Below are 72,089 nucleotides of genomic sequence, written 5' to 3' on the forward strand. Positions count from 1 at the left end.
GTGTTGGGTGGCACGACAACCAGAGGTCATGGGTAAGTGACTTCCCCATTTATACAACAAATACAATACAGCACAATACAGGCCCTTCGGCCCACAATGCTGTGCCGAACGCTACTTACTTTAGAAATTTCCTGGAGTTCCCCATAGCCCTGTATTTTTCTACACGCCGTGTACCTATCCAGGAGCCTCTTAAAAGACCCTATTGTATCCGGCTTCATCACAGTCGCCGGCAGCCCATTCCACGCACTCACCACTCTGTGTAAAAAAACTCATCCCTTGAGGTGATATCACGTGTCAGGACGTGACTGGAGCATAAGCAGAAATGAAGAATGATCGAGAAGCATGGCAATGTAAAACGTGGTTTTGTTGCTGTTAAATTAAAGTTCAATTCTGCAGAATATGGTTTGTTATTAGTAACCCACGGTAAGTATAAAGAACACAACACCCCTGACATCTCCTTCGTACCTGCTTCCAAGCACCTTAAAACTGTGCCCTCTCTGTAGATTTTCTCTTCTTTGTGACTGGAGGCAGAACAAAGGTGATTTTCTCAACAGCTGATGTAAAAGATTTTGTTCCCTTTCTCCGGGTTCCCGATCCTTGCATTTAGACAGCTGGAGCTCAGCTCTGTCTGAGAGACCCATCGGTTCCCATTCCCTCATCAGCCGGAAGCTCCCCGGGGCCCGTGTACGGATGGTGGGGCTGAGAGAGAGGGAAGAGAGCAGGACTGTCCCGAGATTGTGGCTCACGGTGTCCCGACTCACAGCAATAGTCCCGAAGTCGGTGTTGAACACCACCCAACCCCCCTTCTCCCCGCCTCACCCTCTCTCCCTTCTCCCCCCTCACCCTCTCTCCCTTCTCCCGCCTCACCCTCTCTCCCTTCTCCCCTACCCCCGGAAACTCACTCCTACCTGCCGCCGCTCTGCTAAAGCCTTTGTGTACTGCGCGCATGCGTGATATTCGGGAACGTCACAACGCTGACGCTTGCGCATTTGATCGGTGCTTCGGCGACGGCGAAATTTGTAACGCAAGGATTTATGGGCAATCACGGTGCCATTAAAAGTTTCTGGAAGCACCAGTTCCATGTCCGCAGCTCAGCGTTTTTTGGTGCGCATAGAAAATGCAGCGGCTGTTTTAACGCAGAAAGCGGTTCCCGTAAAGAATATAGTCAATATCAACGTGTATCTAATGCCAAAGTACAATCCTCTTACAAATGTAGATATAAAACTCAAGAGATTCTACAGTTGCTGGAAATACAGTACAAAGACGCACACGCACAAAATGCTGGAGGAACTCTGCAGTTCAGGCAGCAACTAAGCAGAGGAATACACAGTCTAGACATGCTGAAGGGGCTCAGCATAAACGTCTATTTATTCCTCTCCGCATTTGCAGCCTGATCTGTTGATTTCCTCCAGTATTTTGCAGAAATTAACCACCTTTTTTTTCAAACTGTTTCAAAATGTTTCTGATCTCTCATTTGCATCCACATCCTACTGGTCTGATTCCTCTTCCTTCTCCTCCTGGTAAACTCTAGGTTCCATCTCTTTCAGGAGCCCTAAAGCCCTGACTCAGGCGGATTACTCTTTGGTTTCTGACTCTGCTCCATCAAAGATTCACTCGCTAGCCTGCTGTCAGACTTTAGAGGCACATTGCAACAACCCAGCTGTTTGAGACACAGTCCTTTGAAATGAGTGAAAATGATACAAAACGTTGAAAAGAGCGGGGAAGAAGGAATTTAACCAACTTCATCCAGAGCCCTGAAGGACGTCAAAACCACAGTGAGCTCATTGTCTTATTCAGCCTGGAGAGAAACATGCAGGAAATTCATGCAGGTGTACAGGATGATGAGAGACATTGGTCGTGTGGATAGCCACAGGCTTGACCCTAGGGCTTTAGTTTTAGATTATGAAGACACGCAGTCCTCTTTTATTGTCATTTAGTAATGCATGCATTAAGAAATGATACAATATTTCTTCCGGTGTGATATCACAAAACACAGGACAGAATAAGACTGAAAAATCTAACAAAATCACATAATTATAACATATAGTTACAACAGTGCAACAATAACATAACTTGATGAAGAACAGTCCATGAGCACAGTAAAAAGTTCAAAGTCTCTCAAATGTCCCACATCTCAGGCAGACGGGAGAAGGAAGAAAAACTTCACCATGCCATGCCCGACCACTATCCGACTCCGAGGCGTCCGAAAATTTCGAGCCTCCCATCGGCTTTCCGACACCGAGTTCCGAGTACTGTATCTATCCGAGCGATTCGACCTCAATCTCGTTCGCCAACAGCAGGCAAAGCCGGGGATTTTGAGGCCTTCCCTCCGGAAGATTCACGATCGCGCAGTAACGACAGCAGCGAACGGGCGTTTCAGAATTTTCTCCAGATGTTCCTGTGTACTTTCACGTCCCTCTCCATCAAATCAGAATTGTCCACGGCCCCTATTTAACGGATACGATATCATTTTTCACCGAAGGGCTGCGCACGCGCGGAGATCTGCACTCGCTCCTCCCGCCGAACCGGCTGAACACGAGGGGGCAAAGTTTTAACTTGTTTGGAAGTAGGTACAGAGCAGATGTCAGAGCTAAGTGGTGTGTGTGTGGAATGCACTGCCGGCAACAGTGGTAGAGGTGGATACAATAGGGTCTTTTAAGAGACTCTTCGATATCACATAGATGTTAGATAGTACATGGAGCCTAGAAAAATAGAGGGCTGCATCTAGAGTACAGCACTGCCATTCCGTGTGTCAGTGTGCTGTCTATCGCACAGAAAATGTTGACCAGCTATTTCTGAGACAGATCGGCTCTCCCTCATCACCTCATATACTATAGTCACCGTTGTGCTTTCGTTGCTAACGAGGTTTTGCTGACGGGCCGAGAGAGCTCCTCGGTGATATTCATCCCCAAAAACCTGAACCTCTCAACACTCCCCATTACTTCACCGTTTAGGGATAGTGGGGCTTGTTCGAGACGTCATGCATTTTTGAAGTCGATTACCATTTCTATTGTCTTCTTAGTGCTGGTCGAATATTGAGGTTCACCCTCTCTATATGCAGATTCATCAGTGTTTGTGATGAGGCCAGTCACTGTTGTGACCTCTGCGACTATGATGACTGAGTTTGTAGCAGGAGCGGGAGTGCAGTCATGGGCGAAGAGAGAGAGTAGAGACGTGTCTCTGTACACGCCACTGCGGGGCGCCTGTGCTGGAGTTTTGGGGGTTTGATGCGCACTTGCTTAGTTTCACCGTTCGGGTACGGTGACTGAGGAGGTCTGAGTTCCAATTACAGGTAACTTAAGCAAGATAAACAAAAGTTAACAGTGTTATGTGTATTCATGTGGGTAAATATAACTCCCAAACTATTGAGCTCAGGGGAAACAAGGCTTGGAGTCTTGAGATGGTAAAGTATGAAAGTTCAGTACAACCACAGAATAGTTGAGGAGAGAGAGATATTTGTAATCCAGAGTAAATGTCGAGAGAAGGCAATAACGTTGAATTCCACAGTTTCCACCGTGGTAAAACGAGAGAACAGTCGCTGTAGGTTTTATCCGTCGTTGTTCCAAGTCCACATACAAATTATCACCGAAAGTGACTTGTCACAAGGGGTATCGTCTTCAAGTGAATTACCACACCACACCCAGGCAAGGGTTAACACATAAGTGGTCTTCACAGGATACCCCAAATCCGATCCACTCCTATAGATCAAACGAGGTGACAACCACACATTCGATATACACTGAATTGATAATTAACCCACACTTGTGGGCATAGGAAAGTTCTAAACAGTGACCCTTGGCCACTAATTCCCTTGTTTCAATCCTTCCATTTTTCCTCCTTCATCTCCGTCTGACTCTGAGTGTCTGTGTCCTTGATTAAAACTAAACAAGCTGTGAGCGATGTAAACAAGATGCAAGTCAGACTGATTCACCTTCTTAATCTCTCTCTTTCTCTCTCAGAATGACAGTCCACAGCAAACAAACCCTAGGGATTCATAACAATGGCCACTCCCCATTGTGAACTGACTGGTGTGCTAGTAGCTTGGATGACTGAGTGAATCTCTTCCCACAGACTGAGCAGGTGAACGGCTTCTCCCCAGTGTGAACTCGCTGATGACTCTGTAGGTTGGATGACTGAGTGAATCCTTTCCCACATTCTGAGCAGGTGAACGGCTTCTCCCCAGTGTGAACTCGCTGGTGTCTCTGTAGGGTGGATGATCGAGCGAATCTCTTCCCACATTCTGAGCAGGTGAATGGCTTCTCCCCAGTGTGAACTCGCTGATGACTCTGTAGGTCGGAAGACCAAGTGAATCTCTTCTCACAGACTGAGCAGGTGAACGGCTTCTCCCCAGTGTGAACTCGCTGATGACTCTGTAGGTGAGATGACTCAGTGAATCTCTTCCCACATTCCGAGCAGGTGAACGGCTTCTCTCCAGTGTGGACTCGCTGGTGTCTCTGTAGGATGGAAGAGTGAGTGAATCTCTTCTCACAGACTGAGCAGGTGAATGGCCACTCCCCAGTGTGAACTGACTGGTGTGCCAGTAGTTGGGATGACTGAGTGAATCTCTTCCCACAGACTGAGCAGGTGAATGGCCACTCCCCAGTGTGAACTTGCTGATGACTCTGTAGGTGGGATGACCGAGTGAATCCCTTCCCGCAGTCTGAGCAGGTGAACGGCTTCTCCCCAGTGTGAACTCGCTGATGACTCTGCAGGGTGGATGACAGTGTGAATCCCTTCCCACAGACTGAGCAGGTGAACGGCTTCTCCCCAGTGTGAACTCGCTGATGACTCTGCAGGTTGGATGACTGAGTGAATCCCTTCCCGCAGACTGAGCAGGTAAATGGCTTCTCTCCAGTGTGAACTCGCTGATGTACCAGTAGGTTGGATGACTCAGTGAATCTCTTCCCACAGTCTGAGCAAGCGAACGGCCTCTCCCCAGTGTGAACTCGATGGTGCCTCTGTAGGTCAGATGACTGAGTGAATCTCTTCCCACACTCTGAGCAGGTGAATGGCTTCTTCCCAGTGTGAACTTGCTGGTGTGTCAGTAGGTGAGATGACAAAGTGAATCCTTTCCCACAGACTGAACAGGTGAACGGCCGCTCCCTGGTGTGAACTTGCTGGTGTGCCATTTGTTCAGATGACCGAGTAAATCCTTCCCCACAAATTCAGCAGATGACCGGCCTCTGCCCGGTGTGAACTGACTGGTGTGTCCACAGGTGGGAAGACCGACAGAATCCTTTCTCACACACTGAATGGATGAGTGACCTTGCCCAGTGTGAACTTGCTGATGTACCTTCAATTGAGATGACCGAGTGAATCCCTCCCCACAGTCTGAGCAGGAAGGATGGTCGAATGAATCCCTTGCTCCACTTCTTAAATATCCAGACAGAGACAGCAAAACTGGCGTGTTGTGTTTGCGATTCCTTGAGACAAATTCCTTCTTATTTTTAACCTGTGAAAAGATCATCAAAATCCATCAGTGGGTGTAGGACATTTCAGATGAGATTACTTGAGTTGCCAAGATTTGATCTGGTATCACACTGTTACAGTGAGGTTCAACCCAAGTTCGACAGAGAAATCATCTTCTGACTGGTCACAGTGCTGGTATCTGGAATGACCATCAATTCCCTAATGCTCTTCCTGTCTCTATCAGAATGGGGCATTTCTGCCGTCTGCAATCTGTGACTTGGCTCAGTTTGACTCTCTCCATTGGTATTATTCCCTGTTCCTGCTGAGCAGCATGGGTGCCTGGCCCCACAGTAACTGAAACAGTCTCACGCAAATTGTGTTTCTTGACGAGATGAATGGTTGGTCCGCACAGCTGTTTAAAGGATGCACTTGTGCTGGCTGCTCATTCCACACCTGGATGACCGTCTGTGTGAAGAAGTTTCCCCTCATGTTCCCCTTAACGTTTCACCTTTCACCCTTAACCCATGTCCTCTAGTTGTAGTCCCACCCAATCCCAGTGGAGTAAGTCAGCTTGCTTTTACCCTGTCTATGCCCCTCTATCACAAACAAATCGCCCCTCAGTATTCCACATTCCAAGGAATAAATTCCTGACCTAAGTTGCAGGCCTGTAACAGGTAATGATGGATTTTCTTGCCAGAGCTTTTGCACACAGTCCATGTGTCATTTGCTTGCTAAATGACGCTTAAAAGTCAGATTTCCAAATATCACTCCACTTCTTCCCACTTTCAAATTCTCTAGCAACTTTTGCGTCATCACAATACACACAGGTAACACCAGTTTCTGTATTGTACATAAATATTTCCCCTGAACCCTCCCCCAGGTGACTGACGGTGGTGAACTCAGTGATGGCAATGCCAATGAATATGAAGGGAAGGGCAGTAGTCTGTCTCATTGGAGTCTGGCACATTTGTGATGTGAAGCTACTTGTTGCCCAGGACAAAGGTGTTTGATATCATTATGTACCCAGAGAGAGTGGGTCAAAACATGTTCTCACGGGTAGAAAGTCCAGAACAAGAGGGGGTGGAACAAGCAACAGACACAAAATGCTGGAGGAACTCAGCAGGCCAGGCAGCATCTATGGAAAAGAGTACTAATGCTGAGTTCCTCCAGCAATTTGTGTGTGTTGCTCGGATTTCCAGCATCTGCAGATTTTCTCTTGTTTGTGACTGGAGGCAGAACAAAGGTGATTTTCACAACAGCTGATGTAAAAGATTTTGTTCCCTTTCTCCGAGTTCCCGATCCTTGCATTTAGACAGCTGGAGCTCAGCTCTGTCTGAGAGACCCATCGGTTCCCATTCCCTCATCAGCCGGAAGCTCCCCGGGGCCCGTGTACGGATGGTGGGGCTGAGAGAGAGGGAAGAGAGCAGGACTGTCCCGGGATTGCGGGTCACGGAGTCCGGAGTCACAGCAACTACCCGAAGTCGGTGTTGAAAACGCCGCCCGGTGAGACCCCCAACCCGGAGACCCCTTCTCACCTCAACCGATCATCCGGGGCCTTTTGTGCCCCGCGCGCTGGTGAGCTCGAGCTTGGTCGGTTTAACGGCTGGGCTACTGATCACGTGACCAGCCCCTCCCCCACCGCTGTCAACAGAGCATTCATGCGCTGCTCTATTCTCATTGGTGCGAAGCGATGTCAATCACAGCTTCCAACCAATAGCGGAGGCGGACCAGCCGAGAGGGCGTTACCCCCGCTGACACCGTCTCCCGAACTTTCCGTCACGGCGGGACAACCGTCAAAGTAAATGTCCGCTTTCTGATTTATTTCCATTTCCCTCCGAGGGAAGTTGGGGCGTTTGTGAAGCGTCTCCTGCGGCCGGAGTCTGATGTGTCGCTGAGAGGTAGGAGGAGACCGCTCGGCCCGTCGGTTTGATGCCGGTTCCCCGGGGAGGGAGAGGATGAAGACGGTGAGAGAGGGGGCGGACAGGATGTTTGTCCCGGTGGGGACAGGAGGGGCTCATCTGTGGAAATGTCTGAGCCCACGGTGGTGGCGATTCACCACATTGGGGGGCAAACACCGGCAGACTGTTGCCCTGCAAGCGGGGCCGATGGTCCGGGCAAAGTGACAATTATTTGTGTTTTGTTGAGACTGTACCGGGAATATGGTGTAAAATCCCGCTCCCCACACTAACACGGGTCACACAGACCAAAGAACAAACTGCCGGAGGAACTCAGTGGGTCGGGCAGCATCTGTGGAGGGAAATGGACCGTCAACATTTCGGGCCGAGACCCTCCCTCTGGACTGAGAGTGGACGGGAAATAGTCCGAGAAAAGAGGTGAGGGGTGGGGATGGGGCAAGAGCTGGGGAGTGAGAGGTGGATCCAGGTGAGGGGGAGGTGGGAAGGTGGAAATAGTGACGGGGTGGGAGGTGAGTGGTTGGGGCAACACGGGGCTGCAGGAGATGGAAATTAATTCCATAGAGGATTAACAAAGAGGTTAGAGAGTATTTGTTATAGAGAGTGCAATGAAGATTCACCAGACTGATCCCCGGAGTGGTGGGTCATCATATGAAGAAAGATCAAATGTGATAACCCTTTCATTTAGAGAATCGAGGACTGAGAGGTGAACACATTGAAATGCACAACATCATTACCGACTGAACCAGGGATCCCAGTCTCTGAAAAAGGGGATGGACTGTCCGGGACTGAGATGAGGGGAAATGTCTCCACTCCGAGGGTGGTGAATGTCTGTAAATCCCCACCACAGAGGGTGGTGAAGACTCAGTGATCGTCTTCACATAAAATAGAGGCCGGCAGATGTCTGGAGACCAAAGGGATCGAGGAAATGAGGATCGGGCAGAAACATGTGGCTGAGATGGGAGAGCAGCCACCATCTTGTTGATGGTTAGAGGGGCTGAATGGCCACCTCCTGCTGTTTCTCACTTGATGTTTCAGTGTTCCTGTCCAGTGAAGCTGGAGGAATGTGAATAGAAATTAATGTAAATACACATGGACGGATTTAAATAAAACCTGCACATTTCTGTTTTGGGTCTGAATTGTGTGTTGGAGCCTGTGACTCTGTGACCTGGGGGTGGAGGGAAAGAGACAGGGAAGATATGGAGGAAAAAGTGAAAATGTATCTGGTGTAAATATGGAATAATGTGGGAAATGCAGCGGATGGGTCGGACAGCGTGTGAGGGGCAAGGAGCAGAGTCACCGGTTCAGGTGGGAGACCCTCCACCAGTCACCTGATCCCATTTCCTGTTCACGTTTTTCCACAGATCTGCATCATCTGCCGGTCACTGCTCTACATGTACGTGTAGCTTCATCTTTCACCCGTTCAGACAAGTCAGTGAGATCCGGATCTATCACGTCCTCTCGTTGTGGGTGGACAATGATTTACTCTGCAATATTTTCAGCATGTTTCCATATAACCACATAACAATTACAGCACAGAAACAGGCCATCTCGGCCCTTCTAGTCCATGCCGGTGTAAATATGGAATGATGTGGGAAACGCGGCAGATGGGTCGGGCAGCGTGTGAGGGGCGAGGAGCAGAGCCACCGGTTCAGATGGGAGACCCTCCACCAGTCATGTGATCCCATTTCCTGTTCACGTTTTTCCTGCTCAGAATGTGGGAAGAGATTCACTGATTCATTCACCCTACTGGTACATCAGCGAGTTCACACTGGGGAGAAGCCGTTCACCTGCTCAGTCTGTGGGAAGGGATTCACTCAGTCATCCAACCTACAGAGTCATCAGCGAGTTCACACTGGGGAGAAGCCGTTCACCTGCTCAGAATGTGGTAAGCGATTCACTAGGTTATCCGGACTACTGGCACACCAGTCAGTTCACACAGAGGAGAGGCCATTCACCTGCTCAGTCTGTGGGAAGAGATTCACTCATCCATCCACCCTACAGAATCATCAGCGAGTTCACACTGGGGAGAAACCATTCACCTGCTCAGTCTGTGGGAAGAGATTCACCCAATCATCCACCCTACAGAATCATCATCGAGTTCACACTGGGGAGAAGCCGTTCACCTGCACAGTCTGTGGGAAGGGATTCACTCGGTCATCGCACCTACAGAGTCATCAGCGAGTTCACACTGGGGAGAAGCCGTTCACCTGCTCAGAATGTGGTAAGCGATTCACTAGGTTATCCGGACTACTGGCACACCAGTCAGTTCACACAGAGGAGAGGCCATTCACCTGCACAGTCTGTGGGAAGAGATTCACTCGGTCATCCAACCTACAGAGTCATCAGCGAGTTCACACTGGGGAGAAGCCGTTCACCTGCTCGGAATGTGGGAAAGGATTCACTCAGTCATCCCACCTACTGGCACACCAGTCAGTTCACAATGGGGAGTGGCCATTGTTGTGAATCCCTAGGTTTCGTTTGCTGTGGACTGTCATTTTAAGAGAGAGAGAGAGATTAAGAATGGAAATCAGTCTGACTTGCAGCTTGTCATGGCTCGCAGCTTGTTTAGTTTTCACTGAGGACACAGACACTCAGAGTCAGACAGAGATGAAGGAGGATAAATGGAAGGATCGAAACAAAGGAACTGGTGGCCAAGGGTCACTGATGAGAACTTTCCTGTGCCCACAAGGGTGGGTTAATTATCGATTCAGCGAACATCGAATGTGTGGTTGTCACCTCGTTTGATCCATAGAAGTGGATCGGATTTGGGGTATCCTGTGAAGACCACTTATGTGTTAACCCTTTCCTGGGTGTGGTGTGGTAATTCAATTGAAGACAATACCCCTTGTGACAAGTCACTTTCGGTGATAATTTGTATGTGGATTTGGAACAACGATGGATAAAATCTACAGCGACTGTTCTTTCATTTTACCACCGTGCAAACTGTGGAATTCACGTTATTGCCTTCTCTCGACATTTACCCTGGATTACAAATATCTCTCTCTCTCTCCTCAACTACTCTGTGGTTGAACTGAACTTTCATAGTTCACCATCTCAAAACTCCAAGCCTTGTTTCCCCCGGGCTCAATAGTTTGGGAGTTATATTTACACAGACGTACACATACCACTGCTAACTATTGTTTATCTTGCTTAAGTTTCTATATTATAAGTAGATACTAATAAAGATAGTGGCTTTAACATCAAAACCAGACTCCAGGTGTAGTCTATTGCTGCTGGTTCATTTCTAAAGTGTTATGGTTGGTAACAAAATTGGGGCCTGCATCCTGGATAGGAACAGACTTGGGGGCGTATTGATTAATTATTAATTTCATTGGGGAAATCCCTTTTGATTTATTTGTGTCTGGAAAATCAGCAGCAATGGATGTTGATAGATTTCTGGATATGCCAACCTCTGAGGCACTAAAGGACACCAGGAGGATTGAGTTGTTGAGTATTGCTAAAAGGTTAAAAATTGCTAAGGTGAAATTGACAACCAGGAGGTCACAGATGCAGAGGATAATAGCTGAACATTATGTATCTGAGGATGTGTTTAAAGTGGAGGAGTAAGAGGTGTTTCCTGGAAGTAAACATAGTGAGCTTGAGCTCCTGTACAAGTTAGAAAAATTAAAAATGGAGGCTGTGGAAAGGCAGAGGCAGTTTGAGGCTAGAGAGGCAGAAAAACAGAGAGAAGAGGCAGAACAGGGAGGAAGCAGAAAGACAAAGGATGTTCGAGCTGAAAAAGTTAGAGAGATTGCAGCAAAGGGGTCTAGCGTTAGACTCTGGTGATAAGTTTGAGGCTAGTTGGGAATTTAAATTGGTACCTCCATTTGATGAAGCAGAGGTTGATAAGTACTTCCAGCATTTTGAGAAGGTTGCTCAGAGTTTAATGTGGCCAAAAGAGGGTTGGCCTATTCTCTTACAAAGTGTAATTAAGGGGAAGGCTCAGCAAGCCTATTTTGCTTTTACAGTTGATGAAGCAGCTGATTATGACACAGTGAAACAGGCTGTGCCCAAAGCTTACGAGTTGGTCCCAGAAGCATACAGGCAAAAGTCTAGACATTTGAGGAAATCTGTGAACCAGACTTGTATGGAATTTGCTTATGAGAAGTTTGTGTGTTTTGACCGCTGGTGCACATATAAAAGTATAAATGAAGATGTAAACAACTTCAAAGAGTTGGTTTTACTTGAAGTATTCAAAAGGTGCGTCCCTGATGACAAAAGACGTATTTAGATGAAAAGGATGCTGCCACTTTGCAGGAGTCTGCTAGATTAGCAGATAAGTTTGCTTTAACTCATCAGGTTAAGTTTACCCCGAATAAGAACTTCCAAAAGAGTAGCAGGGATAACCAGGGTAAACCAGAAATTAAAGCTGGGACTCGTGACAAGAGTGAGGATGAAGGGAAGCAGTTGAAGGAGAAATATTCTGGTCTTTACTTGTTACTATTGTAAGAAAGCTGGTCATATGATGGCTAATTGTTCCATCCTGAAGGAGAAAAAGGAAAAGGAGGCAGTCCCAAGTGCCTGTAATCAGTATGTTGAAGCACCTATAAACCACAGGTTTTGTTGAGGCTCAGTTAAGGACTGAGAGGTCTGACCGAGTTAAGAAGGGAGTTGATCCTTTTATGTCAGATGGGTTTGTATTAGTAAAGGAAGGGTCAACCCTGGTACCAGTGAAAATTCTTTGAGATACTGGGGCTTCTCAGTCACTTATATTAGACAGTGTTCTAAAGTTTGGTGATGAGACTGACATTGGTGAGGTAAATCTTATTAAAGGCATTGGGGGTGGCATGGTTTCTGTGCCATTGCACAAGGTCACTTTACAGTCAGGGTTGGTTTCGGGACCTGTTAGGATCGGATTATGCTCCAGTTTACCAGTGGAAGATGTTACTTTGCTGTCAGGGAATGACCTGGCAGATGGTAAAGTTGTTCCTGCAGTGCAGTTGACAACTAAGCCAACCACTGACGACCCACAGATGGATTTTAACATTTATCGCAATAACTCAAAGTATGGCTAAAAAGCCTGCCAATGCAGACCGTTCTGCGCAGCATGATTCTGATACCCATGATAGCCAAAGTTGGGATTCAGGTTATGATGACTTAAAACAGAGATCATCTTCCTCTTTCCGTTCTGCTCCACGGAACCAGACCCAGTGCTAGAGACCGGATCGCCGTGGTCGTCCTGTGTCAGGTCATCCCCCTCAACAGCATCCAAAACAAGATAACGATTACTGAGGAGGATGGCCACAGGGGTGCTCTCTACTATCTGAGCTCTTCCCATCCCTTCCCTGACAGTCACCCACTTATCGATCTCCTGCTCATGTTCCATTATAAGCTGTAGGTCATCAAGCTGCAGCTCCAGATCCCTAACACGTTCTCTCATCAGCTGCATCTCGCACACCGGGCGCAGATATGGCCGTCTGGGAGACGGGTAGATTCCCGGGATTCCCACATCTTACACCCAGAGCAAAGTACTAACCCTGCAGACATGCTCTTGTACATGCCTATATGCTCAGTAAACATGTTCACTGCTTAATCCCCAGAGGAGAGAATGAGATGGGAAATGTCCAAATATGCTGATAACACAGAAGCAAAGGAAGGAAATTTAATGATAACATTCTGGTTTTGCATCAAGTAATTCAAAAGGCAGATTGTATTTTGGCCTTCACTGCACAGGGAGTGGAGATTATGTAATGGGCCGGTGTAGCTACCATTGTACAGGGTATTAGTGAGGCCACACCTGGAATTCTATGCACAGTTTTAATCCCCAAGCAGAAAGAAATCTTAAGAGTAGCTATGGAGCCAGCAGTGCAGTTTGACCAGTGTAATACATGGGATGCTTTACCAGCAGAGGTGAGATGATTTGGCCCTGAATTTAGAACATATTCACAAATGATAGGGTATTTGTGGAGCATCTTGATAGAGTATCTCTTCTCATCAGTCAGAGAGCGTTCAATAAGGGATGCTCATTTCAAATGGAAATGTGTGAAAATTCCTGGAAATTTATATTTTCTATTTAATTTCGCATTGTGATCAATGAGGTATCTATGTATTTGAATGTACAATCTTTGGGTTTCACTGCCCCGAAGGTGGGAAGGCCGGTTGGCTGAGTTATTCTGAGTTGCAGATAGATAATTAATTAAGGGGAGCGAGGGGAATGGACACAGGAACTTAGATCATGCACGGTCGTCCGATCATAAGACACAGTAGGAAAAATTTTTCCTCTTCTCCGTTGTAATTGATAAGTCCCACTATTCTGAGGACGTGTTCCCCTGGTCCCCGACTGCAGGAAAAATCCTCTCCACATACTCTCTTTCTCGGCTTTTCGGTGTTCGAGAGCCTCCCTCATTTTTTTCTAAACACTACAGGATACAGGCCCAGAGACATCAAATGCTCCTCATGTGTTTAACCTGTCAGCCTTGAATCATTTTTATGAACCTCCACTGGACTCTGTCCAATTCCAGAACATTTTTCCTACACTGCTCATAATTGTCCGTGTGGTTTAACCATTGCCTTATAACATCTCAACAATATATCCTTATGGATAGACCTCTCGTAATGAATGGTAGCATCATATTTACATAACTGTAAGGTGAATGGCCAGGGTGAAGAGTAGAAGGAAAGGCTATGGGCAGTGTTTTTTTTTAACTGGAAGGAGAAATTGATATTCATGCCTTCAGGTTGGAGCTGTGCAGGTGGAGTATGATGTGTTTCTCTTCAACCCTGAGGCTGTCAAGTTGAGCAACTCCAGCCATTACTATTCTGCCATCATCCATGCTAGTGTCCCCTTTCAATCAACTTTGGTGAGCTCTTCTCGCATGCCTCCGTAGTTCCCCTCACTGCACTAATAATGATGCATCGTGTTGTACCTTTCCCCTCTCAAAGTGCAGGGTGAATTCTAACATGTTATGATCACTGGGTCCACATGGTTCCTTTACCATAAGCTCCCTAATCAAATTTGGTTCATTACACAACACCCAATCCAGAATTAACTTTTCCTAGTGGGCACAATTGCAAGCTGTTCTAAAAGGCATCTCATTGGTATTTTCCAAATTCCCTCTTTTGAGATCAAACACCAGCCTGATTTTCATAATCTCCCTCCACCCATCCCACTCGTGGACTGTTTGTTCCACTCCCATTTGGGTAGACTGCGCAGCATCCTCACCAGGACTGCCAGCCACTGGGACAGCTACTTTCCCCAAGCAGTTAGGCTGATAAATATCTCTACCCAACTAACCCACCCTTCCACACACCAAACACCTCTATTTTATAATTTCCTGTCTGTCATCTTATGTGCAGGCACTTTATGGACATACAATCAATCCGTGCACAGTTTATAAGCTGTGGATATATGTTTTTACTGTTGTGTTTTCCTGCTGCATTGGAGCCGGAGTAATAACTATTTCGATCTCAGTTACACTTGTCTGCTGGAAATGGAATTAAACAACCTTGAATAAACATTTCAGCAGACTGCAGCGTCACATTTCTGTCTCTCAGTGTTCCTGCGGCAGAGCGCCACCTAGTGACAATGGAATCCACAAATCAGGGGCTCCTGTTATTATGGCAAATCACCACCAAGTGGCAGTGTTGTCCACAAAAGGGAGAGGTTTGCAGCGATATGGAGGGGTGTAGGGGGCTGGAAGCCAACTCTGCAAGTGGATGAAGTGCCAGTCCTGCCCCAAACCACCCTCCCCACCACTAGTCAGGGTCCCAAACAGTCCTTCCACATGAGGCAACTTTTCAACATCGTGCCTGTTGGGGTCATCTGCAGTTTCCAGTTTTCCAGGTGTGGCCTCCTCGACATTAGTGAGACTCGATGTAGTCTCTGCATTCTGCACTCTGTCCTGATGAGATTCTGCAGATATTGGAGATGCAGAGTAACATACACAAAATGTTGGAGGAAGTCAGGAGGTCAGGTAGCTTCTACAGAGGGGGATAAATCAAAACAGAGATTTCCTGCCGAGACCCTTCATCGGGACTGGAACTGGGAGAAGCTGGAACAAGATGGTGTGAGGAGTGGAGAGTCCAAGCTGGTAGATGACATGTGAAGCCAGGTAAGAGTGAAGGTGAGTGGGTGGGGGAGGTGGGAGGTGGAAAATGCAAAGGAATGAAAAGAAGGAATCTGATAGGATAGAAGAACGGACCATGGGGAAAAAAGGAAGTAAAAGAGGAACCAGAGGGAGACGATCCACAGTGGAGAAGAGAGAAGTGGGGAGACAGAATGGAGGAGACAGGCGTGTGGGTTTGATGAAAAGGAAGAGGTAGAAGTTAAAGATGTCGATGTTCATGCCATCGGGTTGTAAACTAACCGGATGTAATATGAGGTGTTGCTCCTTTAACCTGAGAGTGGACTCATCGAGTTAGTTAAACAATAAACCGTAAGGGAGAGTGGATTAATAATTTTCCCTTGGCATCCCTATTAAATCAATCCTCTCTCACCTTGAACCGGTGCCGTCTGGTTGTTGGTTCCACAAAAGTGGGGCAAAGGACTGCGCACGTTCCCCAGTTCTGTACACTCAGGGTTTGGGACACCTGCATCATATCAGCCTCAATCTCCTGCAGTTCAAGGTGTGAAGTCCCAACCTGCCCAGCCTCTCTCCAGAACTCAGTCCCTCGAGTACCGGCACCATTCTCGTAAATCTCTCCTGCACTCATTCCAGATTGACGTCCTCTCTCCTACAGCAGAACGACCAAAACTGGATACAATAATCCAGGTGCGGATACCCTAACAATACCCTAACCCTAATGCAACCTCACTAGACTCTTCTTGAGCCATGAGATATGAGACAGAGGCTGCTCAGCCAATCGAGTCTGTTCCACCATTCCTTCGTGTCCAATTGATTCTCTCTCTCAACTCCATTCTCCTGCCTTCTCCCCATAATCCTTGAACATCCTTTTTAAATATACTCAATGACTTGGCATCTACTCCATCCATGGCAATGAATTCCAAAGATTTACCACTCCCTGACTCAAGAAATTCCTCCTCATCTCTGCTGTCAGTGGATGCTCTATACATTGAGGCCGTGGCCTCTGGTCCCAGACCCACACAGCGTAGGGTGCATCTTCTTCATAGCCACTCTGCCGAGGCCTTTCAATATTTGATAGGTTTCAATGAGATCCCCTCTCTTTCCTCTGGACCAGTGAGTACAGGGTCAAAGATCTTAAGTTAACGCTTTCATTCCTGGAATCATTCTCGTGAACCTTCTCCGAACCCGCTCCGATATGAGCATATCTTTTTCTCAGATGGGAGGTCGGAAACTGCGTGATCTGACCAATGTGTTATAAAGCTCCAGTACCACATCCTTGCTCCTATATGCTAACGTTACAGTTGTCATCCTTAACTCAATCTGCAAGCAAACCTTTAGAGACTCCTGTTCATGGAGTCCCAAGTACCTATTTCTGATTTTTGTATTTTCTCCCATTTATTTTTTTCTCTCCGTCTTTATTCTTTCTACCAATTGTACATGACTGGACACTTGCATACACTGTATTTCATCTGCTACTTCGTTGTCTGTTCTCCAAACCTATCAAAGTCCTTCTGCAGACTCCAGCTTTGCTCTAAACTACCTGTCCCGTACCTATCTTTGTATCAACTGCAAAGTTCATCACCCAGGTATCAATTCCGTCATCCATATCATTCAGATTTAATGTGAAAAGATGTGGTCTCAATACTGACCCCTACGGAACACCATTAGTTAGCGACAGCAAAACAGAATTCTCCACATTATTCTGACTCTTTCTGCCTTGTCAGTCAATCTTCGACCCATACAAGCATCTTTCCTGTAATTCCATGAGCTGTGATCTTGTTCAGCAGCCTCACATGCAGCGACTTAGAGACATAGAAAACCTACAACACAGTATACAGGCCCTTCGGCCCACAAAGCTGTGCTGAACATGTCCTTGCCCTAGAATTACCTAGGCTTACCCATACTCCTCTATTTTTCTAAGCACCATGTACCTGTCCAGGAGACTCTTAAAAGACCCTATCAATTCCACCTCAACCACCGCCACTGGCAGCCCATTCCACGCATTTACTACTCTCTGCATAAATTTACCCTTGATATCTCTTCTATACCTACATCCACGCACCTTAAAACAATGCCCTCTTGTGTTAGCCATTTCAGCCCTGGGGGAAAAACCTGTCTGTCCACATGATCAATGCCTCTCCTCATCTTATACACCTCTATCAGGTCACCTCTCATCCTCTGTCACTCCAAGGAGAAAAGGCCGACTATTTACACTCAACTCCACTTAGATTAACACTACCTTGGATGGAAGGAGGAAGAGAAATAACACACATGAAAAAAAAATCACAACCTGTCAGATAAAACTTACAAGTATATATTTTCATCAAAAATGAACAGGATTGAGCACTCCATGTGTGTATCTGCAATCATGGTAAGAAATACAGACCAGAAAACTTAAATGAGAGGCAAACTGAGAAAAATGAATCATCACTATGGAAGAAAAGATTAACCAGTGGAATGAGTATGACCCTCCATGGGAGAAATCCCAACGATCTGAGCAGACCAGATGGTGACAAGGAAGCATCGAGCACCTGACAGAGAGTTGGAGACCTCTTCCCTGAAACAGAGGGGTTCCTTGCAGAAATACAGGACAAGGTGGTTCACAGAAAGAAAAAAAAAATCAGAAACACATACAATACAAACAAACGAGGCAATAAATGCAGCAAATGCCGAGAAACCAGACACAATCCAACACATTCCAGGATCCTCTAGCAGTTTGAATCAATCTGGTTACTTATGAAGGTACAATCAAGAGGCGAACATCATTCACCAAAATCTTGCTTTAAAATACAAACTCATGAATGAGCACCATAACTTCATTAAGGCACCATAAATTCAAGCCTGATCCAGTTAGGGACAGAATCTCACTATTTATAAGATAATCAATACATTATTACAGATAGGATAATCTAAAATAAACATCCCGATATAATATTACAGGATAAACACACAGGAACAACTCCCTCAATAGATAAAACCATTCCCAACACACACATGTTCCTCGACCAGTGGAGCACCTCACCACAGGTATTGTTTGTATCATCAGTCAGACAACCGAATTATTTTCTCTGTCAATCAGCTTCCAACGTTTCCACTCTGTCATTCGCTGCCACACCCCACTGCTGATTCCCTTCTCATCACACGTTCTTACCCCGACCATCGTCCAGAGTCCCAAACTCTGCCCTGTGCAGACCCGCCTCTGGTTTCTGACCCTGCTCCGTTGAACATCCAACTAATGGTTTCCCATTCTGCTTTCAGTCTTTAGAGGACAGTGGTGTTTTCTAACAACCCTTTAGAAGCAGGAAAATGACCCATAATGTGGAAATGAGCCCTGAATAAGGAGGTTAACACAGTCCAGAGATTTCAGGGGTGAAGAACATCTCAGACAAAACTGCAGTCAGCTCGACTTCTTCAGTCTGCAGAAAATTCAACGGAAACCTCCTCACCCACAGAGTGGTGACTGTTTGGAACTCATCACCCTAGGGAGAGCGAGAGATGAACAACAGGGGAGGATTTAAAAGGACTGTCATGGGACAGAATCACTGGCCGGGTCCAGCCAGCCGGAGTTAACTCTCTACTGTACACTAGGTGTGTTATAAATTCACAAGGTACCGGAGACAGAGTTAAAATAGAACTGATTTATTTGTCACAGATCCAGAATATTAAACTCCAGTCCCACTAAAGGTGAATATGTAGAAGAAACTCCTCCCATGCCCAGTGACCAGGGTGCAGAACTGGGTGTGGTGAGCAACAGCAATAATTGCAGAGTTCAGCACCTACAGTCACTCTCGAAATTGCATTCAGCAACAGTGATGGACAAATATCCAGCATTCAGCTTATTGAAACTTTCTCCCCATTGTGAACCCGGTCATGTGTCAAAAGGTTAGATAACGGAGTGAATCCCTTCCCACATTCACAGCAGGTGAACGGCCTCTCCCCAGTGTGAACTCAATGATGCACATTTGTTGGAGATGGCTGAGAGAATCTCTTCCCAATGCCTGAGCAGGTGATCAGCCTCTACCCAGTGTGAACTCGCTGGTGTCTCAGTAGATTAGATGACTGAGTGAATCCCGTCCCACAGTCTGAGCAGATGAATGGCCTCTCCCCAGTGTGAACTGTCTGGTGTGCCAGTAGTTTGGATGACTCTGTGAATCCCTTCCCACATTCCGAGCAGGTGAACGGCTTCTCCCCAGTGTGAACTCGCTGATGTACCTTCAGACTGGATGAGCAAGTGAATCCCTTCCCACAGTCTGTGCAGGTGAATGGCCTCTCCCCGGTGTGAATTCGCTGGTGTCTCTGTAGGTCAGATGACCGAGTGAATCCCTTCCCACAGTCTGAGCAGGTGAACGGCCTCTCCCCCGTGTGAACTGACTGGTGTGTCAGTAGTTGAGATGCCTGAGTGAATCCCTTCCCACAGTCCAAGCAGGTGAATGGTCTCTCTCCAGTGTGAACCCTCTGATGTACCTTCAATTGGGATGACAAAGTGAATCCCTTCCCACAGTCTGAGCAGGTGAACGGCCTCTCCCCAGTGTGAACTCGTTGGTGACTCTGTAGATGGGATGACTGAGTGAATCCCTTCCCACAGTCTGGGCAGGTGAATGGCCTCTCCCCAGTGTGAAATGACCGGTGTGTCAGTAGGTGAGATGCCTGAGTGAATCCCTTCCCACAGTCTGAGCAGGTGAATGGCCTTTCTCCGGTGTGAACTCTCTGATGTACCTTCAGCTTGGATGCCTGAGAGAATCCCCTCCCACAGTCTGAGCAGGTGAATGGCCTCCCCCCAGTGTAAACTGATTGGTGTCTCAGTAGGTGAGATGCCTGAGTGAATCCCTTCCCACAGTCTGAGCAGGTGAACGGCCTCTCCCCAGTGTGAACCCTCTGATGTACCTTCAGATTGGATGAACAAGCGAATCCCTTCCTACAGACTGAGCAGGTGAATGGCTTCTCCCCAGTATGAACTCGTTGGTGACTCTGTAGGTGAGATGACCGAGTGAATCCCTTCCCACAGTCTGGGCAGGTAAATGGCCTCTCTCCAGTGTGAAATGACCAGTGTGTCTGTAGGTGAGATGACTGAGTGAATCCCTTCCCACAGTCCGAGCAGGTGAACGGCCTCTCTCCAGTGTGAACCCTCTGATGTACTTTCAGTTGGGATGACAGAGTGAATCCCTTCCCACAGTCTGAGCAGGTGAACGGCCTCTCCCCAGTGTGAACTCGCTGATGAACTTTCAGATTGGATGACTGGGTAAATCCCCTCCCACAGTCTGAGCAGGTGAACGGCCTCTCTCCAGTGTGAACACGTTGGTGACTCTGTAGATGAGATGACTGAGCGAATCCCTTCCTACAGTCTGAGCAGGTGAACGGCCTCTCCCCAGTGTGAACTCGCTGGTGAGCCATTAGGTCAGATAACCGAGTGAAACCTTCCCCACAAATTCAGCAGATGACCAGCCTCTGCTCGATGTGAACTGACCGGTGTGTCCACAGGTTGGCAGACTGACTCAATCCCTTCTCACACACAGAACAGGTGAATGGCCTTGTCCCAGTGTGAGCTTGCTGATGTACCTAAAGTTGAGATGATCGAGTGAATCCCTCCCCACAGTCTGAGCAGGAAGGATGATCGAGTGAATCCCTTGCTCCACTTCTTAAATATCTGGACAGAGACAGCAAAACTGTCGTGTTGTGTTCGAGATTCCCGTAGACAAATTCCTTGCCATTTTTAACCCGTAAAAAGATTTACAAAATCCATCAATGGGTGTAGGACAACATTTCAGATGAGATCACTTTAGTTGCCAAGGTGTGATCTGGTATCACACTGTTGCAGTGTAGTTCCTCCCAAGTTGGAGAGAGAAATCATCTTCTAACTGGGCACAGTGCTGGTATCTGGAATGACCATCAAATTCTCTGATGCTCTTCCTGTCTCTCTAAGAATGGGGCATTTCTGCCATCTCCAATCTGTGACCTGGCTCAGTTTGACTCTCTCTATTGGTATTATTCCCTGTTCCCACTGAGCTGCATGGGTTCCTGGCCCCACAGTAACTGAAACACTCTCACACAAATAGCCTTGGTTAACATGCAGCTGGGATTTTCTTGTATGTACTGTTAATTTAAAGTGCCACAGTTTTAACGCCATGTAAATATCTCCAACTCAGATGTATGGTTGGTCTGCTCAGCTGTTAGAAGGAATTAGAGTAAACATTAGTATTATTTCATGTTCTTGACACAGAGTCATAGTAAATTACAACAGGCCCTTTGGCCCATCTAGTTGGTGCTGAGGCTTTTCAACTCCCTACTCCCGTACCCCTAACATGCAGGTACCTATACAAACATCTTAAATGTTGAAATTCAGCTCACATGCACCACTTGTGCTCATTCCACACCCGGATGACCATCTGTGTGAAGAAATTTCCCCTCATGTTCCCCCTAATGTTTCACCTTTCACACTTAATCCACGGCCTCTGGTTGTCGTCCCACCCAATCTCAGTGGTAAAAGCCAGCTTGCATTTACCTCACCAATAACCCTCAAAATAGTGGTATACCTCCATCAAATCTCCACTCAATCTTCTATGTTCCAAGGAATAAAGTCCTGACCTGTTCAATCTTTCCTAATAACCCAAGTCCTCCAGACCTGGCAACATCCTTGTGAATTTTCTCTAAACTCTTTCAACCTCTTTTACATCTTTCCAGTAGGTAGGTGATAAAACTGCACACAACACTCCAAATCAGGCCTCACCAATGTCTTGTACAATGTCAACAAAATATCCATCTCCTGTACTCAGTACTTTGGTTCATGAAGGCCAATATGCTAAAATCTTTCCTTCTGTCCCTATTTAACTGTGACACCACTTTCAGTGAATTATGGACATGTATTCCCAGATCCCTTTCTTCTGCAGTGCTCCTCAGTGCCCTAACATTCACTGTGTAAGACCCAGGTCCTATCAAAATGCAACACCTCGCACTTGTCTCCATTAAATTCCATCTTGCATTTCTCCAGCTGGTCCAGATCAGACTGCAAGACATTATATTCTTCCTCACTGTCCACTACACCCCCAATCTTAGTGTCAGCCAGAAATCTGCTGATACAGTTAACCACACTATCATCCAGATTACTGATCTAGATGACAAACCACAACAGATCCAGCACCGATCCCTGTGGCACACCACTAGTCATAGGCCTCCAGTCAAAGAGGCAACCATCTGCTACCACACTCTGGCTTCTCCCAAAGACAGTGTCTCATCCAGTATGCTGCCTATCCTCAACCAATCTACATCTATCCAAATACTTGTATATCCATTTCCTGCAGACACATTCCAATAACTTTCCCACTACTGATGTCAGGCTCACCAACGTATAAATTCCTAGTTTATTTTTAGAGCCTTTCTTGAACAGCGGAGCATCATTGGCTGTCCTCCAATCCTCCAATCCATCACCTGTCACTAAGGACGATTTAAATATCTGTGCTTGGGCCCCGACAATTTCTGCACTTGTCTGCCGCAGGGTCCCAGGGAACAACTTGTCAGGCCCTGGGGATTGATCCACACTAATTTGCCTTAAGACAGCAAGCACCTCCACCTCTGTAATCTGTACAGGGTCCATGAAGTTGATGCTGCTTTGCCTCACTTCTATAGACTCTGTGTCCATCTCCAGAGTAAATACAGATGCAAAAAAAAATCTCTCCCATCTATTTTGTCTCCTCATGTGGATTACCATTCTGATCTTGCAGAGGATTAATTTTTTCCCTTGCAATCTTTTCGCACTTAACACACCTGCAGAATCCTTGAGGATTCTCCTTCACCTTGTCTGCTGGGCAACCTCATGCCTTCTTTTATTTCTTTCATAAGTGTTCACTTGAATTTCCTGTATTTCATAGTGTCATGTGTGACGCCAAGCAGAGGTACCGGATGGATGATGCTAATGAGAGAGATAAGAAAGACAATGGAGAAACATTCGAAATGCTAATAAGAGAGAAGAGAGGAATTAACAGGAAAAAAACACAATTCAGATATTGACAGACCAGTTGCTTTGAACCTGAACTGTTTGAAGTTTGATAGACAGGTGATACCCCAGCAGGGGGATAAAAGGAACAGGTTTGCTAAGGCATGACACACCATGAAACCCTGGAAAGAGCAGTGTGCCCCCACAAGTTGGTGAGTGTTTGGAGGGCCGGTTCACGGGAACTGACCAGAGGCTCACAGGGTGTAAAGGTACGATAGGTGGGAACCTGGGGTGTGTGTCCACCCTTGCCTGGGTGCCGGGTTCACCACGGAAGAATGATCATATCCGGAATGGAGGGGTCACAGTCGGTGACCACAGTGGGATTAGAAGACATCAAAAGGTCTGCCCGAAACCAACTGCGAGACATCAAAAGGTCTGCCTGAAACCAAATTGCATCTCTCTCTCTCTCCAACGGTACTGCGAACTGCACTAAACTGAACTGAACTCTGCTTCACTTAAGACTGATCATTTTACCCCTAGACTGCGATAGAACTTGTTTGATTCCTATTACCCTAGTTCTGTGTATATGCGTGTATTATCATTGCTAACCTGTTGCATTTATATCCTTACGATTAGTGTACTGTATTACTTATTTCTTTAATAAAACTTTATTAGTTCCTAGTAATCCAGACTCCAACGAGTGTTCCATTTCTGCTGGTTTGGCAACCCAGTTACGGGGTACGTAACAATAAGTACCCCATTTGTTCCTATCTGCCTGTACCTGGTATGCGCCTCCTTTTTATTGATCTGGGAGAGGAAAGCCAAAGGGGTGATAGAGCTGCATGGTGGATGTGGGGGTAAGGGAGGGTTAAACTAAAGTTGCAGACGGAATGGGAGCCTGAATAATAGAGCAGATTGTGGAAAGGATGGAAAGCCAGGAATGAAAACGTTGAGCATGGTGCAGTGAATATGCTGAGCCCTGTATATTTCAATACAAAGAGCAGTGTAGGAAAGGCGGATGTGTTCAGGGCATGGATCAACACCTGGAATTTAGATACTAGGATCAGGCAAAGGTGTGCTTGATAAATTGAGGCCTTCAAACAAAATTTTGTAAGTACAAAGTGGGTATGTGCTTTTCAGAATAAAAGGTAAAGATAGAAACTGTATCTCTTGGTTTTCAAGAGATATTGAGAACCTGGTGAAGCACAAAATGGAGTTGCATAACAGGGATAGGCAGGTAGGTTTTTATGGAGTATAAGAAATGCAAGAGAACACATAAGAAATAACTCAGGATGGCTAAAAGAAAGCATGAGATTGCCCTCGCAGAAAAAATGAAGGATGATCTTCAGGGATTCTGGAGATAGATTAAAAGCAAAAGGATTGTAAGGCACAAAGTTGGTCCTCTGGAAGACCGGAATGGCAATCCACGTGTGGAACCAAAGCAGATGGGGGAGATCTTAAATATTTTTTTCCATGTCATTTACTCTGGAGATGGACACAGTATCAATGAGAGTGTGGAAAAGCGGCATTAAAATCGTGGGTCCTGTACAGATTAAAGAAGAGGAGATGTTTGCTATCCTGAGGCAGATTAGGGTGGATAAATCTCCGGGGCATAACAAGGTGCTCCCTCGGACCCTACGGGAGGCAAGTGCAGAAATTGTCGGGGCCCTGGCAGAGATAATTAAATCATCCTTAGCGACGGGGGATTATCAGAGGATTGTAGGATAGCCAAAGTTATTTCGCTGTTCAACATAGAGCATAGAAATCTACAGCATATTCCAGGCCATTCAGCCCACAATGTTGTGCCAACCATGAAACTTACTCTAGAAACTGCCTGGAATTTCCCTTAGCGCATAAAACTCTATTTTTTCTAAGCTCCATGTACCTATCTAAAAGACCCTATTGTATCTGCCTTGACCACCTCTGCTGGCAGTGCATTCCACACACCCATCACTCTCTGTGTAAAAAACTTACCCCTGCCATCCCCTCAGTACCTATTTCCAAGCAGCTTAAAGCTACGCCCCTCATGTTGGCCATTTCAGCCCTGGGGAACAACCTCCGGCTATCCACACGATCAATGCCCCTCATCATCTCATCCATCTAAAAAAGGCTCCAAGCATTAACACGGAAATTATACATTGCTTTGAGGATTTGTTAGAAGTATACAAAATTATGGGAGTATAGATGGGGTAAATGCAAGCAGCTTTTTCCACTGATGTTGGGCGGGACGACAACCAGAGGTCATGGGTAAGTGACTTCCCCATTTATACAGCACAATACAGGCCCTTCGGCCCACAATGCTGTGTCAAACATTACTTATTTTAGAAATTCCCTAGAGTTCCCCATAGCTCTGTAGTTTTCTACGCGCCATGTACCTATCCAGGAGCCCCTTAAAAGAACCTAACGTATGCGGCTTCATCACAGTTACCGGCAGCCCATTCCACGCACTCACCACTCTGTGTAAGTAACTTACCCCTTGTGGTGATATCACGTGTCAGGACGTGACTGGACAGAGTTCTGAGCATGCGCAGAAATGAAGAATGATAGAAAAGCATGGCAGTGTAAAACGTGGTTTTGTTGCTGTTAAATAAAAGTTCAATTCTGCCAGAATATGGTTTGTTATTAGTAACCCACGGTACGTGTAAAGAACACAACACCCCTGACATCTCCTTCGTACCTACTTCCAAGCACCTTAAAACTGTGCCCTCTCTGCAGATTTTCTCTTGTTTGTGATTGGAGGTAGAACAAAGGTGATTTTCTCAACTGGTGATGTAAAAGATTTTGTTCCCTTTCTCTGAGTTCCCAATCCTTGCATTTAGACAGCTGGAGCTCAGCTCTGTCTGAGAGATCCATCGGTTCCCATTCCCTCATCAGCCGGAAGCTCCCCAGGGCCCGTGTATGGATCGTGGGACTGAGAGAGAGGGAAGAGAGCAGGACTGTCCCGAGATTGCAGGTCACGGTGTCCGGAGATCACAGTAACTATCCTAACTACCTCCACCAAGAGTTTCTAAAGTGGTCTTCCTGTTGTTGTGGGGGTGGCAACAAGAGTCTTCTGCAATGGCTGTTTACCCGCATTCCCCTTCCTGACTCTCACCCTGTTTCCTGTGTCCTGCACCTTGGGTGTAACTCACCTCTCTTCATGTCATATCTATCACCCCCTCCGACTCCTGGATGATCCAGAATTCATCCATTTCAGGTTCCAACTCCTTAAAGTGCAAGGTTACAAGCTGCAGCTGGATGCACATCTTGTAGGTGAGGGCATCAGGGAGGTGTAAAAAATGTGGAAAAATCTTGTGCTGTGCAATTTTTTGCCCGGTGACAACGTGTGGGCACTAAATTTTATATTTTGAGCTATTCATTTTAACAGCTAGCAATCACTGTCAATAAAAACTTTGATGTCCTCTAGGTTTGATCGAATTCATCTGCACTCTCACATAACCTATGTAGCAGGCCCGTAGCGGGTAATGAAGTATTTTCTCACCACAGCTTTTGCACATTGTCCATATGTGATTCTCTTGCTAAATGATGCTTGAAAAAGTCAGATTTCCAAATATCACTCCATTTCTTCCCACTTGCAAATTCTCCAGCAACTTTTGCATCACCACAATACACACAGGTAACACCAGTTTCTGTATTGTACATAAATATTTCCCCTGAACCCTCCCCCAGGTGACTGACAGTGGTGAACTCAGTGATGGCAATGCCAATGAATATGAAGGGAAGGGCAGTAGTCTGTCTCATTGGAGTCTGGCACATTTGTGATGTGAAGCTACTTGTTGCCCAGGACAAAGGTGTTTGATATCATTATGTACCCAGAGAGAGTGGGACAAAACATGTTCTCACGGGTAGAAAGTCCAGAACAAGAGGGGGTGGAACAAGCAACAGACACAAAATGCTGGGGGAACTCAGCAGGCCAGGCAGCATCTATGGAAAAGAGTACTAATGCTGAGTTCCTCCAGCAATTTGTGTCTGTTGCTCGGATTTCCAGCATCTGCAGATTTTCTCTTGTTTGTGACTGGAGGCAGAACAAAGGTGATTTTCACAACAGCTGATGTAAAAGATTTTGTTCCCTTTCTCCGGGTTCCCGATCCTTGCATTTAGACAGCTGGAGCTCAGCTCTGTCTGAGAGACCCATCGGTTCCCATTCCCTCATCAGCCGGAAGCTCCCCGGGGCCCGTGTACGGATGGTGGGGCTGAGAGAGAGGGAAGAGAGCAGGACTGTCCCGGGATTGCGGGTCACGGAGTCCGGAGTCACAGCAACTACCCGAAGTCGGTGTTGAAAACGCCGCCCGGTGAGACCCCCAACCCGGAGATCCCTTCTCACCTCAACCGATCATCCGGGGCCTTTTGTGCCCCGCGCGCTGGTGAGCTCGAGCTTGGTCGGTTTAACGGCTGGGAAACTAATCACGTGACCAGCTCCCCCCACCACTGTCAACTGTGGGTTCACGCGCTGCGCTATTCCCATTGCTGGGAAGCGATGTCAATCACAGCTTCCAACCAATAGCGAAGGCGGACCAGCCGAGAGGGCGTTACCCCCGCTGACACCGTCTCCCGAACTTTCCGTCAGGGCGGGGCAACCGTCAAAGTAAATGTCCGCTTTCTGATTTATTTCCATTTCCCTCCGAGGGAAGTTGGGGCGTTTGTGAAGCGTCTCCTGCGGCCGGAGTCTGATGTGTCGCTGAGAGGTAGGAGGAGACCGCTCGGCCCGTCGGTTTGATGCTGGTTCCCCGGGGAGGGAGAGGATGAAGACGGGGAGAGAGGGGGCGGACAGGATGTTTGTCCCGGTGGGGACAGGAGGGGCTCATCTGTGGAAATGTCTGAGCCCACGGTGGTGGCGATTCACCACATTGGGGGGCAAACACCGGCAGACTGTTGCCCTGCAAGCGGGGCCGATGGTCCGGGCAAAGTGACAATTATTTGTGTTTTGTTGAGACTGTACCGGGAATATGGTGTAAAATCCCGCTCCCCACACTAACACGGGTCACACAGACCAAAGAACAAACTGCCGGAGGAACTCAGTGGGTCGGGCAGCATCTGTGGAGGGAAATGGACCGTCAACATTTCGGGCCGAGACCCTCCCTCTGGACTGAGAGTGGACGGGAAATAGTCCGAGAAAAGAGGTGAGGGGTGGGGATGGGGCAAGAGCTGGGGAGTGAGAGGTGGATCCAGGTGAGGGGGAGGTGGGAAGGTGGAAATAGTGACGGGGTGGGAGGTGAGTGGTTGGGGCAACACGGGGCTGCAGGAGATGGAAATTAATTCCATAGAGGATTAACAAAGAGGTTGGAGAGTATTTGTTATGGAGAGGGCAATGAAGATTCACCAGACTGATCCCTGGAGTGGTGGGTCATCATATGAAGAAAGATCAAATGTGATAACCCTTTCATTTAGAGAATCGAGGACTGAGAGGTGAACACATTGAAATGCACAACATCATTACTGGCTGAACCAGGGATCCCAGTCTCTGAAAAAGGGGGTGGACTGTCCGGGACTGAGATGAGGGGAAATGTCTCCACTCCGAGGGTGGTGAATGTCTGTAAATCCCCACCACAGAGGGTGGTGAAGACTCGGTGATCGTCCTCACATAAAACAGAGGCTGGCAGATGTGTGGAGACCGGAGGGATCGAGGAAATGAGGATCGGGCAGAAACATGTGGCTGAGATGGGAGAGCAGCCGTCAGCTTGTTGGTGGTTGGAGGGGCTGAATGGCCACCTCCTGCTGTTTCTCACTTGATGTTTCAGTGTTCCTGTCCAGTGAGGCTGGAGGAATGTGAATAGTAATTAGTGTTCATACACATGGAGGGGTTTAAATGAAACCTGCACATTTCCTGTTTGGGTCTGAATTGAGTGATTAGATCAGACCGGACGCAGCTTTGTCATTGTGCCGACTCCAGATACAAAGCCAATGAAACGCAGTTGGCATCTGGACTCGGGGGGTGGGGTGGGGGTCGGGACCGTCACGTGACGGCTCTGCCCATTTACCTGGCCGGAAACACGTCACCTGCCAATCAAGGTTTGACCCCGCCTCGCCCATCAATGCACACCTCACCATTGGCCTCGTTAATTAGCCTTGTACTTGGCCTCGGGTAATTGGCCTTTGTAATCAGTTTAACCCTGCTGGCACCGAGCCATTGGCTTCCCTGTGAATCACCTGGGCTGGACCTTCCAGACCTATAAAGCAGCCCACGTGTGCATGACCCTTTCTCTTTTGTGCTACCTCCGAGGGACCACCGTGCTGTCCGTGAGTTGTGCTTTGAATAGGGTTGGGAGTGTGGATATTGTCCCTACGCAGAAGAGCCGCGCCTGCACAAAGTCAAGGGTGGTTGTATACTTTGTCCCCACGCGATTTAATGTGATTTATTGCTGATCCGACTACTGTAAGTTGTGCGCGTGTTGCTTCCGTTGCCATTTTCCCCCGTTTGCTTTCTGTAAATAAAATCCTTCACTACCCAGACTGTGAGCCCAGAGCCCTTGACTTTGAGACCTGCAGAATCTGTTTCCTCACTGGCGCTGCGTGGGGAAAGTGTTCTGGAACAGGGGCAAAATGGCCAGTACAGGCACCGAGCGTAGGATTCCCGGCTGGACCGACGAGAGAGGGATTTGAGGCCTGGCGGACCACGGTAAACCGGTGGACTGGCCCGAGCAGTTGGACCCACGTTGCGAGCACCTGGCCGCGGGGCTGCTCCGGCTGTGGGATGAGGGGGGCCCCAACATGAACCTCTCTGATCAAGAGGCGAGCGCCCCGGGGAGCCTGTCTGATCAACAACGCCCCACGGGCGCCGCAGCCGAAGATCCGGGTAGGCTCTACCCTGTGGGATCGGGTGGTGACCGCTGTGAGGGTCCGATACCCCACCCTCCTGGAGTGGGATCTACACTGGCGCCCGCAATGGGGTACGGTCAGTCAGGGCACCCGGGTTGTTAGAGAGTGGGCGCTGGTCAACGGCATCTACCAGGGAGCCTGCGACCGTAATTTTTTATAAAACACCCGGGTGACCGGTACCGTCGCAGGATACCTGGTCACCACCGCGCACCCCGATATAGTCAGTGATCCTGCCCCTCATGACACCAGCTAACGGGAGGACCGTGCGGGATGGTATCACCCTCCTTGAATAGATGCAGTGGGGGCAGAGGCAAGGGCTGGAGACAAGCCCTCCCCGTTTTACGCGCAGGCAGCTGTACATGGACATGGATCCCCAACCCTGACCTCTGCACCCTGTGGAAGGAGCTTTGTGGCGGTGGGGTGGTGGGCAACTGGGCGATTGCACTCATTCTCGTTATTTATCATCGCTGTGTGTATATTATGTTGTCTGCCAAATTTTTAAGAGCACGTCTGTCTTTCTTTAGTTCTGTATAGTCAGATATAGCGTTCACCTTATAAATAGAGTAAGATGTATCCCTTTCCTTTTCACTGCGGGAACGCCTGGCGAGTGGCGAGGCTGCCGAGGGGTGGACTGTGCTGACTGTCACGTGACAGCACTGCCCACGCCTGGTCAGAAGACACGCCCCCTGCCAATCAAGGATTGACCCCTCCTCGCCCATCACTGCACACCTAACCACCGGCCTTGTAATCAGCTTAACCCTGCCGGCACCGAGCCGTTAGCGTTCCTGTGAATTACCTGGGCCGGGCACTTCAGCCTTCCTGCATGAAAAGGGCTGGACGCTCTCTTTGCCATTTCCGAGGGACCACTCTGCTTCATTCCAGGCTGAGAACCGTGGAACAGCGCTGGAGGAAATTGTTGGTAAGCTGTGCATTGAATAGGGTTGGTGATTGTCCCTGATAGCATTGAGCCGTGCCTGTACAGTGAAGGGGCTCGGGCATCGTATTGACTTTTCCCTTGGATGTGTGTGTGTGTACTTTATTCCCACGTTCGTTATTAATCGTCTGCGTGTGTTTTCCTGCCGACCTGACTTTATCCACGACTGCTGTAAATTGTGTGCGTGCTGTTTCTGTTGCCATTTTCCCATGGTTGCCTTGGAGCTGCTGTGTCCCCTCATTAAAAACAAATGTAGCCTGCGAAAAGTACGGGGCAGAAACAGGAAGCATGGAGACAACCGGATTCTATTTTTCAGTTGTTGTTAGTTTCCCCGAGGGGAGGTGCACCGTTCCCGGAGGCACTACAATACCGGGTCGATGCGCTGAGTGGACGGAGCAAGCCCCTATTCCATCTCCCTGTTCCAAAAATCAATTTAATATATGGTCCCCAGATAAGGGACGTATCAGATATTAAACTGATAAGAACAGATACTACACTTGATCTTAGCCAAAAGGCCGAGAAACGATACCACAAATGTCCGGACCCTTTCGGATCTTGCTAGTCTTCCCTCTATTAAGTTGGACCGACTGTCTACAGGACACCGATTTATCCTACGTCTCTTCAACTTTTGAAGTAGGTTTGGTGTAATTTCGCTCAGTCTTTGACATAAGTTGTATTTTTCTCCCTTGTCGCGAAATCTCTTTCGGAATACAGCTGATCATGTAAAATAGCGGATATTCCGCCAACCAAATGAGAGAGGCGGCCCTGGTTTGTATGCAAACTCCTCCTCCTCAGCTGTTCTGCCCGCCCTCTAGCGTCTGATGTCATTACAAGCGTGATGACGTTTACGGAAGGCGTTGCAGCGAGAGAAGCGAAGTTTGGCGAGCCTGGCGGGGCAGGTGATTGGGGAGGGGTCCTCTGGAAACGGGAGGAGGGTGGCTAGGAACATCGGGTGGAAGCGATGGCTGGGGATTGCGAAGAAGGAGAGGGTTGTAAATGGGGTAAGTGAGGTCGTTTGATGGGGGACGATGGGTAGTTGAGTTGGTCGGGGAGAGGGACGGGATAGAGTCGGATGAAAGGGAGGGGGTAGGGTTGCAACTCGGACAATATTTAAGTGTGAGCTGGCATGTGGCAAATAACGGCATTGCAGTCAATGGATTATTTCCACAGAAAATAATCTAACCGTCCGGCTGGACTTCATTGGTAAAGAAAACTTGTTGACCAGAACTGGTTCCATTAACAAATCGGCGATAATCGGGAGAATGTGGGTATACTACTTTCCTGACATCCGAAGGCCTTTCTGCCGTATCCCACCAGCCAAATACCGGAAGTAATTATGAACATTCCGTATTTGCCTAAGTTTGTCCAGCTCCATCCAGCATTTAACAACATTCTCCAACCTATGGCTTGTATCACTTACTACGTCTCCAAGGAGGAAAAAAAAAGGTGGAAATCTGGGGAAAAGAGGCATAAAATGCCAAAAAGGATTTGGTGGTAATGCAGCATTCTGTAAAGAAGCAGTTAATGATTCAGATGTGATTCTTAATCATGGCAGTGATCTTTCATCAGTTCTAAGAACCATTAACCTGACACATTTGCTCTATTTCTCTGCAAAATGCTGACTGAAGTGGCAAGTATTCCCAGCACCTATTTTATTTCAAAAGATTGCCATTCCGTCGTTATATTATTCTCCCAGTTCCTTTCGTCCATCCCTGGGGAGCAATTTTTTTTTTTGCAGGACCAGCCACAGATTAGCGTTTCAATAACCCTATGCAGTGAACTCTATTCGTTCAACACTATTGGTGTGATAGAAGAATACTAAGTTGTAGATTACAGAATGTTAAATAACCAGCACTGTAACATTCTGACTTCTTTGCCTTTCTCCCGCTGTGGTTTGGGAACTTTAAAGCTTGGCTGTTTGCAAGGCTGAAGTTTCTCAAATTTATTTTAATCATTTTCTTTTAAATGGTAGTGTAGCTGTGATTGAACAGGGAGATTGCTCTTCAGTGCCAGGGCACATCTCCTGGGCAGAATGTACTAGCCACAGGTCTTTATGATGCATGTTCTACGGGTCTATGGTGGCCAGTGCTATCATGTTTGCTGTTGTGTTCTGAGGCAGCAGGCTGAGGGTAGCAGACACCGACAGAATCAACAACCCCAGCATCTGCAGATTATTTTGTGTGAACAGAATCAACAAACTCATTCTTAAGGCCAGTGATGTTGTGGGGATGGAACTGGACTCTCTGACGGTGGTGTCTGAAGAGAGGATACTGTCCAAGTTGCATGCTATCTTGGACAATGTCTCCCATCCACTACATGATGTACTGGTTGGGCACAGGAGTACATTCAGCCAGAGACTCATTCCACCGAGATGCAGTACAGAGCGTCATTCCTGCCTGTGGCCATCAAACTTTACAACTCCTCCCCTGGAGGGTCAGACACCCTGAACCAATAGGCTGGTCCTGGACTTATTTCCTCGCATAATTTACATATTACTATTTAACTATTTATGGTTTTATTATTATTTATGGTGCAACTGTAATGAAAACCAATTTCCCCCAGGATCAATAAAGTATGACTATGATTTTGGGTTACAGAGTTACCCTGGGACCAGCCTGCTGTGAGTTGCCAAGAGTACTGCGATTGGGATGCAAAGAAACTACCTGACACCATGGAAGAAGATTGAACCTTTCTCATTGAGTAAGGAAATGATTTGTAATCTGCCCTTTGGCTAGTGCCGCATTGAGTATAGTGAAGTAATTTGGTGTTGTTTTAAAATTTTGGGCTGTTTTTGGAGCGTTCAAAGGTAGACAGGTAAAACTTTCTCCACCACATTGATGACGTCATTGATGCTGTTTCCAGCTCCCGTGTGGAGCTTGTCAGACTTAGTCTGGAGTGAGCCCTGACGAAGGGTCTCGGTCTGAAACGTAGACTGTACCTCTTCCTAGAGATGCTGCCTGGCCTGCTGCGTTCACCAGCAACTTTTATGTGTGTTGCTTAAAATTCCAGCATCTGCAGATTTCCTCATGTTGTCGTCAGATTTGTCAACTTTCCCACCAACATACACCCCCTCTCTCAAATTTGCTTGGTCCATTTTCATGATCTCACTCCCCTTTCCTGATCTGTCTGTCTCTCTGTCTCCAGAAACGGATTACCTTCTGGCCTCTTTAACAAACCTACTGACTCCCACAGTTACCTTGTCCACAACAGTTACTTTCTGACATTAAATGGACCTATGGAAACTCTGCTCACACTGTCACTTTCAAGGATACTATTCCCTTCTCTCAGTTTCTTTGTCTCTGCTGCATCTGATTTTATGAGGAGGTTTTTCATGCTAGGACATCCAAGAAATCTTTTTTCAATCAATAAAGGGGTTTCCTGCCCACTGCAATCAATACAGAACTCACCCGTAACTCCTCCATTTCCTGCACGTCTGCCCTCTCCCCATGTCCCCTCCACGACATAATAACGATAGGATTACCTTTTCTGCATCTGCCATTCACTGAAGCTCTGCATTCAACATATTCTCTGCAATTTCCACTATCTCCACCAGGATCTCACCACCAGGCACATCTTCCTCTCCACGTCCGTCTCCATTTATCACAGGGATCACTCTCGCTGTGACTCTCGTCTGCCAAACACCCTGCAACCACAATAAGTGTTACATCTATCCCTACACCTCTTTCATAATCACTCTTCCTCCCAGTGTAGCCTCCTCTACATCAGTGAGACCCAACTCAGTTTGGAGATCACTAACTGATGCACAAACACGAGGAATTCTGCAGATGCTGGAAATTCAAGCAACACACATCAAAGTTGCTGGTGAACGCAGCAGGCCAGGCAGCATCTCCAGGAAGAGGTACAGTCGACGTTTCAGGCCGAGACCCCTCGTCAGGACTAACTGAAGGAAGGGTCTCGGCCTGAAACGTCGACTGTACCTCTCCCTAGAGATGCTGCCTGGCCGACTAATTGATACATCTTCACTCTTTCTGCTACAAGTAGGACTAGAGGAGGAGTACACAGGTTGGAAAACCTTGAAAACCTTTGATTCCCCAGTTCTCTGGTGGGAAGCCACCAAGGAGAACATCAAGAAGTTCTTCATACGCAAGGGTATCCAGAAAGCAAGCCAGGAGCAGAGGGAACTGGTCGAGGCAGGTTTGAGGTTGTCATTTAAAGTTAAATTGGACAGGAAAGGAATGGAAGGTTATGGGCTGAGTGCAGGTCGGTGGGACTAGGTGAGAGTAAGAGTTCAGCGTGGACGAGAAGGGCCAAGATGGCCTCTTTCCGTGCTGTAATTGTTATATGGTTATATGGAACTGCGTAAACTCCAGACAGAGTTGCAGTAACTCCTCCTTCTGCAGTCGAAGGGGGTGGATGTCGGGGAGGAACTGCGAGAGGTGAAGAGCCCGAAAGCCCAGCACCTTGCCGCTGAATCCTCCAAGATCATCTACTGATCAAGGGTCCAAACCGTGGAGCAGGACGAGACGTGCTCAGGCTTCTTCTTCCAGAAGGTGCACAAGGGGAGCTCTGTGATCCTCAACCTTAAGGAAGAGGACGGCTCAGTCGTGTCCTCGTAGAATGACATACTGAGGATCTGCAGGTCCTTCTATGCCGGTCTGTACGATGAAAAGGCCACAGAATCCACAGCCTCCCGCAACTTCCTGTCATCTATCACGCAGGTCTTAGGCGACGGCAAGCGGGAGAGTCTGGATCAGCCACTGACTCTGGTCGAGTTGACAGGCTCCATCCATTCCTTTGGGTCGGGTAAGACTCCCGGAGGCGACGGCTTACCGGCTAAGTTGTACTCGGCTCTGTGGAACTGGATGGGCCCAGACCTGCTGGAAGTGTACAACGCTATGCTTCTGGCCGGCAGTATGTCAGAGTCCATGAGGAAGGGCACGATCACCCTCATCTACAAGCAGAAGGGGGAAAGGGAGGACATCAGGAATTGGAGACCCATCTCTCCTGAATGTGGACTACAAGATCCTGTTGAAGGCCATTGCCAACAGGGTCGAGTCTGCTCTGGGACAGGTGATCCACCCGGACCAAACCTGTGCTGTACCGGGCAGGAAGATCTCAGACAGCCTCACACTGCTGAGGGACACCATCGCCGATGTGCAGGACGGGGGTGAACGCCTGCCTGGTCAGCTTGGACCAGGAGAAAGTCTTCGACAGGATATCGCACACGTACATGGCGGATGTGCTCTCCAAAATTGGTTTTGGGGAGGGAATCCGGAATCAGATCAGACTGCTCGACACAGACATCTGTAGTGCAGTCCAGGTCAATGGGTGGGAAACCTCTCTCCCCTGCCTTGTTTGCTGCATTGAACCCTTTGCCGAAGCCATCAGGAGGGATGAGGGCATAAGAGGGGTGATGCTGCCAGGCAGTGGAGGGACCCAAGTGAAAACCTCCCTGTACATGGACGACGTCACCCTCTTCTGCTCTGATCCGAGGTCAGTTCGCAGGTTGATTGGCACCTGCGAACAGTTCGAGCTAGCGTCGGGGGCCAGGGTCAACCGCACGAAGAGCGATGCCATGCTCTTTGGCAACTGGTCCGACCGATCCAGCGTCCCCTTCACCATCAGGTCTGACCACGTGAAGGTGTTGGGGATCTGGTTCGGAGGGGCTGAGGCGTGCAACAAGAACTGGCAGGAGCGGACTGCCAAGGTGAAACAGAAACTGGGACTGTGGGGAGGGAGCTCCCTGTCGATAACGGGCAAGAACCTGGTCATCAAGTGTGAGGTGCTCTCAGGGCTGCTGTACTTGGCGCAGGTCTGGCCCGTCCCCCGCTCCTACAGCTCGGAAATCACCCGGGCTGTCTTCAGATTCGTCTGGGGATCCAAGATGGAGTGGCTGGAAATGTGGAAAGGTATAGACTGTAATGGAACATCAGTAAAGGAATGAGAGTCAATGAATGATTTATTGTAAACATCTTTATTTTGAATAAGGACAGAGTAAACACATGATTTATTGTAAATAACTTTATTTATTCTATAAGGACTTAGGGTCAACAAATGTTTTTTGCAAATAATTTTATTTTGTAATATTTCTGAATAAAGTATATTTTTCAAAAAAATCAGTTCTTATCAGTTTAAAATCTGATGCGTCCCTTATCTGGGACCATATATTACATTGATTTTTGGAACAGGAAGATGGAATAGGGGCTTCCTTCGTCCACTCCGTGCATCGACCCAGTATTGCAGTGCCCCTCGGAATGCTGCACCTCCCCTCGGGGAGATTAAACAACAAATAAAGAGTAGAATGCAGTTATCCGTACGCATTAACCTTCTTAGGCTTTTTCCCTATTCCTTCGTTGTACTTTTACAGGTAGTGTTAATGGTAAGACTCCTGGCAGTGTGGAGCATCAGAGGGTTCTTGAGCTCCGAGTCCATAGGATGCTCAAAGCAGCTGTGCAGGTTGACTCCGTGGTTAAGAAGGTGTACGGTATATTGGCCTTCATCAATCGTGGCATTGAATTTAGGAGCCGAGAGGTAATGTTGCAGCTATGTAGACACTGGTCAGACCCCACTTGGAGTACTGGCTCAGATCTGGTCGCTTCACTACAGGAAGGATATGGAAACCATGGGGAGGGTGCAGAGGAGATTTACAAGGATATTGCCTGGATTGGGGAGCATGCCTTATGAGAATAGGTTGAGTGAACTTGGCCTTTTCTCCTTGGAGCAACAGAGGATGAGAGGTGGCCTGATAGAGGTGTATAAGATTATGAGATGCTTTGATTGTGGGGGTGTGAGCTGGGTCTGTGCGGAGGAAGCTTGACTCTGTCTGGCCCCGGGTTTGTGTGCCAGGTCTGTAAAGAGGGAGCTTCAGCCCGTGTTGATTGCTTCTGTTCCCTTCTGTTTGCGACCTTGGTGGACGTGGGTCTGATATTATACAGTATATGAGCTTCCAATCTCCTTTATTGTTCTTGACTGAGAGCAAGAAAGCACGCAGGAAGGTGGGGATCAGGATAGTGCGAGTATCTGGCGTGAGAGGATGCGGTGGTCAGCCGGGATGGGGAGTGAACAGATCCTGGGGACCAGACACTATCAGACTGACATCCCTCAGCCTGGAGCTGAGACGCTGCCGTACCAGTGTGAGGAGCTGACACCATTATTGCAGTTCACCGGGTGCGGTGGGCAGCAGTAACCCCAGGGTACTGTTTCTCCTCTAGTGAGACTCGAGTCCGACACCAAGACAGGAAATTACAGTGGTTTATTGATTTCATCATGACAAATGTAAATTAAACAATGTGTGAGCTGCTCGTGTGCAGGGATAAATAAGCTGCTCCCGACTCACTCAGAATCACACACAATTAACTGACCGGTGACAATGAGTGACAGATTGAATAATCAGTCCCGTTTCTCACCGTCACTCTGCATCGGGGAACCGATGATTATAAAATCACACTTCAGGGCCGTGTCCGATGTCGCTGCAGATCCAGGGTCACTGCCGAGGTATTTGTCAATTTAACATCATTATATCAGCCAGACCTGCCGAATGCACCGTCCTCAGCAAAGGGAGCAAAAGGATTCTCTCCCGGGATAATCCCGCCCCGGGACACCAGTGTCCCAGACTGAGCCCCGGCCCCCGGGCTCTTCCTGTCTAATTCCCCGGGGTCTCGTGGGGGAGTCTCAAACCCGCACATCCACTGGAAGCTGTGCCACTGGACAGGAGGCGGAAATACATCACTGTGGGAACGCTCCGAACGACAGACAGCTTCAGGCTGGAGCCAGTTCCGTTAGAACGGTTGGGAATTAAACCTGGCGTGCAGCCATTAAAGGGGAGGGCAGGGAATTGGCCAAAATGTCCCCCATCAAAAAAGGTAGTAGGGATAGTTTGGGTAATTATAGACCAGTGAGCCTTACGTCTGTGGTGGGAAAGCTGTTGGAAAAGATTCTTAGAGATAGGATCTATAGGCATTTAGAGAATCATGGTCTGATCAGGGACAGTCAGCATGGCTTTGTGAAGGGCAGATCGTGTCTAACAAGCCTGATAGAGTTATTTGAGGAGGTGACCAGGCATATAGATGAGGGTAGTGGATGTGATCTATATGGATTTTAGTAAGACATTTGACAAGGATCCACACGGTAGGCTTATTCAGAAAGTTAGAAGGCATGGGATCCAGGGAAGTTTGGCCAGGTGGATTCAGAATTGGCTTGCCTGCAGACGGCAGAGGGTGGTGGTAGAGGGAGGACATTCAGATTGGAGGATTGTGACTAGTGGTGTCCCACAAGGATCTGTTCTGGGACCTCTACTTTTTGTGATTTTTATTAACGACCTGGATGTGGGGGTAGAAGGGTGGGTTGGCAAGTTTGCAGACGACACAAAGGTTGGTGGTGTTGTAGATAGTGTAGAGGATTGTCAAAGATTGCAGAGAGACATTGATAGGATGCAGAAGTGGGCTGAGAAGTGGCAGATGGAGTTCAACCCGGAGAAGTGTGAGATGGTACAGTTTGGAAGGACAAGCTCCAAAGCAGAGTACAAAGTAAATGGCAGGATACTTGGTAGTGTGGAGGAGCAGAGGGATCTCGGGGTGCATGTCCACAGATCCCTGAAAGTTGCCTCACAGGTGGATAGGGTAGTTAAGAAAGCTTATGGGGTGTTAGCTTTCATAAGTCGAGGGATAGAGTTTAAGAATCGCTATGTAATGATGCAGCTCTATAAAACTCTGGTTAGGCCACACTTGGAGTACTGTGTCCAGTTCTGGTCACCTCACGAAAGGAAGGATGTGGAAGCATTGGAAAGGGTACAGAGGAGATTTACCAGGATGCTGCCTGGTTTAGAAAGTATGCATTATGATCAGAGATTAAGGGAGCTAGGGCTTTACTCTTTGGAGAGAAGGAGGATGAGAGGAGACATGATAGAGGTGTAGAGGATAATAGGAATAGATAGAGTGGATAGACAGCGCCTCTTCCCCAGGGCACCACTGCTCAATACAAGAGGACATGGCTTTAAAGTAAGGGGTGGGAAGTTCAAGGGGAATATTAGAGGAAGGTATTTTACTCAGAGAGTGGTTGGTACATGGAATGCACTGCCTGAGTCAGTGGTGGAGGCAGATACACTAGTGAAGTTTAAGAGACTACTAGACAGGTATCTGGAGGAATCTAAGATGGGGGGCTTACATGGGAGGCAGGGTTTGAGGGTCGGCACAACATTGTGGGCCGAAGGGCCTGTACTGTGCTGTACTATTCTATGTTCTATGTCTATGTTCTACGTAAGTATTTTTTACTTAATCTGAGATTTTTATTCTGCCATATATAAGAGGAACTTTTGGAATCAACAGTATTAAAAAAGGATTTAGGAAAAAAAATTGAACTTCAATAAGTCCTTATGCTTCTTATTAATCAATTTGTAACCGGAAAAGTTACTCAACTGAGGAAGCAGAGCTAACACTGCCGGAATGGATTTCTCAGGGTTAGAGATATATAATAATTAATCATCTGCATATAGTGATAGTTTGTGTATCTCATTCCTGCGGGTAATGCCAAATATATTAGGAGAGTCACGAATAGCAATAGCTAAAGGTTCCAGGGCGATATCAAATAATAATGGACAAAGAGGGCAACCCTGCCGAGTACCAGGAAATAACTGAAAAAAGGGAGATCTTTGATTATTGGTAAATACCGAAGGGGGTAAGGTGTATCAGTTTAATCCAAGATATAAATATCGGACTAAAATTGAATTTCTCAAGCGAATTAAACAAATATGTCCATTCGACTCTGTCAAAAGCTTTCTCAGTGTCCAGTGAAATGACACATTCTGGAGTTCTGGATGAAGAAGTATAAACAATATTCATTGATCTAATATTAAAGAAGGAATAATGATTTTTAATAAATCCAGTCTGGTCAACAGAAATAATTGGAGGCAATACTTTCTCCAGTCTAGTTGCCAGTAATTTTGAAAATACCTTGGAATCCACATTTAGCAAGGATATAGGCCTATAAAGTTTCAAAGAAAGAAAAATAAAAAGTAAAAAAGAATAAATAAAATACAGAATCAGTAAAGAAAGAAAACTTATCCGAAAATATGAAAAATACCTACCCTACAAACCCAGGGCAAAAGCCCTCAGATTATAAAAATCCAAAGCTGTAAGCTTTTGGAGAGATGTTTTGAAAACCCTATCAAAAGTTTTGGATCTGGATCTACTGCAAAAACAAGCATGTAAGAACAAAGAGAATAAACAACAGTCCGTTAATTAGTCCGGAGCAGAGGAACGCTGATTGTCAAGAAAACTGAGCTTCATCCGGAGATTTAAACAGACGACGAGAGTTATCGGCAAGAACTATTTTCAAACGTGCTGGAAACAGCAACGCTGGTTAAGGCCTTTTTGATAAAATTCTGACATCTGTGGTTTAAAAGCTATCCATTCCCTCAGAACTTCAGGACTGAAATCTTCAACGAGGCAAAATTTGAAACTTTGAAATTCGATCATATCTTTCCGCTACGCAGCTCGTACCACACGATCCTTAATGTGAGCATAATGGAACAGAATAATAATGGGTCTCAGTTTAAATTCTCTGGAAGGTTTGGGGCGCAATGTATGGTGCACGCGATCGAGCAATGGAGGGGCCTCCAAAACCTCTGAACCAAACACATCCATTAAAAATTGAGAAAAGTATTTGGTAGGATCGGCCGTCTCGATATCTTTGGGAAGCCCGATTATCCGCAAGTTCTGTCATCGGGATTGATCTTCGAGATCAATAATCTTGGATTTATGACGTTCCAACATGGGATGTTGAAGCCAGATTTTTTTCCAGGGCTTCAATCTTTTGTCCTCTGCCAACGGGCAGCATCCAGTTCTGAAATTCTAGTTTGCTGTTGATCAATTTCACATCTAAACGATCTAATGTCATCTTGAATCATCTTCAAAACTTCTTCAAACACAGCAAATCTTTGATTAAGTTTTTCCTCTAGAAGATTCGACATTATTTCAAAAGTTATTGGTATTTGCTTAGATGCTTTAGGATCGCCATTTTTTTTTCCCGTTGCTGTTGGAGTCTTTCCCATTTTTAACTACTTGTCCTCTGGTTCACATTTCCAGCGAGTTAAAATCAAAGTTCAAAGATATATTTGTGTTATAAACCTATTAGTGTAGGTATAAACAGATTAAATAAGGGTGGTTACGGGTAAAAGAAGTAAAGGGAATGGAGCGAAGCCAAAATGTACCTCACACCATGAGCGCCTCCTGGAGAGTCCATTTCAAAAAAGGTTGTTAGCTTAATCTATAAACGGTTATCGAGTTCACGAATGATATCTGATGATAAAGAGTCATTTTCAGATAATCAATGGAGTAAAACTTTTCATTTGGTTAACAACTCATCTATTTGTGCCTGTCGTTCCTTGATACGGTTCAAGGTAGCGCATCGGGCCCATGTGTCAAAGGATAAACCAGCGCATATTTTCTCCAGTATTAATCCTACTTGTGACAGATGTAATATTGAGCTGGATGCTTTAACTCATACGTATTGGTCTTGTATAAAGCCAGATAACTTTTGCAGAGATGTTTTTAAAACACTATCAAAAGTCTTGGATCTGGATCTACAACCTAATTTGCTTACGAAATATTCTTGTTTCCGCTCGATGTATGATAGCCGTTTCGACCTTACCGGCTGGGAGAGCCACTTTATTGGAGTGGAAGGATTCTAATCCACCTACAGTCATTTACTGGCTCTCCTCCATTATGTCCTGTTTAAGTTTAGAGAAAATAAGAAGTCGGACATTTGATACATCCTTTAAATTTGAGCAAATATGGTGACCTTTTATCCAATATTTTCATTTAATTTGATTTATTACTCTTACAATCTTTTTTTAATCGAAGTTTTAGATTTGATCAGAAAGTCTTTCTCTCTCTCTCTCTCTCTTTTTGGGTCGTATCCTCAAAATGAGATGCCCAGTCCCCCTTTTTTTGTTTTGTTATAGTGTAGTGTTTTTTTTCCCTTTTCATTTAAAACCCAATGTTTTTTCCTTTCTCTTCATAAACTGGTTAAGAGGAGAATTGTTGTTTTCATTTTCTTTTATTATATATTATACTAGTTTAATATCTATGACTTTGACAATGTCTATCTTAATCTTGGTTTATATTGTTACTGATATATATACTTGAACTAATTCTCCTCTTTACTGTATTTATACTTTTAAATCAATAAAAAGGTTAATAAAGAAATTACTGATCACATTATTGTTCAGTGTCACACACTCAGTGACTGTAAACACAATCTCCCACAGTCTTGTACTTACCAGAGTTTCTGTATTTTACACTCCGGGTTCCTCAGAGCCGCAGACACCAGTTTCACTCCTGAATCTCCCAGTTTATTCCTCCCAAGTCTGAACACAAACAAACAAGTTGATCAACAAAGTGATTCAAACTGTGGGTCTGAGGGAATTTCTCTCACTCGAATATTTCAGGAAACATTAAACCCTTCGGTAAATCACTGATCGGAGTTCCCATCATTATCAATGTCCCTCACTGCCCAGCTCCAGGGTATTCACCGAATGTCGGTAATTTAGTCTGTCGATGTGACCCTGTGAACTCCACATATTCTGCCTCATTTCCCGATGAGAGAAATGTTTCTGATGTGAGAGACTCCAGAGGGGTAGGGTTAACCATATAACGATATATAACAATTACAGCACGGAAACAGGCCATCTCGGCCCTTCTAGTCCATGCCAAATGCTTACTCTCACCTAGTCCCACTGACCCGCACTCAGCCCGTAACGCTCCATTCCTTTCCTGTCCATATATCTATCCAATTTTACTTTAAATGACAACATCGAACCTGCCTCAACCACTTCTGCTGGAAGCTCGTTCCACACAGCTACCACTCTCTGAGTAAAGAAGTTCCCCCTCATTTTACCCCTAAACTTTTGCCCTTTAACTCTCAACTCATGTCCTCTAGTTTGAATCTCCCCCAATTTCAATGGAAAAAGCCTATCCACGTCAACTCTATCTATCCCCCTCATAATTTTAAACACCTCTGTCAAGTCTCTCCTCAACCTTCTACGCTTCAAAGAATAAAGACCCAACTTGTTCAACCTTTCTCTGTAACTTAGGTGATGAAACCCCGGTAACATTCTAGTAAATCTTCTCTGTACTCTCTCAATTTTATTGACATCTTTCCTATAATTCAGTGACCAGAACTGTACACAATACTCCAAATCTGGCCTTACCAATGCCTTGTACAATTTCAACATTACATCCCAACTCCTATACTCAATGCTCTGATTAATAAAGGCCAGCAAACCAAAAGCTTTCTTCACCACCCTATCCACATGAGATTCCACCTTCAGGGAACTATGCACCATTATTCCCAGATCCCTCTGTTCTACAGCATTCTTCAATGCCCAACCATTTACCATGTATGTCCTATTTTGATTAGTCCTACCAAAATGTTGTACCTCACATTTATCAGCATTAAACTCCATCTGCCATCTTTCAGCCCACTCTTCTAACTGGCCTAAATCTCTCTGCAAGCTTTGAAAACCTACTTCATTATCCACAACTCCACCGATCTTAGTATCATCTGCATATTTACTCATCCAATTTACCACCCCATCATCCAGATCATTAATGTATATGCCAAACAACACTGGACCCAGTACAGATCCCTGAGACACACCGCTAGTCACCGGCCTCCAATCTGACAAACATTTATCCACCACTACTCTCTGGCGTCTCCCATCCAGCCACTGCTGAATCCATTTTACTACTTCAATATTAATACCTAACGATTGAACCTTCCTAACTAACCTTCCGTGTGGAACCTTGTCAAAGGCCTTACTGAAGCCCATATAGACAACATCCACCGCTTTACCTTTGTCAACTTTCCTAGCAACCTCTTCAAAAAATTCAATAAGATTTGTCAAACATTACTTTCCATGCACAAATCCATGTTGACTGTTCCTAATCAGACCCTGTCTATCCAGATAATTATATATACCATATATAGCAATACTCCAATTCTCCGGCACCATCCCCGTTTCTAATGACATTTGAAATATTTCTGTCAGAGCCCCTGCTATTTCCACACTAACTTCCCTTAAGGTCCTAGGGAATATCCTGTCAGAACCTGGAGACTTATCCACTTTTATATTCCTTAAAAGCTCCAGTACTTGCTCTTCTTTAATTATCATAGTTTCCATAACTACCCTCTTTGTTTCCCTTACCATACACAATTCAATATCCTCTCCTTAGTGAATACTGAAGAAAAGAAATTGGTCAAAATCTGCCCCATCTCTTTTGGCTCCATACATAGCTGCCCACTCTGATTCTCTAAGGGACCAATTTTATCCCTTACTGTCCTTTTGCTATTAATATAACGGTAGAAACCCTTTGCATTTACTTTGGATTTATTTTCACCTTACTTGCCAAAACAACCTCGTATCTTCTTCTAGCTTTTCTAATTTCTTTCTCAAGATTCTTTTTACCTTCTTTATATTCCTCGAGCACCTCATTTACTCCATGCTGCCTATATTTATTGTAGATATCTTTCTTTTTCCAAACCAAGTTTCCAATATCCCTTGAAAACCATGGTTCTCTCAAACTTTTAACCTTTCCTTTCAACCTGACAGGAACATAAAGATTCTGTACCCTCAAAATTTCACCTTAAAATGACCTCCATTTCTCTATTACATCCTTCCCATAAAACAAATTGTCCCAATCCACTCCTTCTAAATCCTTTCGCATCTCCTTAAAGTTAGCCTTTCTCCTATCAAAAATCTCAACCCTCGGTCCAGACCTATCCTTCTCCATAATTATATTGAAACTAATGGCATTGTGATCACTGGACCCGAATTGCTCCCAAACACATACCTTCGTCACCTGCCCTATCTCATTCCCTAACAGGAAATCCAGCACTGCTCCTTCTCTAGCTGGTACCTCTATGTGTTGCTGCAAAAAACTATCCTGCACACATTTTACTAACTCCAAACCATCTAGCCCTTTTACAGTCTGGGCTTCCCCGTCTACGTGTGGAAAATTAAAATCTCCCACACTCTCAACCGTGTGCTTACTACAAATATCTGCTATCTCCTTACAAATTAGCTCCTTCAATTCTTGCTCCCCATTTGGTGGTCTAGAATACACCCCTATAAGTGTTACTACACTGTTCCGATTTGTCAGTTCCACCCAAATAGCTTCCCTAGACGAGCCCTCTTAATCTATCCTGCCAGAGCACTGCTGTAATATTTTCTCTGACAAGCAAAGCAACACCTCCCCCTCTTGTCCCTCTGATTCTAGCACACCTGAAGCAATGAAATCCAGGAATATTTAGTTGCCAAACAAACCCCTCCTGCAACCATGTTTCACTAATAGCTACAACATCATACTTCCAGGTATCAATCCATGCTCTAGGCTCATCCACCTTTCTTACAATGCTCCTAGCATTAAAATAAATGCATTTAAGAAATTTTCCACCTCTATCTCTCTGTTTATCACAAACGGTGCAAACAACTTTACTATCTCCTTTTTCTTCCTTCTCCCCTACATCTGTTCCTACACTTTGGTTCCCCTCGCCACTTGTATCTCGTTTAAATCCACTGGAGCCTCTCTAGCAAACCTACCTGCAAGAATTGAAGGATGGAAGTAAGTCCCCCAGTGAGGAAGATTTGTGAATGGGAAAGTGTCGATGGGAGATAGTGGTGGGACTCCAGCCAAGCAAAAGGATAGGAAGATAGAACCTGCAGGAGGTAGGCGGATGAGGAAGCGAGATCCTGCGGGAGGAAGGCAGATGGGGAAGAGAGATCCAGCAGGAGGAAGGCGGATGGGGAAGAGAGATCCCACAGGAGGAAGGGGGATGGGGAAGAGAGATCCCACAGGATGAAGGGGGATAGGGAAGAGAGATCCCACAGGAAGAAGGGGGATGAGGATGAGAGATCCCACAGGAGGAAGGGGGATGGGGAAGAGAGATCCAGCAGGAGGAAGGGGGATGGGGAAGAGAGATCCCGCGGGAGGAAGGTAGATGGGGAAGAGAGATCCAGCAGGAGGAAGGCGGATGGGGAAGAGAGATCCAGCAGGAGGAAGGCGGATGGGGAAGAGAGATCCCACAGGATGAAGGGGGATGGGGAAGAGAGATCCAGCAGGAGGAAGGCGGATGGGGAAGAGAGATCCCAGAGGATGAAGGGGGATGGGGAAGAGAGATCCCAGAGGATGAAGGGGGATAGGAAAGAGAGATCCCACAGGAAGAAGGGGGATGAGGATGAGAGATCCCACAGGAGGAAGGGGGATGGGGAAGAGAGATCCAGCAGGAGGAAGGGGGATGGGGAAGAGAGATCCCGCGGGAGGAAGGTAGATGGGGAAGAGAGATCCAGCAGGAGGAAGGCGGATGGGGAAGAGAGATCCCAGAGGATGAAGGGGGATGGGGAAGAGAGATCCCACAGGATGAAGGGGGATGGGGAAGAGAGATCCAGCAGGAGGAAGGCGGATGGGGAAGAGAGATCCCAGAGGATGAAGGGGGATGGGGAAGAGAGATCCCACAGGATGAAGGGGGATGGGGAAGAGAGATCCCACAGGATGAAGGGGGATGGGGAAGAGAGATCCCACAAGATGAAGGGGGATGGGGAAGAGAGATCCCATATGAGGAAGGGGGAGGAGAAGAGAGATCCCACAGGATGAAGGGGGATGGGGAAGAGAGATCCCACATGAGGAAGGGGGAGGAGAAGAGAGATCCCACAGGATGAAGGGGGATGGGGAAGAGAGATCCCACAGGAGGAAGGGGGATGGGGAAGAGAGGTCCCACAGGATGAAGGGGGATGGGGAAGAGAGATCCCACAGGATGAAGGGGGATGGGGAAGCGAGATCCCACAGGAGGAAGGGGGATGGGGAAGACATCCAACAGGAGGAAGGGATTGGGGAAAAGATCCCACAGGAGGAAGGGGGATAGGGATGAGTTGTCTCACAGGAGGACTCAGGGGGGAAACGATAATCATACAAGATGAGGGGTTACAGAAAAAGATTGTACAGGAGGGGTGAGACTGAAAAGAGGCCCAGAAGAGATGCGCTCACGGTATCTGGTAGTGAGAAAAGTCACACACGGGGAAGGGCAGGGGAGGACAATCTCACAATGGTATTTATCTCCTTCTCACTGGGAAGGGGGTGTGAATCTCTGACCCACCTGCTGCAGTCAGTGTTGGTAACAGTGAACCATAGAAACATAGAAAATAGGTGCAGGAGTAGGCCATTCGGCCCTTCGAGCCTGCACTGCCATTTATTATGATCATGGCTGATCATCCAACTCAGAACCCCGCCCCAGCCTTCCCTCCATACCCCCTGACCCCCGTAGCCACAAGGGCCATATCTAACTCCCTCTTAAATATAGCCAATGAACTGGCCTCAACTGTTTCCTGTGGCAGAGAATTCCACAGATTCACCACTCTCTGTGTGAAGAAGTTTTTCCTAATCTCAGTCCTAAAAGGCTTCCCCTCTATCCTCAAACTGTGACCCCTCGTTCTGGACTTCCCCAACATCGGGAACAATCTTCCTGCATCTAGCCTGTCCAATCCCTTTAGGATCTTATACGTTTCAATCAGATCCCCCCTCAATCTTCTAAATTCCAATGAGTACAAGCCCAGTTCATCCATTCTTTCTTCATATGAAAGTCCTGCCATCCCAGGAATCAATCTGGTGAACCTTCTTTGTACTCCCTCTATGGCAAGGATGTCTTTCCTCAGATTAGGGGACCAAAACTGCACACAATACTCCAGGTGCGGTCTCACCAAGGCCTTGTACAACTGAGAAGGAACATTGTCAATGGACGTGTCACAGTCAGTGAGAAACACGGCCATTCCTGTGATTTACTACCATTAAACCAATGGCCGTTGTTCACTGATCTGATGAAGTCTCCAACATCCCTTCACAAGGAACCACAGAACCCTCCTGTCCTTGGGGAATTACTGACCGATCCCCTGGTCACTTGTCACAATTCTTCACAATCTGATTCACTACAGTTTTATCCAAATCCCTTTACAGGATATCCCCGGGATGTGGATTCAGGAACTGTGCTACTGCAGTTACAAACTCTTGGATGGTGAGGTGTGGGAAATGTGTACACCGCGCTCCGGGCAGAATCCTCTCTCTCCAAAAGCTCCATCAGGAACTGGGAAGGCTGCAGATTGTAGTTGATCAAATCTCCACCTGTAAACACAATCTTCTTCTCGAGCACTCCTCTGAAGGCCATCTGACCAACCCTGAGTAACACATCAGGGGACTGTCAATCTCACGACCATGGTTTTTCAGAATGTTGTAAATATAGTAGGAATATAGTTGGGTGATGGTCTTGGGAATTCGCTCTGGGTCCCTGACTCTGTGTGTGAAGAAGGGACCCAATGCCAGAGCGAGGATGCAGCAGTAGGAAGGGTTGCTGCCGCTACCGTCTGATCTTCAAAATACCTGATGAAATATTCGTTCCGTTCCTCACCTACAAATCCCAGGATTTCAGCCCAGACACTGATCTTCGCCTTTTCCAATAGATGTAACGCAGTGGGACGTGTGGTCACCAGCACTGAACACCCTGGGAGCAGCTTGCCCTGGATTAAACTGTACACAATGTCAGACACCTTGCACTTGAATTCAGGATCTGGGCACTGGTGCTTGGGTTCTGTATCTCTCTGACTGTCAGCAAAATCGATTCTGTGCTTGAATTCATCCAATCCATCGAATATAAACAGCAATCCCTCTGGGTTCTTCCAGACCTCTCTCAGGGCATTCCCAAAATGTGGATATTGATGCAGAATCAGTTCTTTCAAGTTTATTCTGCAATTAATGGAGTTTAAATCCCAGAATTTGAAACTGAAGGCAAACTGGAATTGTTGGTATATTTTCCCCGTGACCCAGTCATAAACAATCTTTTGAACCAATGTTGTTTTCCCGATCCCTGGGACTCCGGCCACTGCTGCTGAACATCCCGAAGTTGATTGTGTGAAGAATCTTTTCATTTTGTCCCAAAAACTATGTGAGTAACTATTCTCAAACAGATGAGCAATCCCGATTTTCTCCAGCTGTCCGCGGAGATGTTCCTCTCTCCACTCCTCATGGTCTCTGCCTCTTGCCAGCAGCTCATGTTCCACCAGTCTCCGATCTCGAACAGTAGAAATGACCGTGAGCTCAGCGTATCGATCAACCAGCTGGAAAACCTTCACCTTCTCCCTCATCAGGATCGTGTTCACTCTCAGTGTTTCAGTTTGTGCCCGCAGAGTCTCCTTGTGTTTCTGTTGAACATCTTAGGATGGACAGAAATAGGTGGTCAATGCCTGATCTGATGAACACTGAACACTCACGTATTTACCCCAATAATAAGAAATTGTTAATGACACTGTTTGGGTGAAATTGGGAGATCAGAGATAAGAGCGTCTGAAGATGAACGATGGCCCCGAAACATTTCTGATCCGATTCAGGTTCGCTGTTAAAGCCTCCCCTCTCCCCTCTGTTCGTAGTTTGCAGATTCCCCGGTGTTCCAGCGAGCACCAAGTGCACACGTGATTCTGGAGAGGAGAGTGTTGTGTGGAGCGGCTGGTTTCACCGCTTTCACTGCTCAGCTTCTGCTGAACTGGGCAACACCGCAGAGGGTAACAGTGGGGGTCGGGGGGCAATTTACTTGCTCTACTGACTTTTACTTTCTCATAATGGAGCGGATACTCTCGACACTTCTTTAGGTTGAAACTGTCAGTACTGAGCCACAGAAAAGGAACATTATTTCCATTTCCTTTTCCAAGCTCAGCCAGTCACGATGTAACACACCCCGCAGTAGTCTACAGTCTCTTCTTCTCCGAGGAACTGTTACATTAACTCAGGCTATACACCCTCACCACACCTCTACAGTCTCCTCTGCTCTGAGGAGCTAGTACGTGAACTCAGGCAATAAGCCCCACCACACCTCTACGGTATCCTATGCTCCGAGGAGCTGGGACATGAACTCAGGCAACTCCCGGATGTTGTGCAGAACAGCAGAAATCTGAAGAAGATGTCAGCAGTAATACGGGACTCTATAGTCAGCAGGAGAGGTAAGCGATTCTGTGGACTCAAAAAGGAGACACCGATGCTACTTTGCCTCTCAGGAGCCAGGGTCCGAAACGTTACTGGACACGTCCATAATATCCTGAAAAGGAAAGGTCACGAGTCGTGATAAATATTGGTACCAATGATATAGGAAGAGAACAGGGAAGAGGTCTGGAAAACAAAACACAGGGAGTTAGGAAGGAAGCTGAGAAGCAGGAACTCAAAGGTAGTAATCTCGGGATCACTGCCTGTGCCACCCGACAGTGGGGATAGGAATAGAATGAGGTGGCAGATAAGTGTGTGGCCGAAGAATACAGCAAGGGGCAGGGATTACAGCAAGGTCCGATATTCTTGCAGGCGAATTTACTGGAGCTGTTGGGAGTGTTTTAAACTAATATGACAGGGCGATGGAAACCAGTATGATAGAGCTGAAGATGAGCCAGCAGGTTTAAATGTGGACACAGCCAAGTGTTAAATTGTACCACAGAGGCAAAATTCGATTTTGGTTGGTACGACGTTGTTGCCATTACTGAGTTGTGGCTGAAAGAAGATCTTGTTTGGGAGTTTAACATCAAAAGATATACTTTGTTTCGAAAGGACAGGCAGGAAGACATTGGCTATGTTTTCGAGATGGAATTACACCTTCAGAAAAAGGGGACATAAGTCAGAGGACGTTGACTCTTTGTGGGTGGAGATAAGAAATTACAGGGGGTAACAAAGCACATTATGGGAATCATATACAGGCCTCCAAATAGTCGCCAAGATGTGGGTTTGAGTTGCAAAGGGAAAAGGCATGTAATAAGGGTAATGACACATTTGTCCTGGCGAACTTCAATATGCAAGGGGAATGGGAAAATCAAGCATACTTAAGGTGTCGGGTCGCAGGAGAGGGGATTTATTGCGATTGTGCTTGAGCCTACTTGGGGAAAGGCTCGCTTAGATTGGGTGTTGTGTAATAACCCAGATCTTGTTTAGTGGCTCGCCGAGCTGGCTTGTTCGTTTGCAGATGTTTCATTACCCAGCTAGGCAACATCACCAGTGCAACTTCGGATGAAATGCTGGTGATCTATACTGTTCGCCTTTTGTGTGTCCTGTGATTAGTCCATGAGTGAGTGAGTGTCAATATGGAAGCAAAAGTGAGTGGGAAGTTGGATGATTGGAAACCTTTTAAAATCTAACAAAAGGCAACTAAAAAAGCTATAAGAAGGGAAAAGATGAAATATGAGGTGAGACTAGACAATAATATCAAGCAGGATAACAAATGTTTTTGTTCAGTTACATAAAAAGAAAAAATGGAGTTGAGAGTTGATATTGGTCCACTGGAAAATGATATTGGTGAGCTAGTAATGGAAGACAAAGAAATAGCAGGTGAACTTTAGAAACATAGAAACATTGAAAACCTATAGCACAATACAGGCCCTTCAGCCCACAATGCTGTGCTGAACATGTACTTACATTAGAAATTACCTAAGGTTACCCATAGCCCTCTAGTTTTCTAAGCTCCATGTATCCAGAAGTCTCTTAAAACACCCCTTCATATCCGTCTCCACTACAGTTCCATGCACTCACCACTCTGCGTAAAAAAACATCTCCTCTGTACTTACAAGCACCTTAAATCTGTGTGCCCTCTCGTGCTAGCCATGTCAGCTCTGGGAAAAAGCCTCTGACTACCCACACGATCAATGCCTCTCATCATCTTATACACCCATATCAGGTCACCTCTCATCCTCCACCGCTCCAAAGAGAAAAGGCTGAGTTCACTTAACCTATTCTCATTAGGCATGCTCCCCAATCCTTGTAAATCTCCTCTGCACCCTTTCTATAGTTTCCACATCCTTCCTGTAGTGAAGTGACCAGAGCTGAGCTCAAGTGGGGTCTGACCAGGGTCCTGTATAGCTAATGCATACTTTGCATATCTCTTCACTGTGGCCCGTGAGTGACGGGAAGCAGCAGTGACTGCCATCACTATTAATGAGAACAAGATTTCTGGATGGTGTGTTGCCATGGTCGGGGAAATCTCGCATCCAGTCTGAAACATGTTTAAGGGTAGTGTGAGCAGAGGTCAAGGTTCACGTCGGCACCAATGACAGGGCAGGAAGGGTGAAGAGGTGCTGCAAAGTGAGTTCATGGATGTAGGTGATAGGTTAAAGTGCACAACATCCAGGGTTGTGTCTTCAGGATTGCCACCCATACCACATGCTAGTGAGGCCTGAAATAGGATATAATACAGTCTAACGTGTGGCTGATGAGATGGTGCATTGTGGAGTGCTGCAGATGTTTGGATGATTCCAAGGAAGATGGGACCTGGACAGACATGATCGTTTTGCATCCGAACTGGAGGGGGACTGATACCCTTGCGGGAAGGGTTGTTAACACTGCATCGGGATGGGGTGAGGTGTCAAACTTGAGCTGCAAGGGGATGAAGAACCAGAGTGGATAGTGGAGTGGTTGTGTGGGAAAGATGCTGTTAATCCAACATAAAAAGTCAGGAGTCTAAAGAAAGAACATGGTGAAACAAATGTTCCCAAATGTGTATTATTTCATTGCAAGGAGTATTGTAGGAAAGGCTGATGAGCTTAGAGCATGGATCAGCGTATTGAATTACAGTATTGCAAGCATTAATGTGATTTGATTGGAGGAGGTGCAGGACTGGCAGGTCAGTCTTCCAGGGTTCTGTTGCGTTAGACACAATTTGATTGAGTGGCAGGGATTAAAGAAGGACAAGTGACATCACTAGTTAGGGAAAATGTCCCTGCATTGCTCATACAGGACAAACTGGAAAGCTCAACCACTGAGGCCTTATGGGTGAAACTGAACAATAAGGAAGGGATGGGATTATATTACAGAGTGCCCAATAGTCAATAGGATTTGGGGGATCAAATTGTTTGAGAAATCACAGGCAACTTAGAAGGTTATGATGCTAGATAGTTGTAACTTTCCACTTATTGACCGGGACACCCATACTTTAAAGGGCTGTTTGGGATATCGTTGGTAAAATGTGTTCAAGGAAGTTCCCTTGATCAATATATTGAGGTCATAACTATAGACTGAAATACTATTAGGGTACACGACGGGGCAGGTAACAGAGGTCTGTGCAGGTAAATACTTTGGATCTAGTGATCATAATACCATTAGTTTAAGGATCATTATGGAAATGGGTAGGTCTGGTTCTAAATTGGAGAAAAGGCCAATTTTAATGGTATCAGAAAGGATCTGGTGAACGTGGATTGGAACAGGTTGTTTTCGAGCAAATCTGTGCTTGGTAAGTGTGAGGCCTTCAAAACTGCTATTTTAAGAGTACAGAGATGGAATGCATAAATGACGACCAGTACAGAGTTTGAATGTTGCTGACAGAATAAAAGGCAGGGCTAACATGTTTAGGGAACCTTGGGTTTTGACAGATATTGAGACCCTGGTGAGGGAGTGCATAGCAAGTATAGGCAGGAAAGAACAAATGAGGTACTGATAAGTATAAATAATTCAAGAGTTACTAAAGGAGGGAATCAAGAGGGCTGAAGTACGGCACGAGTTTGCTCCAGCAGATAATGAAAAGGAGAGCACCAACTCCTTCATCAAATATATTCAAAACAAAAGTATACCAAAAGGCAAAATTGGTCTTCTTGAAGTGCAGAGAGGGCATTAATGCATGAAGCTGACGTAGGTGGGGGAGATTTAAAATGGATTTTTTGCATTTATGTTTACTCAGGAGACATACAGCGTCTTTACAGTGAGGCGAAACAGCAATGCGATCATGGACCCTATACAGATGACGGAGGAGGAGGTGTTTCTGTCTTGATATAGAATATAGAATAGTACAGCACAGTACAGGCCCTTCGGCCCACAATGTTGTGCCGACCCTCAAACCCTGCCTCCCATATAAGCCCCCACCTTAGATTCCTCCATATACCTGGCTAGTAGTCTCTTAAACTTCACTAGTGTATCTGCCTCCACCACTGACTCAGGCAGTGCATTCCACGCACCAGGAAGCAACAAATCTCTCTTTATATTAATCTCTGTCTAATCTTGCTGCTAACATTGTGTTTGTCACAGAGTCCAGAGTCTGGGAACAGCTAGATGGCAGGAAGCAGATGGTGATGATGGGAGGCTGGTTATTGGAGTCCAGGCCCGCGCCTCGTGGAGTTCCCCAGGGTTACACCCATTGCTACTTGTCATCTATGTCAATAATCTGGTTGAGAATGTACAGGGTATGGGGAGTGAGTTTGCAGCAAGTAATGTCAAACAATTACTTCTTTTTGCAAGATAGTAATATAAACACCCCTCCTTCCCTCTCCACACTCAGAACAGACCAAAAGCTACTTCATAAGATGCAAGTTCTTCAAATGAGCAAACACTGAGGGAATGTGAGTGAGATTAAAGAGCTGGGATACTGACAGTACATTACCAGACCAGAAGTGATTGTAACTGGGTCTGACAGAGGCATAACTGGTATTTCTGGGCACATTCAGTCTCACCATAACTATTCCCTACCTTACTCTGTACAGATATGTAATGTCTAAAGGACCAGTGTTTGAGTAAATGAGACTCACCAAACTTGCTCCGGACTGAATCAATGGAAACCCTGAGTCAGAAGGGTTCTCTCCAGTTGGTGCTCTCAGTCCTCGGGCTGGGTCACTTGCTGCTGTTCCCTCATCTTCAGTCGTGGTTCTCTTCCAGTTGTGGGCTTTTCTTCCAATAAATCTCTCACCGCAGGTCTAACTTTAACATGAAAGATGATGAAGCACGTTAACAACACAAAGGAGAACAAAATATTTCTGCTCACTGAAATCTAAACATTGAAGACAAATCTAATGATCTCAGTGAACAAATCTGTAACTGCCCCTGACACGTCACAAAACCTGATGAGGGATAGGAAGGAGTCATCGTTCAGTCATCGCTAAGATATAAGATGCAGGAACAGAATTAGGTGATTCCATCCATCGAGTCTGCTCCAGCACTCAACCATGGCTGAGATTTATTCCAACACCATATTCCCGCCTTCCTCCTGTAACCCTGAAGCTACTTAGTAATGATGAATATATTAATCTCTGCCCTAAATATACCCAAATGGCAGCCTCCAACCACCCTCTGTGGCAACAAATTCCACAGATCAGCCATCTTTTGGCTGAAGAAATTTTTCTCATCTCAGTTTTAAAGGGAAGCGTCTTTATTCTGAGACTGTGCTGTCAGATCACAGACTCTCCGTCTAATGGAAACATCCTCTCCATGTCCACTGTATCCAGGCTTCTCAGCATTCAGTAGGTTTACTTAACCACCTCCCCTTTCACCACCCCGTCTGAACTCCACTGAGCACAGCCCCATAACCATCAAATGCTCCTCACACATAAAACCGATCATTCCTGAGATTATTCATGTGAACCTTGTCAGCAACAACTGCACTGAACACATTCCCAAGTACAACAGACAATCAGGAAATGTAAACCATCCCAGAGTGAATTTAATAGAAAGAAACTGGAATCACCAGAGTCGCTCAACAGGAAAGGAACTGCTGTGGGGAGAGAAACAAATTTAACCATTCAGGTTCACAATCTTCTGTCAGAATGGGTTCAGAATTTAGTGCAGATCTCCAGCAAGTTGAGTTTCTGTTTGATTTCCACTGTCTGACAGACAAGTGACAGCGTGGAGGAATTTCCAAACACAGTTTGAACACTGAAACCCCCCCAGGTCTATTTCTGCTGGTGCAAACACAGAACAGCCCATTTAATCACAGCCTGTCCTTGTGAGGGATGGAATACAAACTCATTCTCTCCTCAGGTTAACAGCATTGCTTCCAGAGGAACTCCAGAAACAAACATTTGATCCCAGACCAGAAATACTGGCTCAACACCTCACAAACCCGGGCAGCTTGATCCCCGGGTCCATTTTACTTGGATCTAAACAGGAGTGCAGTGCTGCCGGAGCTCACCGGGGCACCACTCCGGCACCTCGGTAAAAAAACGTCAAAATGAACAAGCGGGGAATTTAACAGCGGCCGCATATTAAATAGGGGGAATTTTACAGAGGCGGGGGTTTGGGATAGGGAGTGGTAACTGGTGGGGAAAATACCACTAATAACATTAGGATAGGATATTTGATCGTTTTTGGTGAAATCCTGGAGCTGTGACTGTTTTTTATTTAGGTATTTGTGAAATTTGTCCTCGCTCGACCCGTTGTTTTCCCAGCATGCCCTGCTGTAGCCTCCCTCCATTTCACAGATCCTCCGTCTCTCTCCAGCCGAGGGACGACTGGACACAAGTGTGAGTGTTTTTCTGCTCTTTCCAACGGGTACCATTGGATTCCAGGTAGCAGCTGTATTAAGCAAGGAATGAACATCGAAACCCAAGGTAATCAAGGTAATCATCCAAAATCTTCTTCTACACCTGGATAAAGTGAATTTAGTTTTTTTCACAAGGCAAATGGGGAAAAAAATTTCTAGGCTATAAGCTAGTTTTACATCATTTCAACTGTCATTAATAGCGCATCAACCCCTTGGCCGAGCTCCACCAACTGTAGTTGATTGGAAAGAGGCTGTTTGTCTCTTTGTGTTGATAGGAAAAAGAGTAACTTAGGGAGGCAATGAACGAGACGAAACGCATTTCCAAACCTCCCAAATGGTTGCCCTCCTCCCCTATTAACATTTATCACTTCCAAATACGATATTTTTTATTCGTATAGATACGAGAACAATTTATGTAAAGATTCAAGCTTCTTTAACTTTTTATACATTTAAAGACTAAACAGAATCTGTATAGGTCTAACCATGTAGTACTCGACGTGTGAGGATATTGTGAGTATCGACACTCACAGATACACTTCCTGTCCAAACATTTCTGTGAGAGAAACGGTACGAGGCAGAGTTGCCAACCTTCCACTTTTGATACTAATATTCAGCAATATTCTTGGCTTTAGCAAAACTTCACTAGACGTTTTTTTTTCATACTTGATTACTTGGTTCCAATGTAGATATCTAAAAGTGTAAAAAACTTACTTGCTTTATTTCTGTTATTTTTATACCTGCTTAGGAACACTGCTAAGCGCTGTGGGCCCTGCTGTCTGCTCTGACTCAGTCGTATTAGTAAGGCTACATCTGTGGTGGTCCGTGGATTACTCACTAATACAAAAGTAAATTTTTCTCACCAACAACCCTGTGGCTTCTAAGCAAACAATGTTAACTTCTTTCTTCCGTAAACAAGCTGAGGAGTGTAACAAGGATAACATACAAGTCATTGATAACAGTAAAACTAACAAAAGCTGTGTTTCGCCTGCATCTCGTTCAAATTTTCTAACCGGCTCCAAATGCAGTTCTGAAAGTAATGGTCCTTCGAAGTCAGGCCTGTATCCCTGTTCAGATGTTTGATAGGCTATAATCTTGTTAATGTCTTAACTGTCACTATATTTCTGTGTACATCAGTCACTGAAAGCAAGCATGCAAGTACAGCAGGCAGTGAAGAAAGCTAATGGCATGCTGGCCTTCATAACAAGGGGAATTGAGTATAAGAGCAAAGAGGTCCTTCTGCAGTTGTACAGGGCCCTGGTGAGACCACACCTGCAGTACTGTGTGCAGTTTTGGTCTCTAAATTTGAGGAAGGACATTCTTGCTATTGAGGGAGTGCAGCGTAGGTTCACAAGGTTAATTCCCGGGATGGCGGGACTGTCATATGTTGAAAGATTGGAGCGACTGGGCTTGTATACTCTGGAATTTAGAAGCCTGAGAGGGGATCTAATTGAAACATCTATAATTATTAAGGGATTGGACATGCTGGAGGCAGGAAACATGTTCCTGCTGATGGGTGAGTCCAGAACCAGAGGCCACAGTTTAAGAATAAGGAGCAGGCCATTTAGAACGGAGTTGAGGAAAAACTTTTTCACCCAGAGAGTGGTGGATATGTGGAATGCTCTGCCCCAGAAGGCAGTGGAGGCCAAGTCTCTGGATGCTTTCAAGAAAGCAATGGACAGAGCAGTTAAAGATAGCAGAATCAAAGGTTATGGGGTTAAGGCAGGAACTGGATACTGATTGTGGATGATCAGCCATGATCACAGTGAATGGCGGTGCTGGCTCAAAGGGCCGAATGGCCTACTCCTGCACCTATTGTCTATTGAGCTCTGGATTTCATATATTTCTTTCATCTTGGTTTAGTGCTTGACATTATATGAAGCCCTATTCATTTATATATGCCACACCCAATTTGTATACCTGCTCATTACATGAATGGGGGAAGGAAGTTACCCAGTGCATGAAATGAGCTGGTAGACTAACTAGGTGTGACATCGAGTTTCTTAGCCTGAGGTGGAAGGAGTCAATTTTGAAAACCAGTCAATTTTCAATTATCTGAAACAGAAATACCACAACAGTTATTAGCTTCAAACTTTCTGCATGATCACTCACAGAGCGGAACTACACGTACATCTAACGACAGCTGTAAACTTCAGGCTTTCTAACTTAGGCCACGAACTTATCAATCACCCCTCGTCCAGCTCCAGCACCTAAAAAACTGGCACTGCACCCCTGCTCCAGCCGTCAGACAGAGCTCGGGCCCGGGACTTTCCGAATTTAAGCGGCCCAGATTCACACAAACTCGGGGATGTTTCCACTCACCGCCGCCCCGAATCGGAGACCCACCAACGGCAGCTGCATTCGGCAGCGCGCATGCGTTTAGCAGCATGTTCGCGGCAGCGCCACCAGTGGCCGGAGGTCCGTGCAGCGCCGCCAGTGTCCGGAGGTCCGTGCAACGCCACCAGTGGCCGGAGGTCCATGCAGCGCCACCAGTGGCCGGAAGGCCGGAGCGACAACAGGGAGGTAAATCACAAACACGACAAAGTCTGCAGATCAAAGTTGCTGGTGAACGCAGCAGGCCAGGCAGCATCTCTAGGAAGAGGTACAGTCGACGTTCCAGGCCGAGACCGTTCATCAGGACGTCGACTGCACCTCTTCCTAGAGATGCTGCCTGGCCTGCTGCGTTCACCAGCAACTTTGGTGTGTGTTGCTTGAATTTCCAGCATCTGCAGAATTCCTTGTGTTTAAAGTCTGCAGGTGCTGGAAATCCAAAGCAACACAAACAAAATGCTGGCGGAACTGAGCAGACCGGGCAGCATTTATCGAAAAGAGTCAACAGTCGACGTTTCCAGTTGAACCCTCCTTCAGGACTGAGATGAAATGACGGAAATACCTGAATAAAATCGGTCCGGATGAGGAAATGTCTCGCTGGAAGGTGATAGGTGAAGCCAGGTAGGTGGGAAAGCTGAAAAGCTGAAGAAAATAGAATCTAATAGGAGAGGAGAGTGGAGAATAGGAGAAAGGGATGGAGCAGTGGACCCAGAGAGAAGTGATCAGCAGGTGAGAGGACGTGGAAAGTCAGAGAGGAAGAGAGGGAGTGGGAGGGAGGGGTGAGGGAGAGATTTGTTCACCGGAAGGAGAAATCGATATTCATGCCATCGGGTTGGGGGGCGAGGGGTACCCAGAAGGAATATAAGGTCCTGATCCTCGACCCTGAGGTGGCTTCATCTTAGCACAAGAGGAGGCGATGGGTTAACACGTCGGAACGGGAATGGGAATCGGAATGGGAATGAAAATGTTTGGACACCGGGAAGTCCTGCTAGGAGCGGATAGTTCAAAGGTTAATTTATTATCAAGCAGGTATCCGTAAACAACTCTTGAGTTTCTTTTCTTCTCCAGAGAGCCACGAAACAAAGAAAGAACATGAAAGTCGTTCAGAGAGAAAAAACAAACTCCCACCCCACCCCCCGCATCAAAAAGAACGGCATCCCGATCATCAACCCCCAAAACCCACCCCTCCCGCACAAAAGGGAACAATAACATCGATCCCCCCCCCAAAAAACACAACCCTACCCCGCACAACTGCGGAGGGTCTGGTGTCACCAGTGTCGAGGCGGCCGCATCGGGAGCAGCGGACACAACGGGCGACCCCGGAAGATTCACAGGTGCAGTGTCGCCTCACCTGGAAGGATGTTTGGACAACGGAGAGAGTTCGGCCGTCCGGCCCTTTCACTGTGACACCCCGAACTCCACATCAAATCCGTCCACACGAATCTGGGTGAACTTTAATGACCAATAAATATAATTCCTCTCAGTGATCAGCTGTCTGAGTGATCCCCTGACTCTGAGAGGAAGGGGTGTCTATGGTCCACATTGTCAGGGTGTTGAGTTTACCAGGAGACAGAGACTGCAGGGACGAGAGGTTTTCAGTTGACTAATACACTGTGTGTGGACCCCGCTGGCAATTCTGGTGTTGTGACCCGAATCGAGACAAACACCAGGCTGCCCACTCCACCAACAACACGGCACAGCCGGACACATAACAGGGGACTTTACATCTCACAACACTGGATTCAGTGATGAAACCCGTGATTAATGTTGTTGTCCCACCGAAATCATCAGAAACGTCCATTCAGGTGTTTTCAAATACGAGCGCTCCCCCACAGGTGACGTCACACAGGTGCACCCACGCGTTTGACGTCACACGTGGGTCCTCCACACCGGGATCTGCCCTCACGTGCGCCGTGTCTTACGTCACCCACGCGCTGGAGAGCTCGAGCTTTTTCGGTTTAACGGCTGGGCTACTAATCACGTGACTAGCCCCTCCCCACCGCTGTCAACAGAGGAGTCAGGCGCTACGCTATTCCCATTGGTGCGAAACGATGTCAATCACTGGTTACAACCAATAGCAGAGGCGGAGAAGCCGAGAGGGCGTTACCTCGCTGAATCAGTCGTCCGTCCCGGCGTTCCTCTCTCCGTCAAAGCGGAACAAATCCGAAAGTAAATGTCCGGTTTCTGATTTATTTCCATTTCCCTCCGAGGGAACAAAATCTTTGACATCAGCTGTTGAGAAAATCACCTTTGTTCTGCCCCCATGTGAGATGAGGAGAGGTGAGGTACACCCCAGGTGCGGGACACGGGAAACTGGGTGAGAGTCGGGAAGGGGAATGAGGTGAAATGGCCATCGCAGAGTAATCTTGTGTCCGTCCCGCACAACAACAGGTGGACCCACTTTAGACACTGTCGGGGGGATCACTGACAGAGGAAAGTCAAAGGGGTGAGAGGGGACTAATATCCCAGTGGTGAGGCTCGCTAGTGCTAGTGTGGGGAGAGGGTGATGTGGTTCAAATAAGTTGTAGGGGGAATGGGAGCCAGAATGACAGAACAGATAGTGGGGAGGGTGAATTGACTTTATTACATACATCCTTCATATACATGAGGAGTAGAAATATTTACATTATGTCTCCGTCTAAATGTGCAATGTGTAATTTATAGTCATTTATAATAAATAGTTTGTACATAGGACAGTCAATATAACATAGAAATGCAATTGTATCAGCATGAATTAATCAGTCTGATGGCCTGGTGGAAGATGATGTCCCGGAGCCTGTTGGTCCTTTTGCTGTGTTACCATTTCCTGGATGGTAGCAGCAGGAACAGTTTGTGGTTGTGGTGAATTGGGTCCCCAATATCCTTTGGGCCCTTTTTACACACCTGTCTCTGTAAATGTCCTGAATAGTGGGAAGTTCACATCTACAGATGTGCTGGGCTGTCCGCACCACTCTCTGCAGGTTTCTGCGATTAAGGGAAGTACAGTTCCCATACCAGGCAGTGATGCAGCCAGTCAGGATGCTCTCAATTATGTCCTTGTAGAAAGTTCTTAGGATTTGGGGCTCCATCCCAAACTTCTTCAGCCGTCTGAGGTGAAAGAGATGTTTTTGTGCTTTTTTCACAACACAGCCAGTATGTACAGACCATGTGAGATCCTCGCTGATGTTTATGCTGAGGTACTTAAAGCTGTTCACCCTCTCAACCCCAGATCCACTGATGTCAATAGGGGTTAGCCTGTCTCCATTCCTCCTCTCGTCCACAATCAGCTCCTTTGTTTTTGTGACAATGAGGGAGAGTTTGGTTTCTTGACACCAGTCAGATGTTGTTCAGACCTCAGATAGAGTCAGCAATCAAATGGTTGAGCATGGTGCGATGAATGTGCATCGTAGGAAAGCCAGATGAGCTCAGGACAGGGAATTATAACCATATAACCATGTAGCAATTACAGCATGGAAACAGGCCGTCTCGGCTCTTCTAGTCCGTGCCGAACTCTTACTCTTACCTAGTCCCACCGACCTACACTCAGCCCATAACCCGCCATTCCTTTCCTGTCCATATATCTATCCAATTTAACTTTAAACGACAACATCGAACCTGCCTCAACCACTTCTGCTGGAAGCTCGTTCCACACAGCTACCACCCTCTGAGTAAAGAAGTTCCCCCTCGTGTTACCCCTGAACTTTTGCTCTTTAGCTCTCAACTCATGTCCTCTTGTTTGAATCGCCCCCACTCTCAATGGAAAAAGCCTATCCACGTCAACTCTATCTATCCCCCTCATAATTTTAAACACCTCTATCAAGCCCCCCTCAACCTTCTACGCTCCAAAGAGTAAAGACACAACTTTTTCAACCTTTCCCTGTAACTTAGGAGATGAAACCCAGGCAACATTTTAGTAAACCTTTTAGAATGCACGATTTCTCTCCCTCTTTCACCAAATTTCAACCCCTCATTATGATATTGCAGCCATTATTGGGACTTGGTTGCACCCAACAGTCTGAGGGATTTAGAGGATAAATTTGTTGAGAGATTGCAGACCATGCCAAGAAACAAAGGTTGATTCAGTAAATGATTTTAACTTTCCATATATTGACAGGGACTCCCATACTGTAAAAGGACTAGATGGGGTAGAGTTTGTCAATGTGCCCCTGATCAGTAGGTCGAATTCCTGACGTAGGAGTGTGCAATGAGCTGATGATCCAGGGCTGGTGACAGAAATTAGTGATCATAATGCTATGAGATTCAAAGTAAATATGGGAAAAGATAGGTCCGGACCACGGGTTGCGATTCTAAATTGGAGAAAAGTCAATTTTGAACGTATCAGAAATGAGCTGACAAGTGTGGTTTGGGACAGACGTTTTCCGGCAAAGGAGTACTTGGTAAGTGGGAGACCTTCAGAAGTTAAATTTTGAGGGTGTCTAGCTTGTATGTGCCTGTCAAAATAAAAGTTGAAAGGTAACTGGTGCAGGGAACATTGCTTTTCCAGAGATATTGAGGCCGCGGATATTTTGTTCCTCCAAATGCCTCAGACTGTTTGGTGCTACCAAGACCCGTTAATGACTACAATATTATAATTCCACGCACTGAGCTCATTGGACTGTTTTTTAGTCATCTTCTGTTGGTTTCTAATAGCTTCCCAATAGTGTTTGCTCTTTTGTTTGCCCTCTCTTTGGCTTTTATGTTGGCCTTGGCTTCTCATTTCAGCCACAGTTGTGTCCTCCTGCCTTTCCAATGTTTCCACTTCTTTGGGATGTATCGATCACTCAGCTCCCGAATTGCTCCCAGAAACTCCAGCCATTGCTGCTCCATTGTCACTCCTACCTTTTCCCTTCCAAACAAGTTTGGCCAGCTTCTCTGTCATAGAAACATGGAGAAGTTCAGTATGGAAACAGGGTATTTGGCCCTTCTAGTCAATGCCAAAAAGATTTAACCTGTCTAATGCAACTATCTGCACTGGGACCATCGCCCTCCATACCCCTACCATTCAGGTACCTGTCGAACTTCTTTTAAATGGTGAAACCAAGCTCATATTCACCAGTTGTGCTGACAACTCATTCCACACTCTCACGACCATTTCAGTAAAGAACTTTTCCAAATGTTCCTGTTAAATTTTCACCTTCCCCACTTACCCATGACTTCTGGTTGTCATCCCATCCAACCTCAGTGGAAAAAGCTGCTAGCATTTACCCTATCTATACCCTCATAATTTTGTATACTAACAAATCCTCAAAGCAATGTATACTTTCTTTGTTTATATTAGGAACCTTGTTTAGGTGTATAAGATGATGAGGGGCATTGAGCCAGAGGTTTTTCCCAGGGCTGAAATGGCTAACATGAGGCGCATAGTTTTAAGGTGCTTGGAAATAGATACCAAGCGGATGTCAGTGGTAAGTTTTTTTTTACACAGAGAGTGGTGGGTGTGTGGAATGCACTGCCAGCGGCGGTTGTCGAGGCAGGTACAATAGGGTCTTTTAACAGCCTCTTAGATAGGTACATGGAGCTTAGAAAAATAGTGGTCTATGCTCTAGGGAAGTTCTAGGCAGTTTCTAGAGTAAGTTACATGCTTGGCACAACATTGTGGGCTGAATGGCCTGGAATATGCTGTAGATTTCTGTGTCCTGTGTTCTATGTTGAACAGCAAAATAACTTCTCTTATTAAATCTGTACAGGGTCCATGATTTTAATGCCACTTTTCCATACTCCCATACAATCTTTGTCCATCTCCTGAGTAAATAGAGATGATAAAAATACTTAAGATCTCCCCCATCCACATATGGATTGCCATTCCGGTCTTCCAGAGGAACAACATTGTGCCTTGCAATCCTTTTGCTCTTAATCTATCTCTAGAAACCCTGAGGATTATCCTTCATCTTTTCTGCGAGTGCAGCCTCGTGCCTTCTTTTAGCCATCCTGATTTATTTCTTATGTGTTCTCCTGCATTTCTTATACTCCATAAGAACCTGCCTGCCTATCCCTGTTATGCAACTCCATTTTGTGCTTCACCAAGGTCTCGATATCTCTTGAAAACCAAGGTTCCCTACAGTTTCTATCTTTACCTTTTATTCTGACAAGCAGATACCCACTTCGTATTTTGAAAACTTTGCTTTGAAGGCCTCCCATTTACCAAGCACACTTTTTCCATAAAGCAGCCTGTCCCAGTCCACAGTTGCCAGATCCTAGTATCTTAATTCCAGGTGTTGATCCATGCCCTGAACACATCTGCCTTTCCTACGCTGCTCCTTGTATTGAAATATACAGGATTGAGCATATTTACTGCACCATGCTCAACTTTTTCATTCCTGAATTTGTCTGAGGACTGAACAACATCTGTCTCCACAACCCCTCCACTATCTGTTCTGTTATTCAGGCTCCCATTCCCCCTGCAACTTTAGTTTAACACCCCCCCACCCCCACCTCCCACCATGCAGCTCTACCACCCCTTTGGCTTTCCTCCCCCAGATCAATAAAAAGGAGGTGCATACCAGGTACAGGCAGATAGGAACAAATGGGGTACTTATGAGATACAGGAAATTCAAGTGAACACTTATGAAAGAAATAAAAGAAGACATCAGGTTGCCTCAGCAGACAAGGTGAAGGAGGATGCTCATGGATTCTGCAGGTATGTTGAGTGTGAAAAGATTGCAAGGGAAAAATTAATACTCTGCAAGATCAGAATGGTAATCCATATGAGGAGACAAAATAGATGTGGGAGATTTTTTGCTCAGGAGATGGACACAGAGTCTATAGAAGTGAGGAAAAGCAGCATCAACTTCATGGACCCTGTACAGATTACAGAGGTGGAGGTGTTTACTGTCTGAAGGCAAATTAGCGTGGATCAATCCCCAGGGCCTGACAAGTTGTTCCCTAGGACCCTGCGGCCGACAACTGCAGAAATTGTCGGGGCACAAGGACAGATATTTAAATCATCCTGAGTGACAGGTGAGATATTGGAGGATTGGAGAACAGCCAATGTTGTTCCAGTGTTCAAGGAAGGCTCTAAAAATAAAATAGGAAATTATACGTGGGTGAGCCTGACATCAGTAGTGGGAAAGTTATTGGAATGTGTGTGCCAGTAGAAAGTTCTCTGGATTTGGGGCCCCATTCCAAGCTTCTGGTGAAAGAGGTACTGTTGTGCGTTTTTCACAACACAGCCGGTATGTACAGACCATGTGAGATCCTCGGTGATGTTTATGCCGAGGAACTTAAAGCTGTTCACCCTCTCAACCCCAGATCCATTGATGTCAATAGGGCTTAGCCTGTCTCCATTCCTCCTGTCGTCCACAATCAGCTCCTTTGTTTTTGTGACAATGAGGGAGAGTTTGTTTCCTTGACACCAGTCAGATGTTGTTCAGACCTCAGATACAGCCAGCAATCAAATGGTTGAGCATGGGGCGATGAATGTGCTGAGCTGTGTATATCACAATGCACGAAGCATAGTAGGAAAGCCAGATGAGCTCAGGACAGGGAATTATGATATTGTAGCCATTATTGGGACTTGGTTGCACCCAACAGTCTGAGGGATATTGAGGAACAAATTTGTAGAGAGATTGCAGACCATGCCAAGAAACAAAGGTTGATTCAGTAAGTGATTTTAACTTTCCATATATTGACTGGGACTCCCATACTGTAAAAGGACTAGATGGGGTATAGTTTGTCAAATGTGCCCTTAATCAGTACGTAGAATTCCTGACGTAGAAGTGTGCAATGAGCTGATGATCCAGGGCTGGTGACAGAAATTAGTGATCATAATGCTATGAAATTCAAAGTAAATATGGAAAAATAGTGGTCTGGACCATGGGTTGAGATTCTAACTTGGAGAGAGGTCAATTTTAATGGTTTCAGAAAGGATCTGGCAAGTGTGGTTTGGGACAGGCTGTTTTCTGGCAAAGGAGTACTTGGTAAGTGGGAGGCCTTCAGAAGTGAAATTTTGATGGTGCAGAGATTGTACGTGCCTGCAAAATAAAAGTTGAAAGGTAACTGGTGCAGGGAACCTTGGTTTTCAAGAGATACTGAGGCCCCAGGTATTTTGTTCCTCTAAATGCCTCAGACCGTTGGGTGCAACCAAGACTGTTAAATGACTACAATATCATAATTCCACCCCCGAGGTCATTCAACTTTTTTTTAGTCGTTTTCTGTTGGTTTCTAAAAGCTTCCCAATATTTTTTGCTCTTTTGTTTGCCCTCTCCTTGGCTTTTATCTTGGCTTTGGCTTCTCATTTCATCCACAGTTGTGTCCTCCTGTCTTTCCAATGTTTCCACTTCTTTGGGATGTATCTATCACTCAGCTCCCGAATTGCTCCCAGAAACTCCAGCCATTGCTGCTCCGTTGTCACTCCCAACTTTTCCCTTCCAAACAAGTTTGGCCATCTTATCTGTGATAGAAACATTGAAAAGTTCAGTATGAAAACAGGATATTTGGCCCATCTAGTCAACACTGAAAGAAACATTTAATCTGTCTAATGAAACTACCAGTAACGGGACCATTGCCCTCCATACCCCCACCATCCAGGCTCCCATCCAAACTTCTTTTAAATGGTGAAACTGAGCTGATATTCACCACTTGTGCATTCCATACTCTCATGACCATTTCAGTAAAGAACTTTTCCAAATGTTTCCAATAAATTTTTTCCTTCCCCACTTACCCATGTCCTCTGGTTGTTATCCCACCCAACCTCAGTGGAAAAAGCTGCTCGCATTTACTTTATCTATACCCTCAAAATTTAGTATACTTCTACCAAATCCTCAAAGCAATGTATAATTTCTTGTTTATGTTTGGAGACTTTTTTGATGTATTAGATGATGAGGGCATTGATCGTGTGGATCGCCAGAGGTTTATTCCCAGGGCTGAAATGGCTAACACGAGGGGGCATAGTTTTAAGGTGCTTGGAAATAGATACCGAGGGGAAGTCAGGGGTAAGTTTTTTACCCAGACAGTGGTGGGTGCGTGGAATGCACTGCTGGCTATTTGTGTGAGAGTGTTACTGTGGGGCCAGGAACCCATGCAGCTCAGTGGGAACAGGGAATAATACCAATGGAGAGAGTCAAACTGAGCCAGGTCACAGATTGGAGATGGCAGAAATGCTCCATTCTTATAGAGACAGGAATAGCATCAGAGAATTTGATGGTCATTCCAGATACCAGTACTGTGTCTTGCTAGAAGATGATTTTGTTCTCCTATTTGGGTTGAACTTCACTGTAACAGTGTGATGCCAGATCACACTTTGACAACTCAAGTGATCTAATCTGAAAGGTTGTCCAACACCGTTTGATGGATTTTGTAAATCTTTTTTTTACAGGTTAAAAATGACAAGGAATTTGTCTACTGGAATCTCGAACACAACACGCCAGTTTTGCTGTCTCTGTCCAGATATTTAAGAAGTAGAGCAAGGGATTCACTCAATCATTCTTCCTGCTCAGACTGTAGGGAGGAATTCTCTCAATCATCAGACGGACTGGCATTCCCGTCAATTTACACAGGGAGGAACCCATTCATCTGATCAGATAGAGGGAATGGATTCAGTCAGTCTTCTGAACTGAAGGTACATTAGCAAATTCACACTGGACAAGGCCATTCACCTGTTCTGTGTGTGAGAAGGGATTCAGTTGGTCTTTCCACCTGTGGACACACCAGTCAGTTCACACTGGGCGGAGGCTGGTCATCTGCTGAATTTGTGGGTAAGAATTCACTCGATCATCTGACCTAATGGCTCACCAGTCAGTTCATACTGGGGAGTGGCGATTCATCTGCTCAGACTGTGGGAAGGGATTCACTTGGTCATCCCAAGTGAAGGTACATCAGCGAGTTCACACCAGGGAGCGGCCATTACCCTGCTCGAACTGCGGGAAGGGATTCACTTGCTCATCTAAACTCAAGGTACATCAGCGAGTTCACAATGGGGAGAGGCCATTCACCTGCTCAGACTGTGGGAAGAGATTCACTCAGTCAGCCCACCTACTGTTACACAAGACAGTTCACACTAGAGAGAGGCCGTTCCTCTGCTCAGACTGTGGGAAGGGATTCTCTCGGTCATCCACCCTAATGGCACACCAGCGAATTCACACCGGGGACCGGCCCTTCATCTGCTCGGATTGTGGGAAGAGATTCACTTTGTCATCTCTGTTACTGAGACACCAGTCAGTTCACACCGGGGAGTGGCCATTCACCTGCTCAGTCTGTGGGAAGGGATTCACTTGCTCATCCCAACTAAAGGTACATCAGCGAGTTCACACTGGGGAGAGGCCGTTCACTTGCTCAGTGTGTGGTAAGGGATTCACTCAGTCATCTCAGCTGCAGAGACACCAGCGAGTTCACACTGGGTAGAGGCTGATCAGCTGCTCAGACTTTGGGAAGAGATTCTCTCAGCCAAATCAACCAAATTTGCATCATTGAGTTCACACTGGGAAGAGGCCGCTCACCTGCTGTGAATGTGGTAAAGGATTCACTCAGTTATCTATTCTTATGACACACTACCAGGTTCACACTGGGGAGTTGCTGTTCACCTGCTGTGAATGTGGAAGCGATTTACTCAGTCGTCTTGCCTAACAAAACTCTCACTTCAGCTAGCAGCTTAATATAGGGTGTGGTAGCCCCCCAGCCCAGCCAAACTTAAGAAATCTCATTTGGGTGGATGCTGTGCGATGTCTCCCCTGTTACAAATCAGTACCCTGAAATAACAAACAATACACAATATGTGATTAAACGATTGAGCTTTATAATTCTGACTTTGACTATAGGGTTCATAAAGAAAACCAAAAAAAAGAGCCCACTCTCTCCATTGGCGTCTTCTCATCTCTCCCCAGCAAAACACCACGAAAATCTCCCTTCCAGACTCACAAGAGAGAACATTTCTGTCATTGGATAGCCCAGCATTCAAAACCCTGTTATCTCTAGTTGTAACCTAAACATTTCTGCTACAGAGAAACTGTGATGTTACTATTGTGTCCACTCCTTTTCTGAAAGTTTATTTAAGTAATCTTGTAAATTGTCTGGCAGACTTTTTGTTTTTCTGTTTTCGATTTGTTTTGTCCGTGCTCCCCCTGGTGCTGTATTTCCTTGGTATTGTTTTATCTTCAATATATTTTGTCTTTGTAAAATTGAAAATTGTAAATAAAGTAATTTTAAAAAAGAACGCATTACCTCAGCAGTGAAACATTGCAGAGAGGCCATTACATTAGCAGTGAAACCTTACAGCATTTTACACTTATGACACACTACCGGGTTCACACTGGGGAGAAAGTTTCAATAAGCTGCATGCTCGATATTTGTCCACCACTGTTGCTGAATGCAATTTTGACAGTGACTGTTGGTGCTGAACTCTGCAATTATTGTTGCTGCTCACTACACCTAGTTCTGCACCCTGGTCACTGGGCATGGGAGGAATTTCTTCTGCTGCACATTCACCTCTAATGGGACTGGAGTTTAATATTCTCCATCTGAGACAAATAAATCAGTTCTATTTTAAACTCTGTCTCTGGTACTTAGTGAATTTATTACACAACTAATATACAGGAGAGAGTTAACTCAGGCTGGCTGCACCCTGCCAGTGATTCAGTTCCACGACAGTCCTTTTAAATCCTCCCCTGTTCCCCTTTCGCTCTCCCTGTGATGATGGGTTCCAAACAGTCACCACTCTGTGGGTGAAGAGGTTTCCCTTGAATTTCCTGCAGACTGAAGAAGTCGAGCCGACTGCAGTTCTGTCTGAGATGTTCTTCACTCCTCGAATCTCTGGGCTGAGGAAGAATGACATTGGTAGTTAACCTCCTTGTTCACGGCTCATTTCCACATGTGGGTCATTTTCCCTGCATCTAAAGGGTTGTTAGAAAACACCACTCTCCTCTAAAAACTGAAAACAGAATGGGAAACCATTAGTTGGATGTTCAACGGAGCAGGGTCAGAAACCAATGTTTTAATACTTTGGAGCTCACACCTCCAGTTCCATCCACAATGACCCTCCGAGCCCTCGGCCACCGTCCGAACCGCCGACTTCCAGTATCCGTCACCCTGGAACCGCTATCCGCTCCTCACACGTCCGTCCTCCTCGCTCGCCTCCTGAAAAAGACGGCGAACTCCCGCTCAGCTCACACATACAAGATAGCATAACAATTCTCCATTGATTTGTTCCACCCGTATCCGCAGGAGGAGGAGAAGATGGCGGCACGATGCAGTGCGCAGCGGCCACTCCGGTGGATGATATCTGTAATCTGTCAAGTAGGGTGCCGTGCACAATCCTGATTTGATGGAGACAGATGTGAGAGCTCGGAGGAACATCTGGAGAAACTTCTGAAATGCCTTCTTCGCCGCCGCTGCTACCACGTGGTCCAGAATCTCCGGAGGAGAAGGCCCCGAGTTCTCGGCTTTGCTTGTTGCTCGGTGGCCGGGGTGGGGTCAAAGCGCTCGGCAGAGGATGGTGCTCGGGAGGCTGTATCAGAGGGGCTGGTCGGAGACTCGAAGATTTCAGATGGGCTCAGAGTCTGCTG

At 46.4% G+C, this 72,089-nt stretch overlaps 2 protein-coding genes and 2 non-coding genes across 4 annotated transcripts in view; 1 reads left to right on the forward strand and 3 right to left on the reverse strand.

The window, feature by feature from the left end:
- Window positions 1-5,129, reverse strand: part of LOC140207872 (uncharacterized) — a 48,659-nt gene extending 43,530 nt beyond the window's left edge. The window contains 2 exon segments of the mRNA XM_072276419.1: window positions 4,074-4,622; window positions 5,115-5,129. Of these exon segments, the coding sequence (XP_072132520.1) occupies window positions 4,074-4,622; window positions 5,115-5,129 (564 nt within the window).
- A 26,233-nt stretch (window positions 5,130-31,362) lies between these two features.
- Window positions 31,363-31,553, reverse strand: LOC140208830 (U2 spliceosomal RNA). Its single transcript, XR_011888946.1, has one exon. It is a non-coding gene; the product is annotated as a U2 spliceosomal RNA (small nuclear RNA).
- Window positions 31,554-37,072: 5,519 nt separating this feature from the next.
- Window positions 37,073-37,255, forward strand: LOC140208774 (U2 spliceosomal RNA). The gene has a single exon (XR_011888929.1). It is a non-coding gene; the product is annotated as a U2 spliceosomal RNA (small nuclear RNA).
- Window positions 37,256-43,045: 5,790 nt separating this feature from the next.
- LOC140208673 (NACHT, LRR and PYD domains-containing protein 3-like) lies at window positions 43,046-51,307 on the reverse strand. The gene is made up of 2 exons (XM_072277532.1): window positions 49,155-51,307; window positions 43,046-43,351 (listed from the first exon to the last, which is right to left on the reverse strand). The coding sequence occupies exon 1, from the start codon at window positions 50,168-50,170 to the stop codon at window positions 49,253-49,255; it is 918 nt and encodes a 305-aa protein (XP_072133633.1). The 5' UTR covers window positions 50,171-51,307; the 3' UTR covers window positions 43,046-43,351; window positions 49,155-49,252.
- Window positions 51,308-72,089: the final 20,782 nt, after the last annotated feature.

Source organism: Mobula birostris, chromosome 13, assembly GCF_030028105.1.
Source record: "Mobula birostris isolate sMobBir1 chromosome 13, sMobBir1.hap1, whole genome shotgun sequence".
In the NCBI taxonomy this organism is placed as follows: Eukaryota; Metazoa; Chordata; class Chondrichthyes; order Myliobatiformes; family Myliobatidae; genus Mobula; species Mobula birostris.

Coding starts and splice junctions, on each gene's coding strand:
- LOC140208673 (XM_072277532.1), bottom strand. CDS start 50,170: ATGAGGGAGAAGGTGAAGGTTTTCCAGCTGGTTGATCGATACGCTGAG.